General features: G+C 43.1%; 1 protein-coding gene across 1 annotated transcript; it reads left to right on the top strand.

Moving 5' to 3' along the window:
• Nucleotides 1-43090: 43090 nt before the first annotated feature.
• Ostm1 (osteoclastogenesis associated transmembrane protein 1) lies at nucleotides 43091-70565 on the top strand. The gene is made up of 6 exons (XM_075944629.1): nucleotides 43091-43567; nucleotides 50681-50795; nucleotides 60536-60633; nucleotides 64010-64177; nucleotides 65710-65875; nucleotides 68633-70565. The coding sequence occupies exons 1-6, from the start codon at nucleotides 43154-43156 to the stop codon at nucleotides 68686-68688; spliced, it is 1017 nt and encodes a 338-aa protein (XP_075800744.1). The 5' UTR covers nucleotides 43091-43153; the 3' UTR covers nucleotides 68689-70565.
• The last annotated feature ends 1524 nt before the right edge of the window (nucleotides 70566-72089 follow it).

The raw sequence follows: 72089 nt of genomic DNA, 5'->3' as shown, positions 1-72089 counted from the left end.
CAAGGATGGCGAGCATACTGATGGTAAGAAATATAGATAGGTTGGGGGCAGGGTTCTTTTCTTATCTCCACAGGAAAATACTCATCTTCAAAGAAATTAAGGGACCCTGAATATTTAATTACTGATGGTTGGACACATTTTGTAAGTATTATTTTTTCATATATATGTCTTATTAAACATTTCTTTATAAATATGTAGAGCTGGTTTTGAAGTTGGACTCTGGCTCAGTCCCTCTCCAATTCCAAGCCTGTTAGTAAGAGAAAAACCCAGAGTTTCTGGAGTTTCTGTCTCATGTCAAGAGCCATGATATGGGACAGAAAGAAATATGAGTTTAGAAAACATCTTTGCTTTTCTTCATATCTATCATACTTTTCATTGAATATATCTATCATGCCTTTCATTGAAAATATATATATATATATATGTCTATATGATTAATGTTTAAGTTTTTCACAACGAACAATGAGTTTTTCCTGAAGTGACATTTGAAGTTTCCAGGAAGAAGATGGGGCCCCACAACAACAACTCTACCTGGTTGATATGACGTCATGATACTGATAGCGCTACTACAAGACCTGTTTTGAGTACCAGCTGCACAAGACGATCCCAACTTGGTTAGCTGAAATGGTGCACATCTTGTACAACATTCTGGCCAGACCTCCACAAAATACTCAGAGACTATTTGCAATTTTAAAAGACATTGATCTTGAAATTTAACCATCATTTTACTTTCACAGGATCCCCCAGAAAGAATGTCACACCCATGACAACTGGAAGTAATTCTAGAGGACGACGTCCCCTCTCCCAGTAAAGTTTGCCCCTGGGTTTAGGGACATCATTTAGGGGTTGGGAGGTTGGGGGAGGAATTTTATAAGCTCAGGAGTCATTTTGAAAAAAAAAAGAGGGAATGATGGGATAATAGATTTATAATTGTGAGTTACTGTTTTTAGACAAATATATTGATATCGATTCTTGTATATTGATACAAAGTTAAATTATATTGACTATTGTATGCATGCATGTTTCTACCTCTGTTTAAAACATTTTTTATGTATTGACATATATTGTATTGATATATATATATATTGTATATATTTACCATATTGCAATGTACATTTCTACCTCTGATTAAGATACTTATATAAGCCGGGCGGTGGTGGCGCACGCCTTTAATCCCAGCACTCGGGAGGCAGAGGCAGGCGGATCTCTGTGAGTTCGAGACCAGCCTGGTATACGAGAGCTAGTTCCAGGACAGGCTCCAAAGCCACAGAGAAACCCTGTCTCAAAAAAAAAGATACTTATATAATGTTTGTGTATTGATATATATTTACCATATTGCAATGTATATTTGTACAGTGTTTATATTTGGAGGTCATTATCCTCATTTGTTACACAGTTGTTTATTGTCTTAGTCTTTAAGTTAGATAGATAAATGAGAATTATATATATTAATAGTCATCTAAGTTTGTCATTTATAATTACACTAATCAGGTTCTTTAGTTATATAGAGATTATCCTCAGTATAGATAGATAATCTTCAACCTCTTCAAAGAGCTGTAGAAAATGGCCTTTAATATAACTCAGAGTTTTGTGATAGTGAGACACAATTGCTCCTGGCAACATCGCTCTATTCCCGAGAGAATGTTGAGCACCAAAGACACTCCACTGGGAGCTTGTCTTCTTGGCAGAACTGGCCTTTGGGTTAAGAAAAGCCCATACCTCAACTTCTGACAATGAAACAGGATTGTCTCATCCTGCCAAGACAGGGTAGGATAGTTCTAAGAAAGTTCCTTGCCTTTAATAATGGTATGTCAGTTATGTTAGGCCTTAGCCAAAGTTGGTTGACTCAACATTGCAAACGAGACTTTGGGTGATTGCCCAGGTAGTCAGTTGTCTCTGTCAATTGTTGCACATTTTGGACATATCTCGTTTGTTAAGTAATATTTATTCCCTTCTCAGATCTTTGACGGAGTTGAAGATTATATAATTGTAGTTACTCTCTACATTATTTAGACTCCTTGAGATAGAATGTTTAGCAAAACTTTTGATTCTCAATATTGTTTGTTATATTTATTATTTGTCATTATTGTATGTAGTTGTATTTGGTTTAGTTCCGTCTTATTTAGACAAAAAGGGGAGATGTAGGGGTATGTCCCGCCCCTTAGGGGGTGTGTTCGCCTCGGGCTAATGTTTGCCTATAAATTTGGCGAGCGTGCTCCCAGCCACGACTTCTGCTTTCCTGGTCTCTGTGGGAACGGTGGTTCTGTAAGTCTATTTCCCCATTAAAAGGTGTATATATTTTTACAATCTGTCTGCATCCATTTACACCGTTAGAAGAGATGTTTGTTGTCATTTTCTTAGGAACTCCCCACTCTGAAGCATGATGATAAAAACTCAGGGAGAGAAACTGGGCTTCAACCTGAAGACCTGAAAGCAAATCTTACCTTGTCCTCAGTCTGAAAATGATGATCCTGCCTCCAGGAATCTCAGAATGAGTCTGTGTCTGTGAGCTGTCTCCTTCCATTTTATATTTCTCTCTAGGGCTGGGGTTAAAGGCATGCACCTACCAGTTTCTATGGCAAACCAGTATGGCTACTGGGATTAAAGGTGTGTGTTATCACTGCCTGGCTGTAAGGCTGACCAGTGTGGCTGTTTTACTCTACCGATCCCCAGGCAAGCTTTATTTACTAAAATGTAATTAAAATGCCACTACTCCACTCCATGGAAACTTACGTTAATTTTAATAGACATTAGTGAGTCAGGCCTGGTGGCAAAGGTGTGTAATCCCAGATCCTTGGGAAATGAGGCAGGAGGATTGCAATTTCATGGTCCTTTTGGGCTAGAAAGTAAGTTCAAGACCAGCCTGGGCAATTTAGTGAGACCTGTCTCAAAAGAAAATAAAATGAAACTCAGATGTGATGGTGCATGTCTTTAATCCCAGTACCCAGGAGGCAGAGGCAGGCAGAGCTCTGTGAGTTCGAAGCCAGCATGGTCTACAGAGTGAGCTCCAGAATGGTCATAGAGACCTGTCTTTAAAAAGGCAGAGGAGGAAGGAGACCAGCGGTGGAGCACTTGCCTCGAGTGGAGGAGCCCCTGGCTCATGCTCCAGTACTATTCCCCCAACAGATATTAGCCGACTTTTAAGTAAAATGTAGTCACTCATAGATTGACTATGGATATCTGTTAAAAGAAACTACCTTGGTCTGGATAGATCTGTGTGAATAGATGTCCAAAACAACAGTAAATAGGAAAAAAAGAAAAGCCAAGGTGTATGATTTATTAATCAGAGTTCTCTAGAGATTGAGTTACCTTCTTCTTTGTCATTATGTAGGCTGCCAGGAGAAGGCATGACCAAATGAAAGGTTTATCTTCCGATCTTAAAAGATCTGGATTAAAAAGTGGGTCTTTCCACTTTAAATGATTTAATTAAGAAAAATCTTCACACAGGTGTGCCCAGCCTCTTGGATTTTAGTTAATTCCAGATCTAGTCAAGGTGACAACCAAGAATAGCCATCACAATAATCTATTAAATCATTGCTATAAATTGAAAAGAGCTGAAACTTTGTAAAATTCAATATTTTACATCTAGTATTCATTTATAACTTGTTGCACATGTTTCTACACAAGCATAAAATTATTAGCTGGAAAGACACCTACTTTGTTAGACCACTCCGGGATGATCTGCAGCATCCCCACCTGCCAGTCCTCACGTCCTTGTGTCACCCCCTCACCTTCGTTTGGCCTTACGTTACGACTTGTTTAATCAATAGAACCGATGGGATGTCCCTTCCAGGATTAGGTATAAATAACTAGGACTTTGCTGCTGTTGGCCCTGGCCGTCTAGCTCTGACAAAATGAAGTAAGCATTGTGAGGTGCTCTATGGAGACCTTCATGCAGCAAAGAACTGAGGCAGACCTCTAGCTGGGACTGAAAGAGCAACTGAAGCCTGTGTGCCCCAACTCACAGGGACTTGAATCCTAAAAACCATTGCTGAGTGATCTCAGAAGCTACTGACCTGATGGCAGCACCAGTTCACACTTTGACAGCAGCCTTGGAAGACCCTGAACTGGAGAGCCAGTGGCATCATACAGACTCCGGATCCCTGGCAAGGTAACAGAGCCACTGACGTTGGAGTAATTTGCCATGCAGCAGTAGTTAACTAATATACTGAGTTATAAAAGTTACCATCTGGGTTAGAGGAGGAGTAGGAAGAAATGGGGCTTGAGGAAAGTCGGAGGAGACCTGATGTGGGAAGTCCTTCTGTATATGTGCTGCTTTTATTGGTTTTATTGTATATGTATTGCTTTTATAAGAAGCTGCTTCGGCCTGTGATAGGGCAGAGTAGAGCTAGGCGGGAAAACTAAACTGAATGCTGGGAAAAAGAAGGCAGAGTCAGGGAGAAGCCATGTAGCTGCTACCACAGACAGATGCTCTGGAACCTTGCCAGTAAGCCACAGCTACATGGTGATACACAGATTAATAGAAGTGGGTTAACCAAAGATATAAGAGGCTAGCAATATGCCTAAGTGATTGGCCAAGCAGTGATTTAAATAATATAGTTTCTGGTGATTATTTCTGGTCTGGGCAGTTGGGAATGAACAAGCCGTCTCAGCCAACAGAGACCTTTGCAAATGACTTTTCTAACTTCTTAAAATTGGGCACATCAACATCCTGTTGCAGAGTGGGGAGGGGCTCATGAGGCCCCTGTATTCTCTGGAGATTTGCTGTCCCCCTACACACACACACACACACATACACACACACACACATGCGCACACACACACACACACACACACACACACACACACACCTGAAGTGATTTATCCATTACATATGGATTGATTTTGAGTAAAGATGTAATTTTACATTTCAACAATGCCTTGAAAAACTAACACATACCAGAATACGGGTGTCCGTTATCACTTCTAACCCCATTAACTCTTGTACAAATGTAAATATTATATTTCCAAGACTGAAGCCGAGAGCAAATTTACAGGTGGTTTGCTATTATGGGTCATTTCATTTGAAGTGGGGTAGTTTGTTTTCTGAAAGGCAGGTTGGATTGGCTATTTAATGTAGAGCCATGAGCTTTAGGTGGGGGGACAGGAGTTCGGAGCTGCGAACAGGGGCCTGACATCATTTGGCTGTGGAAAGAGCGGTGGCCTTGCTCCAATGTGGATTTCAGTTAAACCTGAACCTTCTCATGGCTTGGAAGGTCTCTGAGCCTGAACTTTAAGTTGAGAGTTTGCATCTCTGAAAGCTTTGTCCATTATGCCCTGGACATCTAGGTCCAGGGGGCCTGGCCAAGGGGTGGATGGAGAGATGCATTCGTGTGGATTCTAGGAATTGCAGGCGTGCCTACAAATGTTGGCACTTGCAGGATAACCAATACTTTCCTTGTTACTGTGATCAAATGCACGAGGAAAGCAACTGAAGGGAGGTTATTTTGGTTTGTGGTACAAGAGATTCAGTCCACGGGGAAAATGGCGGCAGGGATGTGAGGAGGCTGCTCACAGTGCGCCTGCGCCTGCAGTTAGGATGTAGAGAGAGCCAAAGCCAGCGCTAGGCTCACTTTCTTCTTCCCTCCAGGTGGCGAGCCCACGGGATGATGCTACATGTATTAAGGTTGGGTTTTCCTATGCTGTTAAACCTTTCTGGAAACACTGTCAGAGGCTCACCTAAAGGAGTGTCTTCATTGGAATTCTAAACCCCATCAAGTGGACTATCCATGGTGCCCATAGAGTGTGTGAAAGGTGGAAGCTTTTCTTTAAAGAGTTGTGTGCGGGCTGGAGAGTTGATTCAGTGATTAAGAGTACTTGTTGCTCTTGTAGAGGCCCTGTGTTCTATCCCTGGTACTCACGTGATCACTCACAATTGTTTTTAACTTCAAAAGTAGGAAATTTAACGCTTTCTTCTGGCCTCAGTGAGCACCAGGCAAGCTGTGAACATACCTACATGAAGGCAAAATATTCATATACATAAAATGATAAAATAAAAGAACCCAACAATGAAAGAGAGAGAAGAGAGAAAGAGAGAGAGAGAGAGAGAGAGAGAGAGAGAGAGAGAGAGAGAGAGAGAATGTGTGAGTGTGGGCTTATGTTTGTTGGGGGTGTATATGTGTACATGTTTGAGTATGCATTCACCCCAGATAGGGAGCCCATGACAGACCAAAGTTCAGCCAATACCAAAGTCCAGTTGGTGAACCAATGAGTTTTATTGCGGTTACTTACAAGAGCAGAAATGACCCAAAGGCAGCTGTATCACCAAAGCCCACCCCAACATGGGTGACAACTCGTAAAACATGGGAACCTGGAGCACACTGCAGGCAGCTCAACAGGTTGGACAGTGTCCTTTCCAAGTGGTTCAGTTGGTCTAAACCTCTTCCGGGCGGCTGGTCCAGTCTCAGCACCTTCTTTGCATCTTGGCTTGACTGAGAGGGAGTCACAGTTTTTTATTTATTTATTTATTTTTTAATTTACTCTAGCAGGAAGGAGTCTCGTGAATCTGGACAGTTTTAGGGACTTCCTGAAACTATTTAGAGTTGTTTTTGTTTGTGTTTAAAGAGCTTCCCTGCAGGATTGAATGTTTCACTCTCAGAGGAAGCTGTTATACAACAGTAGGATCTCCATAAATTAGACACCAGCCTGGTCTTCACAGTGAGTTCCAGGGCAGCCAGACTGTACAGACCTCTTTAGCCAGGAATGCAATCCCAGTATTCAGGAGATGGAGTCAAGACAATCAGGAGTTCGAGGACAGCCTTTGCTATATGAGACCTTGTCTCAAAACAAAAACAACAAAAAGAGCAAATGAACAAACAAAAAGGAAAGAAAATGAACCAAGACAGAGAACATTTTTATGCCAAGAATTTAGTCAAAGGTATGAGCTCTGAGCTCAACTGCAATATGGACTCATTGCCCTGACTGGTAGAATTCCATTTTAATTCACAGAAACATGATGTTTCCGGTGGCCCACTACAGCTTTGTGGCAGGAAAACTTTGCATTTCCTTTGGAGTTTACGAAATATCAGAAATAGCTTATGTGTCTTTAGTTCCTCCCTCATGAATCCTTAGGTGCTTGAGCACCCCAAGCTAGAACTCCCTGGTTTGCTGGAGGGAAACCGAGTCACTACTTGCACATTCCTGATGTTTCAGGCACGCCAGGAACTGAACTGAATCTCCCCAAGGTGGCTCTGCAGGGTCAACACACATTTGCATTTGAAGCTGGACAAAAACCCAGGCGAAAGTTTGCCACAATCAAGTCTCTTTGTGCGTGAATGGCTTTAATAAGTGATTATAGTTTTAAAAATACATACATACGTATTGTATGAATTGAAGGGGTCTACAAAGGTCCAACTGCCTCAAAATTTCTCCTTTTGCTAAATAGGCCTTAATAGCACCCACCTTTCTTTTATGCTGGCGTGATTGCCAGAAGGTCACTGTTCAACCGTAATTTCCTTCCCATCAGAAGAAAGGTTTGTAGTGGTCCCACTTTTCTCTCTCTGAACACTTCTTCTCCTAATCTACACACAGTGGTCTCCCAGAAACGATAGCTATGTATTGGGACCCCTAACCTTCTTCCTGGATATGCATTGGACCATTTGCTTGGCTGAGAAGGGGTTTGGGTTTTTGGGGGGAAATTATTAATACTAGAGTTATTAATAAAACAACAAAGTTTATGCAGCATATTTCCTACCGTGCTGACTGAGGAAAATCTGAAGTACATTTTGTTACAGTTTAATAACCGCGAGAAGCAGGGAACTGGAAGGGAGAGGCGCAAAGCCCCACCTCTCTTCAGAGGAGCAGGAAAGGAAGAGGAGTGGCAGGCAGAGCCTGTCTGTTAAAGGGGCCTTAGCGCATTTGCACAGAGACCACGTAGCGACATAGTGGATGACATTGTCAGGTCCCTGGGCAGGCCAGCGTAACTGTCTGAGTACTGACCAGCGCATGTGAACAGGGATGGCGTTACTTGCCAGGTCCTCAAGGGCAGGCCAGTGTAGGTGCCTGAATGCTAACACATAAAGACTCTGAGTAAGAATGTGGGGGGGGGGTACGGGGAGAGACAGACAGAGACAGAGATCTGTCTTGAGGCATGACCTTGGCTTCATCCTTGTAGTTCCTGCTTTTTTTCCCAACGTAATAATTTTATTGATTATTTTGGAATTTCACATCTTGCACCCCAGTCACACTCACTTATCAGTCCTGCCATGTCTGTCTCCAACCTTTGGGACCTTACCCCCTCAAAAAAAGCAATTCCAATTTGTGTTGCCCATACTCTCCCTGGAGCACGGCCAAACTCCCAGTTTCCTGAAGAAAACTGAATCCTTCTCCGCCTGCACTCCAGCCAGAAGCCATCAGTTGTGGAAGCTACATTTTAGTATCCTTTTCACAATTTTTTAAATTGATTTTTATTGGCTCTACATTTTTCTTTGCTCCCCTTCATATCTCTACCCTCCCCTATTCAACCCTCCCCCCAAGGTCCCCATGCTCTCAATTTACTCAGGAGATCTTGTCTTTTTCTACTTCCCATGTAGATTTGATCCATCTCAGTGTCCTCATTGTTGTCTAGGTTCTCTGGGATTATGATTTGTAGGCTGGTTTTCTTTGCTTCATGTTTAAAAACCACCTATGAGTGAGTACACGTGATAATTGTCTTTCTGGGTCTGGGTTACCTCATCACTATGATGTTTACTAGATCCATCCATTTGCCTGCATTTAGTTTTTTTCCAGGTTCTGGCTATGACAAACAGTGCTGCTATGAGCATAGTTGACCACATGTCCTTGTGGTATGATTGAACATGTTTTGGATATATACCCAAAAGTGGTATTGCTGGGTCTTGAGGAAGGTTGTTTCCTAATTTTCTGAGAAATCACCACACTGATATCCAAAGGGGCTGTATCGGTTTGCACTCCCACCAGCAATGCAGAAGTGTTCCCTTTACCCCACTTCCTCTCCAGCAAAAGTGTTTTTGATTTTAGTCATTCTTACAGGTGTTAAGATGGAATCTCAGAGTTGTTTTAATTTGCATTTCTCTGATGACTAAGGATGTTGAGGATTTCCTTAAGTGTCTTTTAGCCATTGTATATCCTCTGTTGAGAGTTCTCTGTTTAGGTCTGTACTCCATTGTTTCTCTCAGTGTCTGTGCTGCTGGGGTTATATTTAGGAAGTGTTCTCTTGTCCCAAGGCATTCAAGTGTACTTCCCACTTTCTCTTCTATGAGGTTCAGTGTGACTGGCTTTATGTTGAGGTCCTTGATCCATTTGGACTTGAGTTTTGTGCATGGTGATAGATATGGATCTATTTTCATTCTTCTACATGTTGATATCCAGTTATGCCAGTGCCATTTATTAAATATGCTTTCTTTTTCGATTTTTTTTGTTTCTTTTTCAAACAGCAGGTGTTCGAAGTTGTGTGGATTAATATCCGGGTCTTCGATTTGTTTCCATTGGTCCTCCTGTCTGTTCTTATGCCAATACCAGACTGTAGCTCCATAGTAGAGTTTGAAGTCAGGGATTGCGATGCCTCAGAAGTTCTTTTATTGTACAGGATTGTTTGGGCTATCCTGGGTTTTTCGCTTTTTCCATATGAAGTTGAGTACCGTTCTTTCGAGTCTGTGAAGAATTTCACTGGGATTTTGATGGGCATTGCGTTGAATCTGTAGATTGCTTTCTGTAAGATTGCCATTTTTACTATGTTAATTCTGCCTACCCAAGAGCAAGGTAGATCTTTCCACTTTCTGATGTCTTCTTTAATTTCTTTCTTCAAAGATTTAAAGTTCTTGTTATACAAGTCTTCCACTTGTTTGGTTAGAGTTACTCTGAGATATTTTATGCTATTTGTGGCTATTGTGAAGGGTGATATTTCTCTGATTTCTTTCTCAGCCCATTTATCATCTGTGTACAGGAGGGCTACTGATTTTTTTTTGAGTTAATCTTATATCCTGCTACATTACTGAAAGTGTTTATGAGTTGTAGAAGTTCCTTGGTAGAATTTTTGGAGTTGCTTATGTAAACTATCATATCATCAGCAAACAGTAAGAGTTTGACATCCTCTTTGCTGATTTGTATCCCCTTGATCTTCTTTTGTTGTCTTATTGCTCTAGGTAGGACCTCAAGAACTATATCGAATAGATATGGAGAGAGTGGACAATCTTGTCCTGTTTCTGATTTCAGTGGGATCACTGTGAGTTTCTCTCCATTTAGTTTGATGTTAACTTGCTGTATATTGCCTTTATTATGTTTAGGTATGTTCCTTGTATCCCTGCTCTCTCCAAGACCTTTATCAGGAAGGGATGTTGTATTTGTCGAAAACTTTTTCAGCACCTAATGAGATGATCATGTGGTTTTTATTTTTCAGTTTGTTTATATGGTGGATTATGTTGACAGATTTTTGTATGTTGAACCATTCCTATATCTCTGGAATGAAGCTGACTTGATCATGGTGGATGATGGGTCTGATGTATTCTTGGATTCAATTTGCCAGAGTTTTATTTAGTATTTTTGCATCAATGTTCATGAATGAGATTGGTCTGTAATTCTCTTTCTTAGTAATGTCTTTATGTGGTTTGGATATCAGGGTAATTGTAGCCTCATAAAAAGAGTTTTGCAATGTTCATTCTGTTTCTGTTGTGTGGAACAATTTGAGGAGTATTGGTATTAGTTCTTCTTTGAAAATCTTGTAGAATTCTGAGCTGAAACTATCTGGTCCTGGGCTTTTTTTTTGGTTGGGAGACTTTTGATGACTGTTTCTATTTCTTCAGCAGTTATAGATCTGTTTAATTTGCTTATCTGCTCTTGATTTAATTTTGGTAAGTGATATTTATCAGAAAGTTGTCCATTTCCTTTAAGTTTTCAAATTTTGTGGAATACAGGTTTTTGAAATATGACTTGATGATTCTCTGTATTTCCTCCATGTTTGTTGTTATATCCCCTCTTCTGTAGTAATAAGGGCGACGGCAGGGTTGCGTCCCCCAACACCCCAGCCGCCGGCTCCGGCTAGCTTATGCCCCAAATAATTACACAGACACTGTATTCATTTAAACACTGCTCTGGCCCATCTCTATCTAGCCTCTTCTAGGCTAACTCTCGCACCTGGACTAGCCCATTTCTTATCATCTGTGTAGCGCCCCTAGGTGCGCTTACCGGGAAGATTCTGCCTAAGTCCATCTTGGGTCAGAGCTTCATAGCGTGCGTCTTTTCCCTGGAGCAGGTAGCATGGCGTCTCTCTGAAGGCGTCTGCTCTGGAGAGGAGAGCTGTGGAGTCTGACTTCACTTCCTCTTCCTCCCAGCGTTTTGTTCTGTTTACTCCTCCCACCTATCTCCTAACCAATGAGCCAAGCAGTTTCTTTATTGCTTAACCAATGAAATCAACAGATTGATATGACACTCCCACATCACTTCCCCTTTTTCTGTTTAAACAAAAAAAGGAAGGCTTTAACCTTAACATAGCAAAATTACATATAACAAAACAGTTATCAAGTAAAAATTACATCAGAAACATTCATACATATAACAAAATTAACCGTAAATCTCTATCAATAAAGCAAAATCTATACTAATGCAAATTATTCATGTCTATATCATATCCCCCTTTAAATGGAAAAGAACATTTATAAACTATATTTGGGAACATGGGTGCAGTTTTTTCTCTCCAAACTGCTTCCTGCTGAATGGGGGCGTCGTTAATTAGGTCTTTCATGGTATAACCTGTGTGCCAGGTTCATCTCAGTTGGCAGTTGAGCGAAGCAATTTTCTGAAGATGTTCACAGCAACCCTTCAGGAGGACGTGGTCCATCATACCAAATCGGAATAGAAGAAATGAACAGGGTCTCATCCTCTGTGAAAACAAAATAAGAAACTCCTTTCCAAAGCATCATGTCCTTAGATCCAAATTTCGAAATCGTAATACCCTTATATCCATTCTGGTTTAGCTTGGCAGCCCATATAATGAAATATCTCTCTGTACTTAGCTCCTTCACAGTCAAAAATTTTAAAGAAAACACAATGTACATAATCCAGACTCTCTGTGAATTTTCCATCTTTACGCGGCTTATTTTTATTTATATCTATAACTATCTGTACTCTGTCTCTTTAAAGACTTTACTTTTACTTTTTTCTTTTTAAACCATTAACTTTATTCTCTATATTCTTTTTCTTCTCTCTCTCAAGCCTACGTACATTCATCCAACAGTATGGTCTTTTATGTCTGAATCTGTCCTATTGTGAATCTGCAATTTTTTACTATCCAGGAGCACTTTTGATTTGCGCCTTTAAATCACTAGGCGCTTAAGAATCTAAGCTGTGACATTCCTAGGTTAATTTTTTGCTTTTTGAGCGTATATCTGTAGACCAGGCTGTCTTTGAACTCTCAGAGATCCGCCTGTCTCTGCCTCCCAGGCATTGGGATTAAAGGCGTACACTACTACACCTTGAACTCACAGAGATCTGTTTGTCTCTGCCTTTTAGGCACTGGGATTAAAGGCGTGTGCTACCACACCTTGAAGTCACAGAGGTCTATCTCCCTCTGCCTCCCAAGTGTTGGGATTAAAGGTGTGTACACACAACAACTCTCTTCCTTTTTTTGTTTTTTGCTTTAAGAACTTCAACTTTCAGCTTGCATATATTTTTAACACATTTTAAACCATTCAGAAATTTTCTCTGTCTTTGAATCTCTCTTTACTGTATATCTCTCTTTTTCTGACCACAAGAGCCTTTACTTTACCAAGCAATATCAGTAGGACTAAAGGCGTGGCTTTGCCGGCTGGATCCAGCCCATTCCTTAGCTTTCCAGCCTCATGGCTGATGTACAGGCTGCAGCCATGTTTATAGCCACAACTGGCATTTCAAGGTCCCTGCCAGCCAGAGAGCTACAACAGACAACACTCAAGTCCTCTCTCGGTAGCCGGCCCTCCTGCCTCAAACAGTCAGAGTTTGCCATGGCAGGAAAGCCCAGAAAGCCGGCATTTTTAAACGCGCAGCTTTTTTCCTGCTACGGCTGAAAACTGAAAAACATGCGTTCAGCTTTTCGTCACCACCGTTTAAGTGTTTCATGGCAGGACCTCTTAATGAGCTGCAGGGTTTGCAGCTAAAGCTGAGTCAGGAAAATTTCAAAATGGAGGACGTACCATTTTGTACTAGCTCTGGGGCCACCAGGTAGGAGCGGCGCTCAGCACTTTAATTCTGAGACTGAGCACGCAGCACAGAAATTCTTCTCATCCAAGTTACATCCAAATCTGACACGCAGAGCACTATGCAGTCTGAAAACATGTCTCTGTATGGCGGCAGGAATCCGCCATGCTCTTCCGCCTGCCTAAGCCTGATTCTGCCTTCTGCCCAGGAGCAGGCGGGGAGCTCTGAATCATCGTCAAGGTCTCAGAGCACTCTCCTTCCGATCCCAAGTGGGAACACAAACATAAAGCCAGAGTTTGAACTGGCGGCACAGCCCCAGGAAGCCACGCTTTGAAATGACACAGCGTTTTTTCTGCTGCTGTTGCCGAATCAGGAAATCTCTCTACAGCACACCACCAACAAACAGCAAAAATCGGTGTTAAACTCTCTCTCCCTTATTTTTAAGCCTTCTCAGGTTTTCTGTGGACTCAGTTAGCCACACGTCTGGGCGTCATTTGTAGTAATAGGAGCGACGGCAGGGTTGCGTCCCCCAACACCCCAGCCGCCGGCTCCGGCTAGCTTATGCCCCAAATAATTACACAGACACTGTATTCATTTAAACACTGCTCTGGCCCATCTCTATCTAGCCTCTTCTAGGCTAACTCTCGCACCTGGACTAGCCCATTTCTTATCATCTGTGTAGCGCCCCTAGGTGCGCTTACCGGGAAGATTCTGCCTAAGTCCATCTTGGGTCAGAGCTTCATAGCGTGCGTCTTTTCCCTGGAGCAGGTAGCATGGCGTCTCTCTGAAGGCGTCTGCTCTGGAGAGGAGAGCTGTGGAGTCTGACTTCACTTCCTCTTCCTCCCAGCGTTTTGTTCTGTTTACTCCTCCCACCTATCTCCTAACCAATGAGCCAAGCAGTTTCTTTATTGCTTAACCAATGAAATCAACAGATTGATATGACACTCCCACATCACTCTTCATTTCTGATTTTGTTAATTTGGATATTCTTTCTCTGCTTTTTGGTTAGTTTGGATAAAGGTTTGTCTTTTTTTTGCAGATTTTCTGGAAGAAGCAACTCATTGTCTCATTGATTCTTTGTATTGTTTTCTTTGTTTCTATTTTGTTGATTTCAGATCTCAATTTAATTAGTTCCTATCATCTAGTCACTGGGTGAGTTTGCCTCTTTTTGTTCTAAAATTTTTAAATGTTCTGTTAATGCACTAGCGTGGGATTTTTCCAGCTTCTTTATGTAGTAGGCATTTAGTGCTATGAACTTTTCTCTTAACACTGCTTTCATTGTGTCCCATAAATTTGGGTATACTGTGTGGTCATTTTTTTTATTGAATTTTAGGAAGTCTTTAATTTCTCCCTTTATTTCTTCCTTGACCTGTTGACAATTCAGGTGGGCATTGTTTAATTTCCATGTGTTTGTGGGCTTTCTAGAATTAGTACTGATGCTTAATTCTAGCTTTAAGTCATGATGAGCTGATAAGATACATGGGGTTATTCCAATTTTTTTTTTATCTGTTGAGGTTGTTTTGTTACTGAGTATGTGGTCAATTTTTGAGAAAGTTCCATGAGGTGCTGAGAAGAAGGTATATTCTTTTATGTTTGGATGGAATATTCTATAGATGCTTATTAGGTCCATTTGAGTCATAACATCTGTTAGTTCCCTTATTTCTCTGTTAATTTTTTGTCTGACTGACCTGTCCAGTTGTGAGAGTGGAGTGTTGAAGTCTCCCACTATTAGCATGTGGGGTTTAATGTATGATTTAAGCTTTAGAAGTATTTTCTTTACATATGAGGGTGCCCTTGTATTTGGAGCATAGATGTTCAGTATTAAGATTTCCTCTTGATGGATTTTTCCTGGGACTAATATAAAATGTCCTTCTTTGTCTCTATTGATCGATTTTAGTTTGAAGTCTGTTTTGTTAGATATTAGGATAGCTACATCAGCTTGTTTCTTAGGTCCATTTGATTGGAAATTTTTCCCCACAACCCTTTACTCTGAGGCAATGTCTGTTTTTGAGGTTGAGGTGTGTTTCTTGTATGCAACAGAAGGATAGATTACGTTTTTGTATCCAATCTGTTAGCCTGTGTCTTTTTATAAGTGAGTTGAGTCAATTTATATTATGGGATATTAATGGCCACTGATTGCTATCTTCTGTTAATTTAGTTTTCATTGTTGGTGATATTATTTTGTGTGTTTTTCCCTTCTTTGGGATTTGCTGCTGTAAGATCATCAATTGTCTGTGTTTTTGTTGATGTAGCCAATTTCCTTAGGTTGGAGTTTTTCTTCTAGTACTTTGTGTAGGGCTGGGTTTGTGGCTAGGTATTGGTTAAATCTGGTTTTGTCATGGAATATCTTGTTTTGGCTTTCTATGGTGATTGAAAGTTTTGCTGGGTATAATAGTCTGGGCTGGCATCTGTGGTCTCTTAATGTCTGTATAATGCTTGACCACGACCTTCTGGCTTTCATTTTCTTCAATGAGAAGTCAGGTATAATCTGATAGGTCTGCCTTTATATTACTTAGCCTTTTTCCTTTGCAGCTCTTAATATTCTTTCTTTATTCTGTATGTTTAGTATTTTGATTATTATGTGGTGAGGGAATTTTTTTTGGATCCAGTCTATTTGGTGTTCTGTATGTTTCTTGTATCTTCATAGGCATATCTTTCTTTAGGTTTGGAAAGTTTTCTTCTATGATTTTGTTAAATATATTTTCTGTGCTTTTGAGTTAAACTTCTTCTCCTTCTTCTATACCTATTATTCTTAGGTTGGTCTTTTCATGGTTTCCCATATTTCCTGGATATTTTGGGTTAAGCTTTTGTTAGAGTTAATGTTTTCTTTGACTAATGAGTCTATTTCCTCTATTGTATCTTCAGCACTTGAGATTCTCTCTTCCATCTCTTGTAGTCTGCTGTTTATGTTTTCATTTTTGGTTCCTGATAGTTTTTTCATGATTTTTGTTTCTATAATTCCCCTGGCTTGTGTTTTATTTATTGTCTCTATTTCAGCTTTCAAGTCTTGAATAGTTTCTTTCATATGTTTGATTACTTTTTCTTGGTTTTCTTTAAGAGATTTGCTGATGTCTTCCAAGTTTTTTATTTTTAAGATTTATTTATTTATTATGTATACAGTGTTCTGTCTGCATGTATGCTTGCATACCAGAAGAGGGCACCAGATCCCATTGTAGATGGCCCTGAGCCACCATGTGGTGGCTGGGAACTGAACTCAGGTCCTCTGGGAGAGCAGCCAGTACTCTTAACCTCTGAGCCATCTTTCCGGCCCTCTTTCAAGTTTTTATTTGTCTTTTCCTCCAGTTCTTTCAGAGAATTTCTCGTTTCCTCTTTAAGAGTTTCAAAAGTTATTTTTTTTAGGTCATTGTCTTCTGCTTCATCAAAATTTGGTTGTTCAAGTCTTGCTGTTGTAGGGTCTCTACATTTTACTGGTGTCGTGTTGCTCTTTGTGATGTTGTGTGTTCTTGCCTTGTCTACTCAGCTTTTCTTCTAACTGGTGTGGTTGGGGTTGTCTGTGACTCTGGTGATTAATCTTCTATGTGCCAGTGGATCCAAGGCTCAGACGGTTGTTACTCATGGTACAGTCAGTACCATGGTTCTAGTTACCCTGTTGGTCACTCCATGTTCCTGGAGGTCACTCAGCGCTCCCGGGGTTTGCTCCACTCCCATGGAGTTTGTTGTCTCAGGTCTGTTCTGGTTAGGTTGCCAGCTCAGACCTATTTCTGTAAATGTTCCTAGTCTGGATATGCTCCTGTGGAGGTCCCTGTCTTGGGGTTGGTCCTGCAAAAGTCTCTGGCTCTGATCTTCTCCCTTGGAGGTCCCAGGCTTGGGTTTTGCCCAGACCCGCAGAGGACCTGGCTCAGGCCTACTCCCTCAGAGGTCCCAGGACTCACGCCCAGACCCAGAGAGGTCCTGGCTCAGGCCTAGTTCCTCAGAGGTCACAGACTCACACCCAGACTCTCAGCCGTCTCTGGCTGTAGTCCACTAGCTCAGCAGTTGCTCCCCTGTACGTGTTCCTGTGGAGCTCACTGCCTTAGGCCTGTTCCAGACTAGGTCGCTGGCCCAGTCCTGTTTCAAAAAATGTCCCTTTTCTGGACCTACTCTTGCTCCTGTGGAGTTCACTGTCCCAGGCCCACTCCAGCCCAGGTTGCTGGCCCCTTAGAACAATTTTTAAGGTTATCTTTGATGACTTCCTTCTTATTTTGGGGGGAGGGAGATACTAGAAGGGAGTAGGGGTTGTTACTGAAAACGCTGTCTCTCTTTCCCAACTGTGCATCCGCAGTCATCAACACCACTGCAAACATAGCTTCCTTGACCTTTATAGTCAGCAGGAGCATGGATCCTGGACTTCTACATAGTTTCTGGCAATAGCATGGACCAGGAACATCCACACTGTCTCTAGCATCAGCATATGTCAAGGACTTCTGCTTGGCCTCCAGTTAGGAGAGTCTTAAGAAAAGGCTGGAAATCTGCATATGAGAAGAACCTGTTGGCAGAGGAGTCCCGCAAACTTCCTGGCCAAGGCTGACTAGACTCACCCAGCAGTCTAGTGTCCAAAGATGATATCATTGTAAGATTAAACACATACCTCTTGGTTGAGGTTTTAGATGCTGAGGAGACACACTCTGCATGTCACACAGCCTGCATGTGAACAACCTGTGCTATGCAAATGCCCTCAAAGCTTGTGCTATTTGGCATAAATCCCCGATATTCTGCTCAGCATCTCATATGCTAAACCTTCTTTGCTTCAGCATGCTGTTTCCCCAGCCTAGAACCTCGCTCTCTGTGTGTGCACCCCAGTACTGGGCACTGAGCCTAGGGCCTCATGCACACTAGTCAGGTATATCTACCACTGAGATAAGCTAACAAGCTGAGCGCTGAGTCTTACTAAACCACCCCTGTTTCAGTAGCCATTCATGTCTTAGTCCAGTTTCTTTCTCTAGCTGAGATTGAGTGCTTGACTTTAATCCCAGCATTTGGGAGTCAGAAGTAGGTAGCTCTCCATGAGTTTGAGGCTGGCTTGGTCTACATAGCAAATTCCAGGCCAGCCATAGTTACATGGCAAGATCTTATCTAAACAAACAAACAAACCAAAAACAAATTCTTGTTCTAGGTCAGGAGAACCTGGAACCTCTCTGGAGGAGCCCCTGAACCCTGATATCTGATACCCACAACATTATTGCCATTGATATCAGATCAGTTTGTTTTCCTCGAATGTACAAAGGATGGAGTCTCTGAAGGCTGAGAAAACCAAAGAAGGAATGGCAAGACAGTCAATAGACTTTTCATTGACATTTGACTAGTTTAAGATTTAATGCACATACACATGCATGCACAATTCTTTACTGCAGAACCAAGTCATAGTTGAAATAACAGTCACAGTTTCTACAATGTTATCAGATGATTGATGCAAGGGAGCCATCTCTTTATGGTGGTCAGAACACAGAAATAAATTCTGAGGGTGGGTCAGTTTTATTCCCCCCCCCATTTTGGCTTTTTTTTTTTTTTTGAGATTTTGAGACAGGGTTTCTCTGCATATCCCTTGCTGTCCTGGAACTCACTCTGCAGGCCGATCTCGTCTCAGAGATCCACCTGCTTCTGCCTCTGAGTGCTGAGATGAAAGACATGTACCACCACTGCCTGACTGCTAATTTTTTGTTTTAAAAGTAAAATACATAAAAAAGTACTGTGTTCATTTGTTTAGCAATCTGTATGTCCTAGGGAGTTACATAATAATTATTAATAAACATATTTTGAAACTGTCAGGAGATGCATAAAAAATCCAAATGTAGTAATTAATAATCATTGAATAACTAGTGAGATTTTTATTGGTAAAAATAAATTTTCTATTTTTAGTTATAGTATCTTTATGAGCCAGGATTTTCCAGAGAAATAAAACTAACAGAAGAGGAGATGGATGTTAGACAGATAGTGTAGATGAGAGAGAGATGGGTGAGAGAGAGAGATGAGACACACACACACACACTTGTTTATTATAAGGAGTTGGCTGACATGACTGTGGATGCTTGGGTCCTAGATCTTCAGTCAGAAGATGGACATGTAATATGTAGTTCCAGTCTGAGTCCAAAGACCTGAGATCCAGAAAAGCTGCCCGTGTAAGCTGTGGTCAGAAGATCCAGTGAGCAGTCTCGCTGGGTTCAATGCCAGGCTCGATTCCCAACACCCCTATGGCAGCTTACAAGTGTCTGTGACTCTAGTTCCAGGGGACCTGACACCACTTTCTGGCTTCTGCTGGCACCAGGCACACACATGGTGCACAGACATATATGCAGACAAAGAGCCCACATGCATTGAATAAACAAATAACTGTAATAAAGTTGAAGGGCCCCTTCCTCACAGAATACTTGGTTGGCAACCCTGGATTTCACCAGTCTTAGCTCTTTGGAGCTCTTTGGGGTTCTGTCCAGTTTTAGAGAATCCAATGCCCTCTTCTGGCTTCTGTGGGTACAAGGCATGCATGTGTTGCAGACATGCAAGTAGGTAGAATACCCACACACAAGAGCTAAAATAAAATTAAGATGCAAAAAAAAAAAAAAGAATAACAGGCTTTACATTTTCCGGATGTCAGGCCACCCTGGTCATGTTTACAAAGTGCGTGGACGGTAAGGTTAGTTACCGTGCACTGGTCTCTCGCTAGCCATTGTTTGAGCTTTTGTATACTAAAGAATTAGGAAAATAAAATACATTTCACTGAAAAAAAAGATACATTTCCCTGATCAATGTGAACATAATTTAGTGCTGAACTGGAGAGATTGCTCAGTGGTTAAGACCACTAGTTATTCTTCCAGAGGTCTTGAGTTCAATTCCCAGCACCCACCTGGTAGCTCACAACTGTTTGTAACTGTAGTTCCATGGGATCCAATACCCTCTTCTGGTGTACAGACATATGTGCAGACAAAATAGCCATAAACATTAATATCTCTCTCTCCTATCATCTATCTATCTATCTATCTATCTATCTATCTATCTATCTATCTATCTAATTTATTGTGGTTTTTTCAAGACAGGGTTTCTCTGTGCAACAGCCCTGACTGTCCTGGAACTCACTTAGTAGACAAGGCTAGCATGGAACTCATAGAGATCTACCTGCTTCTGCCTCCTGAGTGCTGGGATTAAAGGTGTGCACCACCACACCTGGCTTAAATAAATCTTAAAAAAACATTTAATGTAACCAGTATTAAGCTAACAAGTTTTGCAGTACATAAATTCATCATAGCAGGGTTACTGTATTAGTTTTCTATTTGCTGTGATAAAACACCAAAGAGTTTGTTTGGATGACCAAAGCCGCTTCTGCAAGAGTTTATTTGGGCTTATGTTCAGGAGGGTCAGAGTTCATGATGGTGGTGCATTGAAAGCATGGTGACAGGAGCAGGAAGCTGTGAGCTCACATCCTGAAGCACCAAGCAGAAAGAGAAAACTGTTATGGTGCATCATTGCTTTTAAGCCCCCTAACCCAGGCCCAGTGACATACTTCCTTCAGGAAGGCCACACCCTCTAAACCTATCCAAACACCACCACCAACTGGTGACCAAATATTCAATATCTGAACCTATGGAGAACATTCCCATTCAAACCACCACATTTGTGATTGCCTTCAAGTGGGTGACAGCCGATCAGGCACTTCAGGCACACAAATATAAAAGGGCTGCGCTCTACTTTCTCCACGAGACTATTACCTCATGGTGGGAAGTGGCATAGGATGTGTATTCTGACTTTAATAACTAGCCAGGTGAAAACAGAGAGAATGTGTTGTAAGATAGCAAGCAGGCAGGAGGGCCAGTCTGGCACCAGTGTCATCATTCACAAAGCAGGGTGACCCGAGACTGGTCCCCTGATGGGCGATGGCAGGTGTGGTGATCCCCTTGGTGGGTGGGAGACCGGGGCGAGTGAGAGACAGACAGAAATGCCATGCGGAGAGAGCTTGGGTATAGAATTTATTTAGTGAGTATTGGGATTGGTATAAGACTAAGGGATTATGGAGGACGGTAGGGGAGAAGGGGAGAGAGAAAAGGGGGGACAGAAAGAGCAGAGCGAGGGGGGGCTGTAGAGGAGGCAAGAAGAGATCCTCTTGCTTGGTGGGAAGGACTTGTTATGACATCCCAAAAAACTAACAACGAGGATATTTTTGTTAATTTTTTTTAAAAAAAGATTTCTTTATTTTTTATGGTTGAGTGCTCTGTCTGCATGTATACCTGCTCACCAGAAGAGGGCATTGGATTCCACTACAGATGGCTGTGAGCCACCAGTGGTTGCTGGGAATTGAACTCGGGACCTCTGGAAGAGCTGTAAGTGCTCTTAACTATTGAGTATTCTTTCCAGGCCCCAGTAAAAGTTAAAACAAAACAAAACACACAAGAACATAGAGAACAGAAAAGAAAAAAGTATCAGAAGGCAGAAAACAGATTGATTAGTAACAGAACCAACAGAACTGAATTATAAGCCTATAACAAGGGGAAAGTCACTGTATATCACATTATAGAACAGTCAAATGACCAAAAATAAAATAAAATAAGAAAGATAAGCTATAGAAAGTATAGGCAAGAGAGGATCAAAAAAAAATTCAAAGCTTATTTCTAATACCTTCCCCATAACTCCAGCCCACCCCAACTTAACCTACCCCTTTCTCCCACCCTGACTTACCCTGTCTCTTACTCTAACCCCAAATTAACCCACTCCTTACTCCCACCCTGACTGAATATGCCTCTTCACCCCAACTCTGCCAGAAAACTCTTTGGAGAGAGTGAGCCAGAGAGAACCTGGGCACATTTGAGGGCCAGGGCATTTTACTAAAGCAGGAGGCTTAGCGAAAGTCTACTGTCTTAACGTTGAACTGCCAGCCTTTCTCTACGGCCAGCATCTGAGATTACTGGCAGCTAGATAGAATATTGGCAGATGATTCTCCATAGAGTGACCTGTCCAAGAGAAAAACATTTAAAATATTCATGTTACCAGAGCTGGGGATGAGGTTCAGGGTAGAGAACATTTCTAGCATGACTGATGCCCTAGTTTTAATCCAAATAGTAGAACATAATATAATAGTGATAACTTCAATCTAAGGTTTTGGAATTTTTATGCCCATCCATAAGCAGAGCATTTCCATTGAGATTCATAGCAGTCCTCTTCTAAATATAACCAGAAAGATAATATCCACCAAACGTTTAAGGAGAGGTATAAAATAAAAACAAATATGTTTGGTTCATAAAGCACTTGCTATGCATGGGGACCTGAACAACGTAAAAATGCAAACCAATCAAACCAGCCATGCCTTGCTTATAATCCCAGTGCCAGGGAGGCAGCAACAGGCAGATTTCTGGAGCTTGCTGGCCAGCCTTAGCCTAAGAGGCATGCCCTAGGTACCAGTGAGAGACAATGCCCCTCCCAAACAGGGTGGATCTCAGGTGGCCTCAGCCCTACACAAAGAACTACAGGCAACTGAGGAATACTGAAAGTAGAAGAAATAGACTTCCCCAGGGAAGAGCACACTGTGGTCAGCCTTAAAAATATATATACAAGTAATATTATACAGACTAGGCAGGTGGCATTAATGAATTAGGAATACACATTGTGGTGGTTGGAATAGGTATGGCCCCCATGGACTCATGTGTTTCAGTGCTTCACCTATAGGGAGTGACACTCTTAGGAGGTACAGCCTTGTCGGAGGAAGTGTGTCACTGTGGGCATGGACTTTGAAGTCTCATCTGTTCAAGCTATGTGCAGGTGGAGACAGTTCACTTTCTGTCGCCTGCGGGTCAAGATGTAGAACTCTCAGGTACCTCTCCAGCAGCATGTCTGTGTGCCAACATGCTTTCCTGCCATGATGGTAATGGGCTAAACCTCTGGAACGGTAAGCCAGTCCCAATTAAATGTTTTCTAAGTGTTGCCATGGTCATTTTCTCCTCACAGCCATAGAGACCCTAAGACACACATGTAGTAACACACACATAAATAAACTATAAAACACACACACATATGAGTAACAACAGTTGATGAGAAAAGAGGCCATGAAGTTGAAAGAGAGCAATGAGGGGTATATGGGATGGTTTGGAGGGAGATGAGGAAAGGGAAAGCGATGTAATTATACTATCTCAAAAACAAAACGAGGGGCTGGAGAGATGGCTCAGAGGTTAAGAGCATTGTCTGCTCTTCCAAAGGTCCTGAGTTCAATTCCCGGCAACCACATGGTGGCTCACAACCATCTGTAATGGGGTCTGGTGCCCTCTTCTGGCCTGCAGGCATACGCACAGACAGAATATTGTATACATAATAAATAAATAAAAAAAAACAAAACGAAACAAAAACAAATAGGGTGGACGACTTCTGAGACTACATATAAGGTTGACTTCTAGACTCCACATGGGTGTGCACATACATGTGCACATACACTGACATACACGTATACCTTAGCAGACATGCACACACATGCATGCACATGCATGCACACACATACATGTACACATACACTGACATACACGTATACCTTAGCAGACATGCACACACGCATGCATGCACATGCATGCACACACACATACAGGTACACATACACTGACATACACGTATACCTTAGCAGACATGCACACGCGCATGCATGCACATGCATGCACACACATACATGTACACATACACTGACATACACATATACCTTAGCAGACATGCATGCACGCATGCATGCACATGCATGCACACACACATACAGGTACACATACACTGACATACACGTATACCTTAGCAGACATGCACACATGCATGCATGCACACACATGCATGCACACGAATGCACACACTCATTAACACACATATGTGCATGTGCGCACACACACACACACCCCAAAAATGAAATAACCTGGAGAAAACAGACTAAAGAAGAAGGAAACTTTAAAAAAAAGATGCAGTATTTATAAAGCAGGGCATTAAAATATGGCAGCAGAAATAAGAAGCTGAATAGACGTAGTGGAGAACAAAAATGAATGAAATCTATAGAAAATAGAGTAGCCGGGTGGTGGTGGCACATGTCTTTACTCTTGCGCTCCGGAGGCAGAGGCAGGTGGATCTCTGAGTTTGAGACCAGCCTGGTTTACAATGTGAGTTCCAGGACAGCCAGGGCTACAGAGAAATCCTGTCTCAAAAGACAGAAACAAAACGAACAAAAAAAAAAAACAAACCCAAGAGATGGAACCAATTCCACAGAAGTGTCCTCAATGGGAAGCTTACATCCCAATAGGAAGAGACAAAAATATATGTAGGGTTTTTTTTTGTGTGTTTTTTTATTGATTTTTATTGAGCTGTACATTTTTCTCTGCTCCCCTCCCCGCCTCTCCCCTCCCCGTCAACCCTCTCTCAAGGTCCCCATGTTGCAAATTTACTCAGGAGATCTTGTCTTTTTCTACTTCCCATGTAGATTAGATTCATGTATGTCTCTCTTTGGGTCCTCATTGTTGTCTAGGTTCTCTGGGATTGTGATTTTTGAGCTGGTTTTCTTTGCTTTATGTTTAAAAACCACCTATGAGGGAGTACATATGATAATTGTCCTTCTGGGTCTGGGTTACCTCACTCAATATGATGTTTTCTAGATTCATCCATTTGCCTGCAAATTTCAAGATGTCATTATTTTTTTCCTGCTGTGTAATACTCCATTGTGCAAATGTACCACATTTTCCTTATCTAGTCTTTGGTTGAGAGACATTTATGCTGTTTCCAGGTTCTGGTTATGACAAACAACGCTGCTGTGAACATAGTTGAGCATATGTCCTTGTGGCACGGTTGAGCATCCTTTGGATATATATATATATATATATATATATATATATATATATATATATATATATATATATATATATATATATACACACACATAAGTGATATTGCTGGGTCTTGAGGAAGGTTGTTTCCTAATTTTCTGAGAAATAAATATGGATTTTTAAAAAAAATAATTTTAAGTGCTATGGAGAAAAACAAATAGATTGGAAGACATTCTAAGTGTCAGATACATGGGTTGGAGTGCAGTAAGGCAGAAGATACATGGGGTGGAGGGCAGTAGAAGTGGCAGATACATGGATTCTTCTAAATTAACCTTGGTCATTAACTTTGAGTGAGAATTGTAGCCAAGAGTACGATCAGAATATAAAGAGCAACATGATCCAAGTTGGGCTTTGAAAGCCTACAGGTATAAAGGATGTCACTCAGGAGACTAGTCTGGCCTTGGTGCCTGAGCCTCTAATCACCTTTGCCTACCTTCTTATCCTACACCCTTGCTTTCCTCTTATTTTGCATATTTAGTGGAGATTACATAATATCCTTTTCCAACAGTTAAAAACAAAGTTTTCATATACAAAGACAAAATGTGTCTGGTGTTAATAAACTGTTCTGTTAGCTTTTCCTAGGGAAACCAAGCAAATGTCCATTCACTTCAGATAGGGCCTTGAGATGGCTATTACTGGTTGACAACTTGACTGTATCTGGAAAGAATTACAATCCATAAATGGAGGGCACACCTGTGAGGAATTTTTTTTGCTTGGTTTTGAAGTGGGTGAACCCACTTCTATTCCAGACCTCTGAGATAGGAAGATACACCTCTTTGATCCAGATCTTGAGGTGGGAAGACACACCTTTAATCTGGGGCTATATCTTCTTCTGGAAGTCTATCTAAGGACATAGAAAAAGGAACTTTTGCACTTTGCCTGCTTCGCCTTGCTTGTCCATCCATTCCTTCACTAGCATTGAAGCCTACTTCTTCAAGATTCCATCATATAGTGAAGACCAGCTGAGTCACCCAACCTTGTGGACTGAGATACTACTGGATTCTTGGACTTTCCATTCCTAGCCAGTCATAGATTAGCTGGACTGCAGCCTGTAAGTCACTCCAATAAATCCCTCTCATATACATATACAGAAAATCATTCTGTAAGTTCTGCTACTCTAGAGAATGCTGACTAATACAGACCTGATGTCAGACCCAAGTAACAATTCCACCCAAGTCCAACTTGGTGGATCCGTGAGCTTATTGAATGTCTTAGTTACTGTTCTATTGCTGTGAGAGACACCATGGCCAAGGAAACTTATAAAAGAATGCAATTAATTGGGGGATTGCCTACAGTTTCAGAGGGCGAGTCCATAACCACCATGGTGGGAGCCTGACAGCAGGCAGGCAGGCATGGTACTCTCAGATGCAGCCGAGAACCTACATCTGATCCATTAGGGAGAACACAATGCATACACAGGCTTCTGAAACCTCAGTGACACACCTCCTCCAACATGGCCACAACCCCAATCCTTCCCAAAACACTTTTACCAGCTAGTGTTGTTGGACTTTCTTTGGGACTGCCAGCTCCCAAATAATAACACAGAGACTTCTTATTAATTATGAAAGGTTGGCCTTAGCTTATGCTTGTTCCACTAGCTCTTATACCTTAAATGAATCTGTTTCTATTAATCTATGTTCTGCCACATGGCTCTTTACTTCTCCTTCATTCTTCCCAGGTGTCTTACTGGCAAAATCTGTCATACCAGATTCTAACCCAGAATTTCTCTTTCCTGGGAAGTTCCATCTATCCTCTTCTGCCTAGCTATTGACTATTCAGCTCTTTATTAAACCAACCAGGTGCCTCAGGCAGGTGAGGCAAAACATAGACACATCTTCAAACAAATATACTGAAGCAAATAGGGACCAACTTTTCAAATATATATACCTATGGGGGCATTCTCGTTCAAACTACCACATTGGGCTTGGTTACAGAGCATTTAGGCACATGAATGACCACAAAGTCTCACACCATCACTGATGACAACCAAATAGAAATTGTGTCATAGATTCCCACTTTGGGGCTGGAGAGATGGCTCAGCAGTTAAGAGCACTGGCAACTCTTCCAAAGGTCCTGAGTTCAATTCCTAGCAACCACATGTCAGTTCACAACCATCTATAATGAGATTTGGTGTCCTCTTCTGGCAAGCAGATATACATGCAGGAAGAACACTGAATTCAGAAGGAGGAGGAGGAGGAGGAGGAGGAGGAGGAGGAGGAGGAAGAAGAAGAGGAGGAGGAGGAGAACAACAACAACAAGAAAGAGTCCCACTTTCACTTAAACTACTTCCTGTATACTCTACCATCTCCCAAGATCACTTGCAGTTGGGGGCTGGGAGCAGAACAAGAAGGAGGAATGCTAGACTCACAATTTAGGGCCCACCTGTGACCCTCCCTCTTTCTACTAGGGAGTGTCACTAGATTCGTTACTATCCCATAGGTCTAGCTATCACTACACTGTTGAGCTCAATTAGTTGCCATGACTACAGGGTCAATATGTAATCCAAGATGGCAGTCATGTTATGCCCAGAAGAAAAAGCCACACTATCATATTAACTCATTAATAACTTTCAAATTCAGTGTGGGTACTGAGAAAAAGAAACTTGGCAGGATGAGCTGTAACCACAACCCTGAAAGCAACCTCAGAGGAGACAGAAACTTCCAGTGATGAGTCAGAATAAGGCTTTATCTGTATAAGGTGGTTTACCTTGAGCACGTTATGGTAGCAGATGTAGAAAATTGGGACAGAGAAGAGGCCACTTAGACTAAACCAGACTAAATCACATAGAGAGGAGCTTCCCCCCCCCCCCCCCCAGCACCTTCGCATTTAGAAAAGCCTGTTTGGGGTGTTTTCTGAAGGCTCCTTCTCACAAGCCCCGTCTCAAGTTCTCTGTTGTGGCTATCACTCTTACTCTTTCACTTGAGCCTCCTCTCTATGGTGCTCCGCTCTGTTTGAAAGGGAAGGTTGTGTTTTCCTTCAAGGCCCTGAGGCTGCCTCTGAAGTGATACATTGTCTCTGAAGTGATACATTGTCTCTCCTAATGCTCTTCCCACCTCAAGACCTGAATCATGGCCCCTCCTGTGCTTATAAGGCTCCCTCCTAAAGAAACTCATTTCTGAAGGGGGAGTCTGTGTCTGCTCCTTTTCCCACCCACTCTTCTGATCTATAACATCTTTAACAGCATAGCAAAGAATTTGGACACATTGTATCCTTGCTCTCCATACCTTGTGGAAGGTTAAGCTTAAAGACGATGCTTTAGCTTATCGGGAAAATTCAGGGTGATGCAGCATTTAGGCATGCAGAATGGATATTACCAGCGTCTTTGAGCCAAATTTGTAGTGAGAAGCAGGATTACAGAAGAGCAGAATAGAAATACGTCAAAGAAAATTTGCAGTTAGGCCTGCAAGAGAGGGTGGTTAGAGATACTGCCAAGGGGAATGCAGTTGCTAAAGAGATTCACATTGTTAAATAGAAGCTAAGTACATTTCACTGGAGCAAAAGAAAACGGCCTTGAGGCCATCCCTGGAATTGGCAAGAACCCCATGTGGCAGCTCAGAGATGTAGATTTGCAAATTTGTTTCAGACTTTCTGGGGATGAGACTTTTGACGGAGAACCACAGAAAGGCCTGCCCATCCAGCAATGTCGTTAGCTGTGTGTAGTTGGCAAGGAACTCAGGGGCAGCCTGCATAGTGCCCAGTCTCGGTGTTCTCCACCCAGGGCTTTTGCAGACGTGCAGGCTGCAGCCATGCAGTCACTGAGGCTCCCAATGCAATTCAAAGGAACCCCTGGAAGGCCAAGGGGTGTGTGGCAGGTTCAGAACCTCCCTGGATAACTCCTGAGAGGATGGTGGAGCTGTCATGAAGACACCAGGAGGGAAGGGATGCCAGGAATGTGGGATGTCTGCCAAAGAAAGAAGCATCCAATAGGAAAGCCAGCTCAAGAGACAGACCATGCGGACTACAGCCAGCAAGACCACCCAAGCCTATTGGAGCCTGAATCCTGCCACCTCATACTGGACATGGAGACACGGGATCGGATGTTTTCCTTAATGGTTTCAGTATTGCTTCTGTCTCAGCCCTCCTCACTATTGCCATGTTTTCTCCACTTTGAAAGGAATATCTTGATAGTATGTAATCCTCTTCTCTTCTCTTCTCTTCTCTTCTCTTCTCTTCTCTTCTCTTCTCTCTCTCTCTCTTCCTCTCCCTCTCTCTCTTCTTTTTAAGACAGGATTTCTCTGTGTAGCCCTGGTTGTCCCAGAACTCTTTGTAGACCAGACTGGCCTTGAACTCACAGAGATTCACCTCCCTCTGCTTTCTGAGTGCTGGGATTAAAGGCATGTGCTACCACTGCCTGGTATCTTTTTATTTTTCTAGAGAAGATTGTAGATTGGAACTTTTGAAGATTAATTTATTTTTAAATTGTGTGTGGGGTGTGTGTGTGTGGTGTGTCCACAGAGGCTAGAGGTGTTGTATTCCCTGGAGCTGGAGTCACAGACAATTGTGCTGGGAACAGAACTCGGGTCCTCTGGAAGAGTAAAAGTCTAGCCCAGACTTGTTCATTCATACAATGTCCGAACAGTTGGTTCTCCTCCAAAGACTCACATGTAAAAGCCTAATTGAGTATCACACTATTGGGAGGTGGAGGAACTTCTCGGTGGTGGGGATCTTGGGGGTGTGTCCCAGGAGTGGGGTGGCGGGACCCTGGTAACCCTTTATTCCCATGAGGATCAAGGCTTTGCTCTACTCTAGGCTCCTTGGCATGGTGTGTGGTCTGACACAAGCCTGACTCATGGGGCCGGTTACCCACAAACTGACACCTCCAAAGTCATGAGTCCAAGTGAAGTTTTTCTCTTTATAAGTTGATGGGTTTCAGGCACTTGTTGAAGTAAATGGAAGCCTGATTAACAGAGCGGATTCATGCATTAACCCTTTGCTAGTCTTCCTTTGATAGCACAATAATGCAGGCAAGAGGCATAAAGGACCTGAATTTGGGCAGTGGCTTTCCTTTTTTTTTTCTTTCCTTTTTTTGGTACTAGGTTTCTATGCAAGACTTTTCTGTGATCTCACTTTGTAGATAATTAGGAAAATAGTCATTTCTAATCATCATCAATAGTTTCTTGATGTATGTGTGGTGTGCATGCACTTGTGGGTGCATGTCTTTTTCTTTTTTCCTTTTTAAATTTATTTATTTATTTATTTATTTGTTATGTATACAGTATTCTGCCTGCATGTCAGAAGAGGGCACCATATCTCATTAGAGATGGTTGTGAGCCACCATGTGGTTGCTGGGAATTGAACTCAGGACCTCTGGAAGAGCAGCCAGTATTCTTAACCTCTGAGCCATCTCTCCAGCCCCATGAAGTGTCTTTCTTGATGGCTTTCCTCTTATATTGAGGCAGTGTCTCTGACTGGGCCTGGATCTCCCAGTCTCAGCTAGTTTGGCTAGCTGTTGACTTTCTCTGGGAATTTCCTGTTTCCACAAGTAGGCTGCCAGGCCCACCCGACTTTGACATGGGTTTTGAGAATCTGAACCCTGGTCCTCACATTTGTTCAGTGTGCTAATTAGTTTTGTCAACCCGATGAAAGATAAAGTCACCCAGAGAGAGAGAAACTTCAGTTGAGGAATTGCTTTCGTCTGATTGGACTGTGGGCCTGTCTGTAGGACATCCACATGGTTGATGTGGGAAAGCCCAGTCCATTGTGGGCAGGGTAGGCGGTCCTTTGTTTAAGAAAGTCTGAGCAAACCATGGAAATGAGCCAGTAGGCAGAGCCTCCCCATGGCCTCTACTCCAGTTCTCCCCTGACTTTCCTCCATGATCTATTGGGATGTGGGAGTGTAAGCGAAACAACCCCATTTTCTCTCCCAAAATTGCTCTTGGCCACAGTGTTTCATCGCAGCAACGGAAGCCAAATTAGGACACAGCCCGTGCTTTACCTGCTGAGCCATCTCCCAAGTCCCGTAGTGTCCCCTCCATCAACCATCAACCAAGAAAATGCCCCACAGGCTGCCAATGGTCTGATATCACCAAGGCATTTTCTCAATTGCTATAACTTGCAGCTGGGAACCCCTGACGTGCATTCCCAGTCACATCTGCAGTTTAAATAATCTCCGGTGTCTCAACCAGAACCATCTTGAGTTGACAGTTTCAGTTGGACTCATTGCTTCTGCTACTCCAAATGCTTTCCTTTTTCTTGTCCCTAGTCCTATCCACGGCACAATCATCTGTCCGGTTACCCAAATCTGCAATATTGGTTCCTATTGTGGGTCACGAGAACCAGGGATTCTCATTCTTTCTGTGTCACATTTCTTTAATCAACCTTCCTCTTTTTCCCCAGACATACCTCAGCATCCTTTATACCTTTTCTGTCTCCTACTTTAATGACACACTCAGTTCTGGGGCTTGGGGGATTCCATATTGTTGCTAGAGTTGTTCTCTTTCTAGAATGCCTACATGTTTGTGACATTATCTTGCTTAACTCCTTTAATGGTTCCTGTTGTCCGCAGGCTGAGACAAAAGCATTTCAGTGGAAAGCCCTAGGCAGGGTGACTTGGCTTCAGCTCCATTCCTAGAATCCATCAATCCAAGCACCAACAGATTTGCAACTGTAACTCGTCCTTCCTTCTAGACAGCTGCTGCCACTCACTCCTAGGGCACTATAAGTTGCCAAGGAATTCCTGCTCATCCTGTAAGACCTCCTTGGAGAGGCTTCCGACTCATCACCAAACTAGTTGGTTATTTCATTTTAATACTCTCTAAACACCACCAAAGCAACCCTGTAAGCTTTGATTTAATCCTGCTATACATATTTGTTGCTTTTAAAATCATTTTTCTCTAGGTTTTGTGTACATGTGTAGGCATGTATGTGGAGGTCAGGGAGAACTTGGCGGCATGTGAAGGTCAAAGGGCAACCTGGGGAAGTCTGGTTTCTTCTGCTATGTGGGTCCTAGGAGTTGAACTCAGTTTCTCAGACTTGGTAGCAAGTGTCTTTACCTGACATGGTGGTGTCTTAAGTAATTATTCTATTGCTTTGAGGAGAAGACACCATGACCAAGGCAACATATAGAAGAAAGGATTCAATTGGGGCCTTACTTACAGTTTTAGAGGGTTAGTCCATTACATCATGGCAAGAAGTAGACAGGCATGGTGCTAGAGCAGTGGGTAAGAGCTTTACATCTTGATCCAGAGAGATAGAGATAGGAGAGAGAGAGAGAGAGAGAGAGAGAGAGAGAGAGAGAGAGGCCTTGCCTCGCCTCTGTGGCACATTTCCTCCAACAAGCCACACCTCCTAAATCTTCCATAAGCGCTACATTAACTAGGGACTAGACATACAAACATATGCGCCTATGGGGGCCATTCTCATTCAAACCACTACATGAGAATAATCTCCATAGTCTCAGACCTTTGAATACTTGGGCCCCAGATGGTGGCACTGTTTGGAGAGATTTGGGAGGCTCGGCCTCCCTGGAGTCAGTGGAGGTGGACTTTGAATGTGAAAATTCCTGCTATTCCAAGGTCACACTCTCAGCTTGTGCTTGCTGTTTAAGAGGTGAGCTCTGGCTGGGTGGTGTGGTGGTGCACACCTTTAATCCCAGTACTTGGGAGGCAGAGTCAGATGGATCTTTGTGGGTTTGAGGCCAGCCTGGTCTGCAAAGTGAGTTCCAGGACAGTTAGGGCTTTTACACAGAGAAACTCTGTCTTGAAAAACAAAACAAAAGATGTGAGCTCTCAGCATCCTGTTCCAGCCTGCCTGCTATCCCCCTTCCCCCTGCCCATTATGGAGTTTAACCCTCTGAAACCATAGCCTAAATAAACTCTTCTATTAGTTGTCTTGGTTGTGGTATTTTATCACTGCAATACCTGCTGAGTCTTCTTGCTGAATGACCCTATACTGTTATATTTATATAACATTTTTTTATTCATCTATTTATTTTACATCCTGGCTGCAGCCTCCCCCATCCTCCCCTTCAAGCCCCTCTCCCCCAATCTCCTGCTTCTGTCTCCATCCAGGAAAGGGCAGGTATTGGTGGAATGAACTATGGATGGAATTTTAAAAGAGATATGTGACCTACCTGGGATGTATACATTCTTAGCCACAGTTGCTATTAGCTTGGTAATTCATATCATATCCTTAAAAAATGGTCTGACAGCCGGGCGGTGGTGGCGCACACCTTTAATCCCAGCACTCGGGAGGCAGAGGCAGGTGGATCTCTGTGAGTTCGAGACCAGCCTGATCTACAGAGCGAGTTCCAGGACAGGCTCCAAAGCTACAGAGAAACCCTGCCTCAAAAAACCAAAAAAAAAAAAAATGGTTTGACAACAGAGCCAAAAATGAGAAACTGATGGAAATGATACAGACTTTATAGAGAGGAAATGAGAGATTAGCTGAAAGGATTCATTCCATTGAAAATAATAATTACCATTTGACAGGCAAAATTCACTCCACAGACCATGGAAATGAAAAATTAACAGATTTTTTTTCATGTCAAAGGGTTATGACAAATTAGCAGATAGAACATCATTTTTTGGAAGGTGATCTGCATGTCATCCAGATAGTCTCTCTAAGGATGAGAAGGCATTATTGGTGGATAAAATGAAATGAAATCCTTAGAATCATGTGTGAATGATGAAAACAAGAAGCCGATCAATCTAGTGAAATCACTGGAATCATTCACAGTTCATGAAGTTCAAACTCTACAGAAAGTGGTGACTAATAGATTTTGACCTTTAGAAAAACTTGTTATAACTGATTAATAGAGTCTTGAGTCACAAACAAAAGAAATTAGAGGGGACTTAGCATCACCAGTACCTCTCGGAGTCAGAGATGACTTACCAAGAGTTGTAACTTCACCTGCTATGATCTATCCTGTTGCTATTTCTGAAAAGCCAGCAAAAAATGAATATACACATATGGGAGCCTATACATATGAAATATTTAAAAGATATTAAGGAAGCAATAGTTTCTTATGGTATGCATTCACCATATGTGAGGCAGTTGTTAAATACATAGTCTTCAGGAAATAGGTTTACCCCAAGTGACTGGCTTCAACTAGTCTTAGCAATTTTAGAACATTGTCCTCAGTGACAATGGAAGAGCTATTGGAGAGATGAAGCCCTTGGATGCCAAGGCAAAATCAGAGGCTGTGAAGTTTCCCAATTTCAGGTTCTTGGTGAGAGCGGTTATGCTGATGTAAATAGTCAGGCTACATACATTGAACCTGATCTGTACAGCATAGGTACCTTCCTATGCCATACAGCAGCCTTGAATGTCTAGCTAGGACAGGATTCAAGAACTAGGAAAAAGAATTGAGTCATACACTAAAGTTGTACAGGGCCCAAAAGAACCTTCAGTGACTTTTTGCAAAGATTGACTAAAGCTGTACATATAGGACTATCAGATTCAGAAGATAGAGTACCCATTGAATCTCTGGCTTTTGAAAATGCTAATTTAGAATGCAAAAAAAGATAATTGGGCCTTTAAATATCAGATCAGCACCCATGAACAAATGAATCTTGCACACAGCCATTGTTGAGTCTCTTAACTCTAATGATGACACCAGGTAGGAGAGGCAATTTCTGAAGGCTTGAAGAGACATCAAAAAACCAAATGTTTTAATTGTGGTAGAATAGGCCATCTGAGAAGAAATTGTAGACAGAGCATTCCTAGAAATAATGATTCTTCTAGGAATTACCAAAATAGAAGCTCCCAATCTTCTGGAATATGTAGAAGATACAGTAAAGGATGACATTGGACCAATGAATGTAGATCAATAAGAGAAAAACAAGGCAACCCTTTACCATTGGGAAACTCCTTGCAGAGTGGCTCCCACAGACTCACATGTTGAATGTGGTCCAGTCATTCTCAGTTACTGCAGAGGATACTCCTCCCCAGAAAAATTAGAAAATCCAGTTCCTCTTGTAAAAAAAACCATACTTCTCTGGATGATAGAATAGCTTTTGAGGATAAATTAAAAATTTTAGAAGGAACTAGAAAATGTATATTTTGTCAGACTTCTATAAATGACCAAAGACCAAAGCTAGGAGTATGAATCAGTAACATAAAATTGAGGGATTCTTGGGCATAGGTGCAGATGTGACGATTATTACTCCAGAATCTTGGCATCCGAATTGGCCTCTTTAAGATGTAAATGTTCAGCTTTTAGGGATTGGAACTTTATCTCAGGTAAAACAGAGCACAAAATCGGTTGAATGCATACGGCCAGAAGGACAGAGAGGAAGACTGAGACCATATGTGGTTAATATAGCAGTGAATCTATGAGGTTGTGATCTTTTGCAGCAATGGAAGACCCAGATTAACATTCCTGCAGTCTCAGAAATGGACCATAAACCAACTCATGATCCTGGGAAGTATATTATAAGACACTATTTTAAAAAGTCACTGACCATTCAGGATGTACAGAAACAGGGTACAACAGCTGTCGAACTCTCAGAGGTACCAATGGCCCTATCCTTAAAATGGTTATCTGGCAAACCTGTCTGGGTTGGGCAATGGCCTATGACTTCAGAGAAGCTATAGGTTTTGAACAGCTGTTTCAGGAGCAGCTAAATGCTGGCCATATTGAAGAACATGCCAGCCCTTGGATTTCTCTTGTATTTATTATTAAAATGAAATCTGGAAAATGAAGAATGTGGACAGACCTGAGAGCCATAAATAAAATAATTTAGCCGATGGGCTCTCTATGGCCTGGAATGCCTTTGCCTTCTCTGTTACCTAAAGAATGGCTTATTATAGTTACTGACTTAAAAGACTGTTTCTTCACTATATCCTTACAAGAAAAAGATAGCGAAAATTTTTCCTTCATGGTGTCTACTTATAATAAATCTTAGCCAGTTGAAAGATGTTAATGGAAGGTCCTCCCACAGGGAACGTTAAATAGAACCACCCTGTGCTATGATTTTGTGTAAAAACCATTGGAAATAATTCATGTAGTTTCTACAATCTACAATTTACAATAATATGGATGATATCTTATTGGCTGATTCAAAGGTAGACACTTTAGGAAAAAATATTTGAAGAAGGAAAGAAAGTTTTGCCTCACTGGGGATTAAAAATTGCTCCTGAAAAAAATACAGAGAGGAGATTCTACTAATTTTTTAGGATATAAAATAGGTTCCTCAAAAGTTAAACCACAAAAGGTACAGATCAAGAGAGATCAATTGCGGACTCTTAATGCTTTTCAAAGATTGTTAGGAGACATCCACTATTGAAGTAGGAAAATATGAACTGAATAATTTGGCCAAGATCCCAGAAGGGGACAAGGGCTTAAATGGTTCAAGATAATTATCAGCTGATGTGAAAGAGAATTGGCTTTGGTGGAAAAGAAAACAGGAGATGCACATGTGGATCATGTGAATTCGCAGCTTAACTGCATTCTGGTTATATCACCTCCTAGGCAATACCCTTCAGCGGTTTTGATGCTGAGAGAAGATATTATATTAAAATTGATAGTTTTATCACATAAACAAAATAAGAAATTAGAAAGTTATATGGAAAAGATTTCTGATTTGATTTTAAAAGGAAGAGTAATACTTCTTCAACTAACAGAAATGGACCTAGGGGAAATTGTAATACCTTTAACTAGTAAGGAAATTTCTTCTTTATGGAAAGATAATGAATATTGACAAAGAGTTTGCAGTAATTTTTGGGGAAAGATTAGCAACAATTGTCCCAAAAGTGAGAGAATTAAAATCATAAGAAGAACCAGTTGGGTCCTTCTGCACATTGTAAGAAAAACACCAATCTATTGAGTCTCTATGTTCTATGCTGATGCAAATAAATCAAGGATATAAACCTGGAAACTTAAGTAAAGTGACTCAAAGCCCTTATAACTCTGGGAAAAGTTAGAATTTTATGCCATTCTTATGTAGTAATGGGTTTTACAGAACCTCTCAATAGAGTTACTGACTCTCAATACACACAGAAGAGTTGTTTAACACATTGAAACTGCTGAATTTATACCTGATGAAACAGAATGAATGTCAAGTTTTATACAATTACGGGAAATAATCATGACTAGGAATCATCCCACATATATAACATACATCAGATACCATAGTGATCTGCCAGGTCCTCTAGCACAAGGTAATATAGAAATTGATCAATTATTGATTGGAAATATACTGGAGGCCTCAGAATTTCATAAAACTCCACCATGTCAATAGCAAAGGATTAAAAACAGATTTTTTTTCTTCACTTGACAACAAGCCAAGGAAATTGTGAAAAACGTCCTACTTGCTCCTTCTACAACCAAACTCTTTACCTGCAGGAAGTAATTCTAAAGGTATGCAAAGAAGTGAAATTTGGCAATAGATGTGTTTAATTTTGCAGAATTTGGAAAATTAAATATGTACACCATACAATAGAAATGTTTTCAGGATTTCAATGGGCAACTGCTTTGAGTTCTGAAAAGGCTGATTTTGTAATTACATACCTGTTAGAAGTTGTAGCCATCAAGTGTATACCTGCACAAATTAAAACTGACAATGCTCTACCATATGCCCTAGTAAAATGAAACAGTTTTTGAATATTAAAATAAAAAGCATATTACAGGTATACCACACAGTCCTACAGGACAAGTGATTGTTGAAAGATCCAATCACACTTTTAAAAAGATGCTTAATAAACAGGTAGGGAACCAAGACTCCCAGAGATAGATTGCATAATATTGAATTTTCTTAAAGCTAATGAGAAAGGAACAACAGCTATGGAGAGACATTGGACAATAGATAAAAACTTCTGAGTTAAATCAGCCTGTGAACTTCAAAGATGTGTTAACCTCAGAATGGAAACCAGGATATGTGCTATATTGAGGAAGGGGTTTCACTTTTGTTTCCATGGGAGAAAAAAAGCTATGGATACCATCAAAATTAATTAAGATTCAACTCAAACAGTAGAAACCTCTTGATAAGAGCTCATCCACCAATGTGACAATCCTGCAAGTTGTAAGGAAAACTCACAAGGGTCAGGACAGGATTCTGTTATTGTCTTTACAGGAAAATAGAAATACTCATCTTCAAGAAATCAAAAGACATTGAACATCTAGACATCTTAAGAAAAAAAGGAAAGTTATACAGAAAAAAAAATTGCCAAGCAAAGAAAACTATGATCTATGGTATCAATATTCTCTGCAGACTAAAAATCTCACTATGTAAACATCTATATCTCTTTACTTCTCAGAAAAGTTATAGTCCTGACTCAATTAAAAATCAAAACTGACTTTGGAGATGGAGCATGGCTCATTCCTTCTCTAAGTCCAAGCATGTTTTTAAAAGAAAACTTCATTGGTAGAGTTTTTGGGGTCGCTTATGTCTAGGCAGTTTGGATGCTCACCTTACGAGACCTGGATAGAGGTGGGCAGTCCTTGGGCTTCCCACAGGTCAGGGAACCCTGATTGCTCTTCGAGCAGATGAGGGAGGGGGACTTGATTGGGGGAGAGGGAGGGAAATGGGAAGCAGTTGCAGGGAGGAGGCAGAAATCCTTAATAAATAAATAAATTAAAATAAATAAATAAATAAATATAGATCTGAAAAAAAAAAAGAAAACTTCAGAGCTTCTGTCTCATGTCAGAAGAGCCACCTGGTATGGAAAAAAGAATAGAAGAAATTTAGGGACTACTGTTGTCAAAACTCTGCTACCTCCCCAAAATTCTATTTCTCCCATATTTAATTTTGTCCCTTTGGTATCTTTCCTTAGATAGTTATCTATTAAAAATTTAAACTTTTTATCTTAATATTAATAATGTTTAAGTTTTCTACAATGAACATTAGATTTTCTAACATTTAGCAATCTCTGAAGTCTCCAGAAAGAAGATGGACCCCACAACAGTGATTCTACCTGATCTAAATGATGCTGTCAAACTGATAAACACCACTCAAAGATCATCTTGGACTACAAACTGCTCAAGACAACTCCAGATTGGCTAGCTGAGATGGTCAACCTTTTCACAACACTCTGGCCAGAACCTCAGATAAACCTTCCCAGCTACTCAGAGACTGGCTACAGTGTTACAGCTAATGCTCTTGAGATTTAATCATTGTTTTAGGTTTTCTGTTTGTTTGTTTGTTTGTTTGTTTTTACAGGATTCTGTAGAGATATTGTCACCCCCAAGATAGCTGGAAGGAAGTTTAAGAAAACCATGCCCCCTCTTCCAACAGATTTTGTTTTCTCATGGTTATGGATAATTGTTGTCTGTTAAGGGTTGGTTAAAAAATGGGTTGGGAGTGGAACAATGAAGTTTAGACTTGAGAATATCTTTTGGAAGAGAAAAAGGGGGAAATAGATAGACTAGGATAAATAGGAAGTATATATGAACTATTTTAGTTATAGACAACTCGTGTTGATATAGATTCTTGTATATTGGTACATATGTAAAATTGGTTTTGCATTCCTAAGATAATTTGTATATTGATACAAATTCAAAATTATATTGTTATATTGTGCGTTCCTATCTCTGTTTACAATGTTTTTGTACACAATGTAAAATTATTTTTATTCTATTGTATGTATATGTTTCTATATCTGGTTAAGATATTTTGTATATTGATACAATTTAAAGATATTTTTGTCATATTGCGCTACACATTTCTACTTCTGATCAAGATATTTATATATATATATTGTTACAATTTTGAGGTCATTGTCCTCATGCTGCACATCTGTTAAAAGATTGTTTATTTCCATACTAGGAAGCTTTAGCCTTTAAGTCATATAAGTTATTAAGAATTACAGGTTAATAGCCACTTATGCTTGTCATACTTATGTTAGTTAGGTTCTCTAGACACACAAAGACACACTCCTCATAGATACGCAATCTTCAAACACTTCAAAGACCTACAGAATATGGTACTTAAATGTTTCAATAATTTAGAAATTCTATTGATGTGAGACACAAATGCTCCTGGAAGCACTGATCTCCTCCTGAGTGAATGCTGGGCACCAAAGACACTCCATTTGAAGCTTGTCTTTTTCTTGGCATAACTGGCCTTTTGGGCAAAGAACTGCCCTTGCCTCGACTGCTGACAGTAAGCACACTGTCCAAACTTGTCAAGTAATATTCAAGGAAAATAATTGCTGAATCTTGCCAAGACAGGGTAGGACATTCTTTTGAATTTTCCTGCTATATCACTTTCTGTCTGTCTGTACAGACCTCCAGACCTCTTTGGTTAGCTAGTGGCTAGCTCTGCCCTCTGATCGTCAGGCAAGCTTTGTTTGTACAAATAAGATATCACCACAGTAATTCTTTTCTGATAGTAAGAAATTAGATTCCTGGGGATGCAGAAATGGCTCAATGGTTAAGAGTACTGGCTACTCTTGTAGAGGACCTGGGTTTGATTTCCAGCACTCACATGGAGGCTCACACCCACCTGTAACTCCAGTTCCAGAGAGCTGATACCCTCGCCTGGCTTCTGGGGTCAACAGGCATGCGTGAAGGGCACAGACATATATACAGGTAAAATACCCACACACATAATAAAATTAAAATAAAAAAGGGAACCAGTTCCTATTATTCTTTTGTTATTGTTGTTGTTAGTTTGTTTTGTTTTTTGTTTTTTCTTTGTGTAACCCTGGCAGTCCTGGAACTCACTTCGTAGATCAGGCTGGACTTGAACTCAGAGATCTGCATGCCTCTGCCTCCCAAGTGCTGGGATTAAACGCTGGGCAAGGCAATCCAGCATGTGGCCTACCTGTCAACCCCACTTCCAGCCCCCATCCCATTGGGGGAATCAAACCCTGGTCTATCATGTGACAGGTGGGAATAACAATGGCACGAGCGACTCACTATTCTTAAAATACTTACTTGCTCTGAATGGAAGCAGCACCCCCTCCTCTGCACAAGAACCCTTTTTACTCTGTTCAGGATCCAGTATCTCTGCCTGATACTGCCTCCCTCCTCCATGTCACCTTACCTGTCCCCTGATGTCTTCCAGGCCTTGGATACCTCAGCTCACAAGGCACAGCCGCCTACTTTGCCGCACCCATCTTTAGGGCTGAATGGTTCCAGAAGGGAATGAAAAGAATGGGAAGGGTAAAACCCCCTGATTTCTTTAAGAAATCCCTTTGTTGTTATAAACAAAACTGAAATTCGGCAGGTCAATGAATATATGCATTTTAAATATTTGTTAGGCTAATTTGTTTTCTACAGGAGTTTAACAAAACATGTCATCTCCTAGCAAGCCTTGGTGGGGCTTCTAAAGCAGGGCAGTGATTTGAATGAGAAGGTTCTCCATAGTCTCAGACCTTTGAATAGTTGGTACTTAATTGGTGGTGCTGTTTGGGTAGGTTTAGGTGTTATGGAATAGGCACTTTCTGATTGGTTTAATAAAAAGCTGAATGGCCAAGAGCTAGGCAAGATTTTGGGGGCAGAGAGGATGCTGGGAAGAAAGGTGGAGATGCAGAGAGTTCCCTGACAGACAGAGAGGATGCAGGATGGAAGTACAGGGTAGGTAAAGGTACCAAGCCACATAAAAGGACGTAGATTAAAAGATAAGGGTTATAAGGACCAGTTAGTAATAAGACTTAGCTAAGGCCAAGCTCTCATAATTAATAATAAGTTTCCATGTCTGGCGACCCGAAGAAAAATCTGCCTACATTTAGGAGTTCTGGCCTTGCTGGAGGAAGTGTGTCACATGGGGGCAGGCTTTGAGGTTTCAAAGCTTCCCCTAACTCTGTGCTTGTGGTTTAACATGTGAGCCCTCAGTTCCTCCTCCTGCAGCTGGGCCTTTGCTCCACTGTAGGCTCTAGCTGTCTGGAACCATAAACCAAAGTAAACGCTTCTACAAGTTGCCTTGGTCATGACGTTTTATTACAGCATCAGAAAAGTAATTGCTATATACATGGAAAAACACATAAAAGTTATGTAACAATATTGGAGGAAATGACCACAGCTTAGTTTTTTTGTTTGGAAGTCCATTTATTGTTACACAAAACATCAGTTTATGGGTTACGGAAACATGAAACAAAATTTAGCAATCATAACCAAACTTAGGCACACAAAATGTTAACCAAACAGATGGGGGTAAAAAGTCCAAGACCCTTCAGAAACAAACCACCATGGGAGCTGGTGCAGTGGTTGTTATTGTCAGTACTTACAGAACAATAATCTCAGCCTGGAAAGCTGTGCGACAGAAGGGCTGGGGGGGGGGGAAGTCTTCTACCAAAGTCTTCAGTCGTTCATCATACACTTGTCAGAAAATGGGTTTCCAGCACAGCACGGTGGTGCATGCTTTTAATTCCAGCACTCATGAGGAAGAGGTAGGCGGATCTCTGTAGTTTGAGACCAAGTAGTTCTACGTAGTGGGTTATGGGCCAGTAAGTGTTACTTAGGTGAGATCTTATTGTTTTAAAAAAGCCTTTTAAGTCATGAGCATAAATTCTTTTTGCAGCCCTGCACTGCTAGAGCGGTCCATAAAATCCCCCCAAGCATGCAATCAAATGAAAGAGGGTCTCAAGTTGAGTGGCTTGCTTAGGATTTCCCAGGATTTCCAACACTCAAGTGAGGCACCCTGAAATCCTTTCAGTTCCAAGCAAACTTGATGATTCCTACCCAGATCCGCATCGTGCACAGCTGACGTCAGTCAGATATTTACATTTAATCATGTGAAACTGAAAAATCAGTTCTATAATCGTAGTAACTACAATTCAAGGGCTCAGCAGCCACATGCGGCCAGTTGGTCGCCCTATTACTAAGAGGCGGACTATATTCATCAATGCAGGAAGTTCTGTCCAGATAGACAGTTGAGAATTCAAAAAAAATTAAAGCCTGGTAGCCTCAATTTCCAAAACCAGTAACTGCCAAAAGATGTTAGTCACTCTCTAGAGAAGAAAAACATACAAACCGACAGCAAATAAACACCTGCCCCAACCCTCCTGCCTACGGGGGTTTCTCTGTCGAGCTTATTCGACAGTAATCTCCCTGGCCACGAGCCCAGCCACCAGAACAATCTCCTCAGGCTTCTAGAACCCAGGGAACTTCAGGGCCCGGAGTACACCTGAGAGAGGCCCAAGATGACCCGCAGAACCCGCATCTCAGCTGATGTTCCCAGGCCTGGCGCTCTAGCTCAGGCGCTGCGGCAGGTGGGCGGGGCCGTGACGCACGCACCTCGTGACCCCACTCGGGGCCTGCGCCGGCCGAAGCCGGAAGCGGCTGCAGTCGGAGGAACCCGGTGAGCGATCTGGTGCTGGCCGGCCGGGGGATGGCTCGGGTTGCGGTGCTGGAGCGGCGCAGCGGGTGGCGGTCGCTGTGGCTGCGGACGTTGCTGCTGCTGCAGCTGCTGCGGTGGGGCTACGCCCTGGGCGCGCTCCCTTTCGGCAGCAGTCGCCACCCGGGCTTTACGGATCTCCTATCGGAGCAGCAGCTGCTGGAGGTGCAGGACTTGACCCTGTCTCTGCTGCAGGGTGGCGGTCTGGGGCCGCTGTCGCTGCTGCCCCCCGACCTGCCGGATCTGGAGCCCGAGTGCCGGGAGCTGCTGATGGACTTCGCCAATAGCAGCGCCGAGCTGACCGGGTGTCTGGTGCGCAGCGCTCGGCCCGTGCGCCTCTGCCAGACCTGCTACCCGCTCTTCCAACAGGTCGCCAGCAAGATGGACAACATCAACCGAAACATCGCGGTGGGTAGAGGAGCAGCCCAGGCGCCTGTGGCTTGGGGGCTGGGGAAGTAAGGAAAAGTCATTGGACTGTTTGTGGAGTTGGGGGATCAGAAGCAGGCGGGTGGCTTTAGGGGCCTGGGGTTTAGAATGCTGCCTCCCTCGATGCTGTCAGCGGACGTCTTCTTGGATTGATTTGCAGTTAGATATGAGTGGCCTTCTTGGGGGCAGGGAGTCCAACACTCCTACCCTTATCTTATTTTTCAGCCCCCTCCTTCCCCATCTCAGTTCATAGTTCCAAAAAACGACCCTTTCGAAACTGTTAGTCATTAGAAGTTTGAGCATTGCCGCGGACATACCCAGAGCTACCAGTTTCTAGCACTGTGACCATTAGTTTTTCAAAACATCAGTTTCTTCTCTATTAAATGCCACCCCCCCCCAAAAAAAATCCCAGTTGCTGCATGTTGAGGTATGGGAATTAATTTTTATTAAGACAGTCTGGAGCCTGCTGGCGAAGAGTCCAGTTCCACCGTTTATTAGCTTGTACTCCGGACAAGTTAGTGACACACTCTGCTTGTTTTCTTATCCGTAAAGTGGGGATAGAGGGAGCCACGGAAAGCTGGCAGATAGTAATAGCTCGTGGTCAGTGGGGGTTAACATTTTAGGACATGCTCGGTCTGTTCTCCTCTAGATACGTTGAGAGCTTTTCTGGTCTTTTGGGAGGTAATGTGAAGGGTTTAATGAAGGCAAACAAAAAGAGGAAGACGCGGTTTTTGCCTCTAAGTTCTGTATGCTCTAGGAAAGGATTAAACTGTCAGCCCAGGTGAGAGTCACGAGGTTGCCTGGTAGAGGAAAACCAGGAATGACCCCCCCCCCCCTCCGGACAGAAAAGTTCCTTTTCTATTGAGGGGCCCAGTAGTCTCCAGAAAAGGCTTTGTAAGTCGAAATTGACTTGACTAAATAGAAATTTGCCTATAGCTTCCTCTTGTTTTCAACCATTCTGATGTTACTTGACAGAATCCGTTCTTTTTGTAATGGGTTCATTTGCATTAGGTAAATTCCAGAGTCAGTCTTTGCGGAAAGAACTGGTTTTCCAGCAGTGTAAATAGGCTCGGGTGCAGTATTCTTCAGGTTCACTTTTTTCTCTGTGACTTTAAAGTCCCTGCCCTCAGCAGCGTTATGTTTGGTTTTGAGCAGTTTCATTAAGTTGTCTTTAGGATGCCTTTTCATTCTATTTTAATTAATTAATTTGTGATGAAGTTTCATGCCCCCCCCCCCAACTGATCCTGAACTTACCGGGTGGCCCAGGTGCTGAGATCACAGGTATGGATCATTATGATCCGGTTTCATGCAGTGCAGGGGCTCAAACCCGTGCCTTGTCCGGGCTCCTCAAGCTACTAACTGAGCCCAACCCCTGAGTTTATTTTAAATTAGCATACAGAAGAGCAGGTTGGCGGTCCCCCACATAATCATGGTTGGTCCACCCTCCCACGCTTTATATCCACCGCTCACTCTCAGTGTGCCCCCTTGTACTCTTGTGTCACCCGTGGTCCCGTGCCTCCTCCCCTCCCTCCCTTCAGCTTCTTTCTGTGACTCTTCTTGTGGCCTCCTCTCTGATTCCCCGGCCCCTACTCAACACCGACTCCACATTAATGCACAGATATCAACATTGAAAGCCAGGCTATGTATCTGAGAGAGAACATGGGGCGTTTATCTCTTTGTGCCTCGGTTGCCTCGCCTAAGATCTGAATTTTCAGTTTTGTCAGTATTCCTGCAAACTTCATAACTTCCAGTTGCCTTTTTTGTCTTAAATAACAAGACCTATTATTGGCACAGTGCCCCTGAATCATGATGGGTCTTTGAGGCTGCAGAAGTTTTCTCGAGTAAGCACGTGCTGCGAAGTTAGGAGGTTAAAAAAAAACAACAACAACAACAAAAACCAGGCAATCCTGAGTTCTAGTAATTAGAATTATGGCCGTCACCCAATAGATACATGAATGAACTCTCACTGCCAAGCCGAAGATTTCCAGACCAGGGTTGCAGGCGCTTCCTTCACCCACCTGGCCCCCAGGTACTACCAGTAATGTGGGACCCTGGATCTCCTCACCCTAATGTGAAGAAGAAGTGATGTGGTCACAAGAGGTGGGAAAGCCTTCCCCAGCCTGCATACTCAGAAGGCTGGTTTCTGCGGTGTACCCCAGGATTTAGTAGGTTTCTGGGGGGTACTTTGGGAGTCTGACCTTGTGACCTATCAGGAAATGTGTGTGTTTAAAGAACTCTGTGACAGGAGAGTTTGTTGTAGTGAAGGCTAGAAAGAATTGAGCAAAGCAGCCTGTGACCGGAAGTCTGTATTGGTCAGGAGCTAGGGGCCATGGATTTTAGAGTCTGAAACCAGTACGATTGTGTTGGCAGGTTTTAATTCTCTTGTAAGGATGGTATTGTTACCTTCATCTCAGGGAATGCAGAGATTCAAAATGGATGTAAAAAAGGTATGTAGATGGGGTTGTAGATTTTTGTGTGTTTTGATGGCTTCATCCCACTTCTCAGGGGCAGCCATGATGAGAGTGGGTGGCTGCATTCCTGTTATCTAGGCTTCGGCCAGATGGTTCTGATTATGATGGATCAGGATACTCATATTTTCAAGTATAAATCAAGGGCCAGCTTGTTTGGGCCATTATGCTGTGTGTTGAGAAAACAAAGACACGTGAAGTTTCCGTCCTGCAGGAATTGATTTCCAGATGGGAAACCTAGGTATCCACAGGGAGATACCATGCTGTAAGAAACTGAGCCTCCGAGAGGTTAAGTACCCCATGGAAGGTGGCACGGTGGGAGAAGCAGGCTCTCAGTCGACACTACCTGTCTGAGGTGTGAGGGGCGAGTGGGGTACTCGTGCAGGACCCTGATCACAGCAGCCTCACCTCCGGGGTTGCTGTCGCTTCCTCTCCACCCTCGCTTTCACCTTCAGCTTTTCCTCATACTAGGGCAAGTGTCTGATCAGTCTTCCTGCCACATTCCCCTCTTAATATCGTTACCTGGAAGTGTATTCCCAGACTGCTTTTTCTATCACCCTTTCCAAAAATCTTCAAGAACTTTCTACTGTCAAGAAAAGGAGAAAAGGAAAAGCAAAAGTATTTTTCTAAAAGAACATTTTTAGACACTTTTATGTGTGTGGGTGTTCGGCCTATGTGTAAGTCTGTGCGCCACCTGCAGCTGCCTGGTGCTTATGGAGACCCCAGATCACCTAGAACTGGAGGGACAGAAGGTTGTGAGCCACCATGTGGGTGCTGGGAATCAAGCCCAGGTCCTCTGGAGGAGCAGCCAGTGCTCTCAATTGCTAAGCCTCTTTCCAGCCTTGAGAAAGTGTTTTTCTTTTGGCTGAGTCTTAAGGACTTTGCCAACCTTGTCCCAGCATATCCATAGTGCTTCCATGTTCAGAATGAACCCACTGCTACCGAACAGTGCCTGCACACTGAACGTCAGCTGCATTTCATCCTCTGATCATTTTACTCTGTTTCAGAGTTCTCTTTCTGTTGTAAAAGGAGCAGCAGGCCGCTTTTCATCCCGCCCGGCTAGTTTTACCTGAAATAAGTACACGGAAACTGTATTCATTTAAACACTGCCTGGCCCATTAGTTCTAGCCTCTTATTGACTAATTCTTACATATTGATTAACCCATTTCTAATAATCTGTATGGCAGCACGAGGTGGTGGCTTACTGAGAAAGATCCTAACCTGTGTCCGTCTCTGGTCGGAGATTCATGGCGTCTGCCTGACTCTGCTTTCTTCCTCCCAGAATTCTGTTCTGTCTACTCCACCCACCTAAGGGCTGGCTTATCAAAAGGCCAAGGCAGTTTCTTTATTAACCAGTGAAAGTAACACATAGACAGATGGCCCTCCTATACCATTTCCCCTTTTTCTGTTTAAACAAAAAGGAAGGCTTTAACTTTAACATAGTAAAATTACATATAACAAAATAGTTGTCAAGCAAGAATTACAGTTACGATATTTATATCTACTTTATCTTTTATATATTAAGGAAAACTATAACTGACTATCTATTCTTCAACTCCATCAAAGACTCCAGAAAGATATAATATTACCTAAGTAAACAAGACGTAAGCAACTTCCAAAACTCTAGAAATGACAGAGACATCTTGCTGTCTGGACAGTCACCCAAAGTTCCTCTGTACTGTTGGGGCATCCATCTTTGGCCTTCAGGCCCATAGTATCCAGCAGACATTTCCATGAAGCAGGAAAATTCAAAGACAGTTCAGTCACTTTCTTTTGTGTCCTGCAGAATGTCTCGCAGACTCTTTCATGAAACAGGAACCCTGAAAGACCATCTCACCTTTAGGCAAGTTCAGCAGTCCTCTTTCTGCGGGTTCTTTGTGTCTAGTTTATCCAACAGTCCAGGCAAGAGCAGTTTCTTGCCCAAATGGCTATCAAACTCCATAAGGAGCCTCTTCAATACCCATCTTCCTCTTGAAGTAGATTGGTGCTGCCAGGAGCAGATATGTCTCATTGTCATGAAAAGCCCTAAGTTATTAAAACATTAAATGACATATTCTGTAGTCTTTGAAAGATATGAAGAATGCCTATCTGAAATATATCTATGCACATCTAGAAAATCTAACTAACATGACTACAAACTTGACTATTATAGATGATTATCCATTAACAACCTATATTTCCTATTATGCATTACATTTTTAAATGAACTACACAATCACAATACCTTAATCAAGAGCAGAAATACATATACTTATAACAAAATTGACCCTAAAATCCATACCATTGCAAATTATTCATATCTATATCGTATCCCCCTTTAAATGTAAAAGAACATTTGAGAGGGAGGGGACTCAGAGGTTAAGAGCACTGGCTGCTCTTCCAGAGGTCCTGAGTTCAATTCCCAGCAACCGCATGGTGACTCACAACCATCTGTAATGAGATCTGGTGCCCTCCTCTAACATGCAGGCAGACACTGTATACATAATAAATAAATCAATCTTTCTTTATGTCATGTATATATGTAAGTATGGGGGGGGGCAGAGGACAACTGTGGGGATCAGTCCTCTTTTCACCACAAGGTCTAGAGACTGAACTCTGGCTCTTAGGCTTGATGGCAGCTGTCTTCATCCACGAAGTCATCCCACGCATCCCGTAGTGATTTTTAGGAGCCTCGGCTGCATGTGAAGATGCACCTTACATGCCTGCACCTCACCAAACAGACAGACGCTCCTGAGAGCACCTGGGATTGGCACGGCGGGAGCCAGGTGAAACACCGCTTACCAGGTTCTGTGTGCCGGGCTTTGTGCTCCTTGATGGAAATATGTATTTCATTTAATATGGGAGGTGGAGGTGTAGGGCCCTTGCTTGTGAAGTTGAGCTCCAGAGGAGTTGGGTCAGCTGCCCATACCATCATCTCTTACCAGTCCCCGCCGAGCTCCAGTGAAGAATCAATGAAGGAGACAAACGTAGTAGTGCCAGGGCTGGGGAGGTTGAGCCAAGAGGTTAGCCTGGGGTTGCATAGCAAGATCTTGTTTCCAAAGGAAAAAAAGAAAGATGGAAAGGTTGAAAATGTAGCTCAGGCTTTGAGTGCTGGCCAAGCACATGTGTGGTTCCCCAGGACCACACAAATAATGAAAGAATACGGAAGAGCTGGACGGATGGCTTAGTGGGTAAGACTGCTTGTCGTACAAACACAAAGGCGCTAGTTTGATTCCTCAGCACCCGTGCAAAAAGGCAGTGACGTGGGGAGTAAAGACAGGCAAACTGCTGGGGCCTGATGGCTACTGTCCACCAGCCTAAGCCTAGTTCCAGGGTTAGTGAAAGAGCCTGTCTCAAGAGAGTAAGGAAGGACGCCTGATGGCCTCTGGCCTCTGCCAGCATCTACTTGTGTGCAGGCAACTGTACATGTAACACACACACACACAACTCACATATACATATGCACAACAAAAACAAGGATAAATATGTTTTATTTATTGCTATTTCTCTGAAACAGTTCCAAAAAAGGAACCCTGAGATGGCTTAGCTAGGTAAGGGCAATCCCGGGGACCTACACAGTGGCCGGAGAGAACTGATGCCATAGGTTGTCCTCTGTCCTACCCACACACCACATACTAAATAAATGTTAAAAAATAAAGATAACAAAAGCAAGCGCTCTCTTAGGTGCATCTACACGGAGGATGAGCTTTCCAAATGAATCTCAGTGATACTCCCATTGCTGCAATGACTGGCTAGTTCTTTTCCTGGTCTTCCCACTTGGTCTCTTTCGCCTGTCTGTGTTTACAGGCAGATTCTTGAAGCACAGTGTGGCAGCTTTCTCCTACATCCCCTGTCTGCAGAAGGCCAGCATTCTTGTGGTGCCTGTAAGCAGTGGGAGTTAAGTGATTTTGAAAGGAGGGAGGGGCCAGCACTCAGTGCCCCACGTGAGGCAACAGAGACAGGAAATAGTTGAGGTTCAAGACATCAGGGTCCCGGCTTTATTATCTGCATAGCACGAGTTTCTTTCATGATAAATTGTCCTTGGAAGACATGTTTTTCTATTCGAGTACAAACTCTTGGATGTTATAAGGGTGAATTACTGGATTTTCTGGCAGAATACTAGCCTTTGGACCAAAACATTTCCCAAAAGGTGAAGCCAAAGGATTTGTGAACATTTGCTCACAGATTTAAAAAAAATAATTTACTGTAGAAAAACTTAAGCAGTTGAAGAGAAACAAAAGTGAAAATCAAATTTGTCTTGCTCCGTCATCCAGAGACACCCATTGCTACATTTTGTTTTTCACATTCTGGAATTTTTCCTGTGCAAAGTAAGAGATTGTGACACAGTCACAAGCTGGAATGAAGAAGTTGAGCTCGATCACAGAAGCAAAGGGGGCTGGAGAGACGGCTCAGCAGTTACGAAGGTGTTTTTCTTCCTTTCTACATGGACCCAGCAAAAAATAAATGTTAGATAGAAACTTGTCTCCCTGCCATTTTTATTATTACTGCTGTTATCATCAGGTCCTGTCAGACAAAATCTTAAATGGTTTATAATATGTATTTTAATTGTTTTATGACTTTTGGAGTTGTTGGAAAGTCTAAATCCTCAGAGTATTTCTTCCCGTTTTTTCCTTTCTTATTGTTTCAGAACTCCTCAGAGAGCCCGAACTGTGCCAGAAGTCTCCTGATGGCAGACAGAATGCAAATAGTCCTGACGGTCTCTGAATTTTTCAGTACCACGTGGCAGGAGGCGAACTGTGCAAGTGAGTGCTCCGTGTCTCTGCCGCGGTGCTCCGTGTCTCTGCCGGTGCTACGTGTCTCTGCCGCGGTGCTCCGTGTCTCTGCCGCGGTGCTCCGTGTCTCTGCCGGTGCTCCGTGTCTCTGCCGCGGTGCTCCGTGTCTCTGCTGCAGTTCTCCGTGTCTGCTGTGGGGCTTCGTCTCTGCTGCAGTGCTTCGTGTCTCTGCTGCAGTGATGTGTCACATTTGATCTCACTGAGCTTTAGGGCGGCTGAAACTAGGCAATTTCTAGGCAATTATTGTCACTAGAGTTGAAGGCGCTGTCACTGGGGTCACGGTGTATTAGACATTGCTGCCAGGGTGAGTTCTGGTAGTTAGAATTGTGTAGCAGATCTACGGGCTCTGAGGTCAGACAGGTGTTTGTTTGCTGTCGGGTTTGGGACAATTAACACCTCCCATTGTTGTGACAGTGCCTGGCAGAAACAGGCGGTGAAAGGTCTGTTTTGGTTCATGGTTGCAGAGAGGTTTTAGTCCATCCTGGAGGGGGAGGAGTGGCTTTGTCCATGGGACCAGAATGGAAGGTGGCAGGTCGTCACTGCAGGGGCCTCAGAGTGGGCAGACACACCCAGACACCAGGTTCTCACACAGAGGAGACTTATTGGCCTAGAGGCTGGGGTGGGGTGGGGAGCTGCCTCTGGAGTGGGCAAAGGCAGACAGCAGGTGTCTCTGCAGGAGTGGGTTTTAAGGAGGAAGAGGGAAGTCTGTGCGAGGTGAGTTGAGTTGGTAAATCCTAGTTGGACAGGTTAGCCAGCCTAGCCAAGTAATGAATTTAGTAGCTGGACCACAGAGTTTTAGTTAGGCCTAAGGAAGTGGCCAAATAAGGGAATAGACCTTGGGGACTGTAACGGTGAACAAGGAGACAGGGAGGAGAGAGGGCAAAACCTGCTGCTGCCGCGTTTGCAATGCTTGGGCCTGTTAGCCCTTCAGTAAGGAGACTGCAGGCAGGTGTCATGAGATTGCAGACAAGCAGCAGAGAACTGTCCTGGAATAACCTTCAAAGGCCAGCCCCTACGTCTACCAGCGAGGCCCCACCCCGTAAATATTCCCTGACCCCCAAACTGTACTTTTTTTGGGTGATAATTTCTTCTGTAAATAGGGATCAAGTGTTCACATGAGCTTATGGAGAGTATCTAGATTCAAACCTGTAACATCAGGTTTAAAAAATGTTTTTTCTTCTCAGACAGGTTTCATTATGTAGCCCTGGCTAGACTGGAATTCACTATATAAGCCAGGCTGGCCCCTGTCTCCCAACAAACATGCCTGGCTAAAAAATTTTTTGTTGTTTTTGTATGGCTCTTTTGCTATGTAACCTAGGCTGGCCTTGAATTTGCTATTGTAGCTCAGGCTACCCTCAAACTCAAGATCTTTCTGTTTCAGCCTTCAGAGAACTAGAATTAACATAACAACACATGCCATTGGACCAAGAGGGGGAGAGGAGTGGGAGGAGGGGGAGGGAAATGGGAGGCTGGGAGGAGGCGGAAATTTTTTCAATAAAAAAAAAAGAAAAACAAAACAAAACAAACCCCAAAGCATCGTTTACACTATTACTCTCCGTGTCTTTCCCCCTTGTCAGTATATCATGCTGTGCTGACTGCTGGCTCTTCATTTTGTATTATTTCATTGCTTCTGGAAATTGATAAAAAGGGCTTAGCTGACAGAACTTTTTTTTTCTTTTTAGCTATTTTTTATATAGGCCAGGCTGACCTTGAACTTGGTATATATCTAAGGATGACCTTGAACTCCAGATCCCCCCCCCCCCATGCTTCCACACCCATGTACTGGATCACAGGTGTGAAGCACCAGGCTGTTAATTTTAGCAACTGCTTCATGTGATGTCACTGGGCTAGCCTGGGCTCAATGTTGTTCTCCTGCATTCACCTCCCAAATGTTTGGGTCATAGGGATTTGTCACCACCACAGCTAAAGTCGAAAATTACTAGTATGAACAGACTGAAGAGCCTTTTTAAAAATCACCTAGGGATTGAAGATGTAGCTACCTCAGCAGAGTGCTTGCCTAAAGTGCATGAAGTCCTGGACTCCTTCTCCAGCACTACATAGATTGAGCATGGTGACACATGGCTGTGACCCTAGCACATGGGTGTAGAGGCAGGAAGATCAGAAGATCAAAGTCATCCTCATCTACATAGCGAGTTTAAGGCTATCCTGGGCTACATGAGAGATCTCAAAATAGAGAACAGACAAACAAAATATATGTAGGAGGCTGGGGAGATGGCTCAGTTGGTAAAATGTTTGCTCTGCAAACATAAAGATCTGAGCTCAAATCGCCGCTACCTGTGTGGAAAAAACAGGCTCTTTTTTTTTTTTTATGACTCTGTGCACTTAAAGCTCTGGGAGGCACTTGGAGGCCCTGGGAGGCTCTGGGAGGCCCTGGGAGGTGCTAGGAGCTCATGAGCCAGCAGACTAGCCAATCAGTGATCTCTGGGATCAGTGAGAGACTGTGCCAAAAAAGAAGGGGGATAGTGATAGACTCCTAATGGCCTCCACATATGTACACTGCACACATATGTAAACACACACAGAGAATACTAGAACTGTTTTTAAATGGGACTTTTGAAATTATTTTTATTTTATGTATATGAGTTTTTGTTGGAAGGGGTTTCTGTCCCACCTGGTCCCGCAATAAACACACAGAAACTATATTCTTTGCAATACTGTTTGGCCAATAGCTAGCTCTTATATCCTAAACTAACCCATTTCTATTAATCTGTGTATTGCCACATGGCTGTGGCTTATGGGAGAGGCCACATGGCTTCTCCCTGACTCTGCCTACTCTCTCCCTATATATCTCTTCCAGCCTGGCTAAATTCTGTTAATCTATTGGTTGAAAGCAGTTTCTTTATTAACCCATAAAAACAACACATATCCAGAAGGACTTCCCACACCAAGTTTTTGCCTGCTCATATGTACATATACCACATGTTGTGCCTGGTGTCCTAGGAAGCCAGAGGAAGGCATTAGATCTCCTGGGACAAGAGTTAAAGATGGTTGTAAGCCACCAAGTGAGTGTTGGGAATCAGAACTGGGTCCTCTAGAAGGAAAAGCAGCCAGTGTTCTTAAGTGCTAAATCTCTAGCTTCTGGATGAGATTTATAACAATTTGTTTTTTAAGATAGGGTTTCATGGAGTCCACACTGGCCTCAAACTCACTATGTATTCACAGCTGGTTCTCCTGCCCCTACTCCCAGGTATTGGGGTTGTAGTTGTGTGCACGTGACCTCCTGCCCCCCCCCCCCCCCCCCCCCGCCAGGTCCTGGGATCACAGTTGTGTGCACGTGACCTCTTGGTCCTCCTGCCCCCACCCCCAGGTGCTGGAGTTGTAGTTGTGTGCATGTGAACTCCTGGTCCTCCTGCCCTCTTCCCCCCCCCCCCCAGGTCCTGGGGTCACAGTTGTGTGCATGTGACTTCCTGGTCCTCCTGCCCTCCCACTCCCAGGTGCTGGGGTCGCAGCTGTGTGTTCTTTTGTTCTCTGAACCATCCTATCTTGAAAATATTGCTTTGACTGAACTTCTGAGGAATGCACCTCTAAGCTGTTAGAAACAAGTTGTTCAAGAGGTTATTATTGCCTAATTAGAATTAATTAACAAGCCAGGCGAAAGAATTAAAGGTGCGGATGTGTTTTAGGGAGTGGAAGTAGGTCAGCGGAGGGACAGGAAACGATGGCTCCATTTTCACTAAATTCGCATTTACCTGCTTTCAACTGTATGCCGCAGGCGTCTAGTTCCCGTTCAGAGCTATCTAGAACACTCAGAAGCTCCTCAGGATGTCCAGAATATGGCATTTCTGTGTCAGATACAGTCAGAGGGGCCAAATGTTTTCTTTTCCAGGATTGTGCATTAAAACTGACTTCTCATTTGTTGTTTTAATCCTATTTTAAAATGTTTCACAATTTCTAGACTGACTTTTAAATGGAATTGAAATAGCTTTAAGAGATTGGACCCAATAAATTTCATTTTTTGTTTGTTTTTTGCTTTATTCAATAGTAGCATTTTTTCCTCTTCCTTTTTCTTTCTTTCTTTCTTTTTTTTTTCTTTTTTGGTTATTATTATTGTTATCTGGTCCCAGATTAATTCCTTAAGTTTTTTTTACTGCTTTCTCTTTTCGTGGTGGCTGGCATCTGGTGTAATCATTTTCAACTAGACTCTTCACCAAGTGTATAAGCCCTTCTAATTATGCTCTCTGCACACCTAACTCATGAAGATATCTGAAACATTTAAAAAGAATTTTTAGAAATTTTAAAGATACTTATAGTGGTTGGGGCTTAGGCAAGTGGCAGCGTGCTTGCCTGAGGCCCAGGGTTGGGTCTCCAGCTCCAAGAGAAAAATCTCACTTATCAGAATGTCACAAAGCATTCTTGCTTGTGTTCCACAGTCTAACGAGACACTGGGAATCTGGATGAAGAGGGAAATGGGAGTGAGCAGGGTCGTGAAAGGGTCTCTCACCCCATTCCCCTGTGAGCTTCACACAGAGCCCCGTGTGTGAGGTGAGAAGGTGAGGGCATGTGTGAATGGCAGGTGAAGAGTCAGGAATGGATGGGGGCGGGGTGGGAGGGTTGCAAGTGTTCTTCTCCACCCTGCTGTGTAGGGTGTTTACCTGCTGGAAGCAGAGTTCAAAAGCCAAAGTGTTAAACATGTGTGAAGTAAAAGCTATAGCAAGTTCCTGAGCCAAACCTTTACTCACCTGCACTATGAAACAGGAGTCAGTTCTCTCCGTCCATCACACGGGTCCCTTGGACCCCAACTCAGCTCACCTTTACCCTCTAAAGCCCTGTCGCCAGCCCCTGGAAATGCACTCTTTCTTTAGAGGCAGCCTGTAATTCCAGTGTCCTGGCTGGTATATTATGAGCGTGATGTTGCCACCGTAGCGCCTTGTGATCTTGAAGAGCATCCTGATTCATCAAAGGGAAACTAGCCTTCAACTAAAGTATTCGTGACGAAACCATTAGCAGTAAACCTGCTGCTGGATCAGAGGGGCTGCCAGGCAGAATCCTTCTTTGTCAGGTGCTGTCTATGTGGAAAAGGCCTTCTTTGTATAATTTTTAGATAGTTTTCAGATTTTTAAACCTAATTACAACACTCTCACTGTTTAGTCTGTATTTTCTGAAGCCTGCTCAACTTTTCAGAAAGCGGGGATCATTGTTCTCCATGAAGTTCATCCTCTCCTTCAATCCTGTGGGTGCCTAGGACCCCAACTCAGGTTGTCAGGCTTGGCAGCAAGCATCTTTACCTTCTCAGCCAAGTCACCAGCCCCTGCAAATGACCCTTTCTCCGTGGGCAACCTGTATTGTTTGTAGTGAGTCAGGTGTCTGTGTGTCTCAGGCTGGCCTTGGACATGGGCTCACAAGCCTCCTGTCTCAGCTTCCCAGAATTAATTCGTGCTCCTCCTGTCTTAGCTCCCTGAATGCTGGGCTTATAGGGATGTGCCAACATAAAACCACTTGTAGAGGACCCAGTTCGGTTCTCAGGACCTGGGTTTGGTTCCCAGCACTCACAGGTAGCTCATACCTTTCCGCCACAGAATCTGACATCTTCTTCTAACCTCCTTGGGCAACACACACACACACACACACACACACGCACGCACGCACACACACATCACATATACAATGTGTACAGGCAAAACACTCATGTACGTAAATAAATCTTGGAAAATCGTTGCAAATCATTAGAGATTTGGAGGCAGACTCCTAGTAGATACCACATCTGTAAAGGTGAGTGGTCTTGGTGGGGCACACCTGGAACCCCAGCACTCAGGAGACTGGGACAGGGAGGTAAAAGGAGTGCGGCCCCTGCCCCTAAGGTGCTCGGGACTAGAGGCATAGCTCAGTGACAGAGTGCTTTGCTAGCTATATAGGGGGAGCAGGTTCAGTCCTCAGCCCTGGGGATGGAAGACAGAATCCACACAATTCTGTTGTAGTACTTTAGCCAGTTTCTGTGTGAGGTTTTGACTGGAATCCTCAGCGCCCTGAAAAAGGCCTCTTGAGCTGATACCCATGTCCTCATGGAGACAGAAGCTGTGCTAATCTGCCCTTGATGAGGCTCCTTTGATTATCTGAGATGAGGCAGAAGCACAATGACCACTTCACTCGGTGCTCACAGAGAGCTTTGTCGTCACCACCTTCACTAGCTTCCTAATTTCTAAACTGTGTAGCTTCTGACTGTGTACAACCTTAGGCTCCCCATTCTCCCCAGTAGATAAGGGGATTTACTAGAGTTCCTTTGTTTTGAATCAAAAGTCAGGGTGCTTCTAATAATGAAGACATGTTTAACCTCCTTGTATAAGTGAACTTCTTTGTGCTTTGTAACACCACTGCCTACCAGTCACTGGGAAAACCATACTGTGCCAGCACAGCACTTAATCAGACCATCCGGCTCGATTAGCTTTTCGTTTAATTTCCCAATTATTTTAAGTGAAAAGAAAATGGCTGTAAAACAGAAGAGATTAGATCCTTTTGTTCCTCGGAGAGGCTTTCTTTATAAATAATTTTATAAAGAAGTTATTTTTTAAAGAGTTATTTATTTTTATTATGTATATAGTGTTCTGTCTGCATACATTTCTACGTGCCAAGAGCGCATCAGATCTCATTATAGATGGTGAGCTCACAACAGATGGTTGTGAGCTGCCATGTGGTTGCGGGGAATTGAACTCAGGACCTCTGAGAGAACAGCCAGTGGTCCTAATCTCATGTTACTTGTGTTTCTTGCACAGAAGAAGCTGCCAGAGCTCTCAAAGCAGCTGTGCTGCTGCTGTGTGTGCACAGGGCCACCCTCCTGCCATCTTTGCTGTGCATGCCAGGCACAGCAAGACTCCTGACACTGGTGTCCACTTGCTGTGGATGATCCTGTGCTTCCAGAACTCCTGTGAGACACTAATCCCCAAGCTGAAGACTGTTAGCCGGATATTCGAATGTTCTCTGAGTTTAATTGTGCTTATTTTTATCTATTTTACCTGATCCCTAAAAGGAGCCAAGGCTACTTCATGTTAATAACATAGCATGTAAACAGAGCTTATATTATTTATTACTTTAAAAAGAATTTAGTAGACCAGGCCTGGGAGCCCACAGCTTTAATCCCAGCACTCAGGAAGCGGGTGGATTTCTGACTTCAAGGCCAGCCTGGTCTACAGAGTGGGTTTCAGGATAGCCTGGGTTACACAGGGAAAACCCTATCTCAACAAAACAAACAACAGCAACAACAACAAAAAGATTTTAGTATTTAAGCTTTGTGGATGCTGACATATGGAATAATGAGTACTTAATTAGTAAAGAAGAATGCTGTGCTTCAGGAAATACAGGAGATGCATCTGGCATTTTGTTTCCTGACTTGTGTGTAGTCTTGGTATACACTTTTCTCTTACTGACTTGTATGTAGTCTTGGTGTACACCTTCTTTCTCTGGTATAGTTCGCTCATCGGCAAAGGGTGCCATCTCTTTGTAAATGATTGACAAGCAACTAGAGCTGGACTTATGTGTCTGAGAAGATAAACTTTAGAGACTGTAGATTCTCGGGCTCAAAGAGGCAACATCTAGGACAGGCTCACCAAGAGGACCCCATCCATGTTCACTGGTGCAGAGGGGCCTGCCCAAGTGTGTGCAGGAGGGTCTCTCTGCCTGTCTGTGAATCTACTGGATTCCAGCTGACTTCTAGTCATGTGAGCGTCGGCTTCCAATGTCTCAGAATTTACAACAGAGAAGTTAAAGTGCTGGCTGTCCTGCCCTCGTACCCAAGTTCAGGCTTCTTTCTGACCAGGTGACAGTGACTTCCCGAATTCCTGGGGGTGTTAGGTTCTTGTGGGTGCTGGAGGAGGAGCCTTAGCATGCAGCTGTCGACTCTTGAGTGCTGAGTTAACTGTTTAGACTGTAGATGTCAATGCCTGCACATATGCCTGCAGAGTTTGAAAGTGCTGGCTCAGCAGCAGACAGATCACAAAATCCAGCTTTCTGTGTATCCGTTTTGTGTGCTTGGGCCGGCTTCTTTATTTCTCTAAACTGTTTCTTATTTTTCATTTTTATTTAAAAATTCTAGCTATTTGCTAAGTGTGGTGATATACACCTTTAATCCCAGCACTTAGGAGACAGAGGCAGATGGACTTTGTAAGCAAGCCTGGACTGCATGAGTTCCAGGCCAGCATAGACCTTGTCTCAAAAATTAAAAGACAATATTTTTTAGGAATTTATTTATTTTTATTTTATGTGCACAAGTATTCTGTCTGCACATATGTCTGTGTACCACATGCATGTGTCTGATGTTGGAGGAGGCCAGAAAAGAGCATTGGATCCTCTGGAGTGAGTTACAAATAGTTGTGAGCCTCCAGGAGGGCACTGGGAACCAAACCCAGGACTTCTGCAAGAGCAGCAAATGCTCTTAACTGCTGAACCATCTCTCCACTCCCAATTTTTAAAGAGTTTGCTTTTATTTTGTGGCGTGTGTGTACCACAGGCACCTGTGGAGGCCACAGGGCAACTCTTAGAGCTCAGTTCTTGCCTTCCACTGTGGGTTTCAGGAATCTAGCTCAAGCGGTCAGGCTCGTGTGGCAAGTGCTTTTGCCTTGCTGTTTATTTTTAAGGTGGAGATAATAGCTCTTGCCTCATAGACTCGCTTCAGGAATGAAATGAGTCCATGTGCCATAGGTGTAAACACACTTGCAGTATAATATTCAGCAACGCCAGCTTGCATGATGGGAGTGATTGCTGTGTGTGAGCTGTCTTGTGGCTTGTCCTGGTGTCTACTCAGTTCTCCCCTTGTCACAGCCACAGCTTGCTGTTGGGTTTCTTCACTCCTTCTAGATGGTTCTGATTCTCTAAGTCAAGTGGATGCAGAATAAAACTATGTGTGAAAATTAAGAACACAGGAATGGGCCAAGCACTAGGGAATAGGTGTTTGAAACACCCCTTGTGGGCTAATTGCTGGGGCATCTATAAGGATTGTTTCATGACCCTGAAACCAGAAAGCAATGAATTTGAATCAAGTTCTTTCATCATAATTTAGAGTATAGAAAGCAGATGGGGGTGTCTGTGGGCATGTGCAGGGTAGAGAGTCAAGGTCTTCACAGGAAGTGGAGGGGACAGAAGAACAGGAGGTCACGCTAGAGCAGGGACAGCAGCTGCAATGAATACCACAGATACGGAATTTGCAGACGCACGAAACAGTTGTTTTTTTCCAGACCTTAGGAAGTTTCTGTCAGGTTTTTAGACCAAATTCCCACCAGGCTGTCTCTCTGGGCCCCCAGCTCTTGGTCCGTTCAGAATAAATGGAAAAGGCCATCCTGCTAGGGACAGAAAGAGGTCGGGAGGTTAGAAGAGGTAAGAGCTACTGAATCTGATACCTAGGTAACAAGACAAGGGAGGATCTAGGCAAAGTTACTACAAGGTAAGGTTTTCCATCTGAATAGCACACTGGGCACTGAGAGCTGAGCGTTCACTAACTTTCACCATTAACAGCCAGGGTTTTGTAAGAAGAGAATGTGCAACTATTTTAAGACTTTCGATAAAAGTTTAAAAAATAAGTTTGGAAGCTAAAAGGGCTAAAAACTTTGAGTATTTGGAAACTTGTGTTGTGTGGAAGACTTCATGCTTGTCTGTTTGGCAGCGCTTGTAGGCCAAACTGAACAGTCCCCGAGAGATAAGTGACGGCATGCTGTTGTTAGCGATGACCCCTTCACATACCGCATTCTGTTTCATTGTCTCTACAGATTGCTTAACGAATGACAGTGAAGCTTTGTCAAATAACACCGAGTATTTCCTCAGTCTGTTTAACAAGACTCTGGCGTGCTTTGAGCACAACCTTCAGGTGAGTTATATAAACTTGTGCCGTAATGTGTAATTGTAACTGTTTGCAGCATCAATTGTGGTATTTATTTGGACTCATAAAAGAATTAGTGAGCTTTCATTTCTACGCGTAGATTATTTCCACTTGGAAATACTAATGCTTAAAGCTCAGGACCCGCCTGTAGCTAGCAGCAGGCAGAAAGGCAAGCAAATCTCTGAGAGTTCAAGGCCACTGCTACACAAAGCCACTTCCAGGCCAGCCAGGGCTACACTGTGAGGTTGTCTTTAAATTAAAAAAAAAAAAAGGTGCAGGGAGATAAAGGAAAGGGAATGAAGCGTTGGGGGTTGGGGAGGTGACTCAGTGGTTAAAATATACCAGGTGTGGTGGTGCACACCTTTAATCTCAGCACTTGGGAGGCAGAGGAAGGTGGATCTCTGTGAGTGTGAGGTCAGCCTGGTCTACAAAGCAAGTTTCAGGACAGCCAGAACTGTTACATAGAAAAACCCTGTCTCAAAAAACAAACAAAATAATAATAATAATAATAGTAACAAAAAATCTTAAAAGGAAATAGGGGCTGAAGAGATGGCTCAGTGGCTAAGAGCACTGGTCGCTCTTGCAGAGGACCTGGGTTCAGTTCCCAGCACCCACATGGCAACTCTAGCTCCATGAGCACTGGATATCTTCTGGCTTCTGTAGACACCAGGCACACACATGGTACACATGCATACATGCAGAAAACACCCATGCACATAAAATAGATTTTGAAAAACATTCCTTTTTAAATTGGAGTAATTTTTAATTAAAAAAATCTCAGGTAAATATTATAGAACCAGCGATTGTTAGTCACTGGTTCACTCAGTGAGAACAAAGGTTCTTCAGAAGTTTTTACACAGTTTCACTCATGTTCCCTGTTTCAGACGTCCTCACTGAGAGAACACTGAGGCACAGAGGTAACAGGACTTGTGTGAGGCCAGGCTGCAGGGAGACGCAGGGGGAGGGCCTTGGGGAGAATGTTTGGGGCCAGAGACATGTACAGGCACTGGCTGTCAAGCCTGGTGACTTAAATCTTAGGACCCACATGGTCCTAAGTAGGAACCCACTCCAACAGGCTCTCTGACCACTACTTACACAGCACAGCAAGTGTGTGCCTGTGCATTCTTGCACATGTATGCACACGCACATATAGATAGCCAATAATAAATAAATGCAATACAATTTTAAAAGAATTCTGTTTTGAACATGTTAAGTATGATACTCTTATGCTCCTATCAGACATCCAACGCACATGATGCTAACCATGAGGTAGGACAGGGCTGCCAGATTGGGTATTATCATCTGACACAGTCCCAGTGAGGTGGGGCAGGGCTGCCAGGTTGGGTACCATCTGACTCTGGTGAGGCTAGATTAAGAGTGAAGGTAAAATGGCTCTGTGGGCTGAGTCCAGGGACAGGTCAGCATTTTATAGGGTAGTGGGGACCTGCGTGATGGGGCGCAGCAAACAGACATGTGACAGGTGGCACAGCGGCTTTCAACATGGTGAATGGTCAGGGAGGAGAGTCACAGGCTGCACCAGATCCACCTTGAGCAGTGGATGCTACCAGGTGGCTTCTCTCGAATCCCAGCCTGCCCTGGTGGCAGCACAGAGAGGACAGGACAGGCTACTGTGACAGTCCCCTGTGTCCCGAGTCTGTGGGTAGTCGTGGGCAGACGGGTGTAGCACCTTCCTGGGGTGCTGTGGGTGTAGGAGAGGCTTCCTGAGCTGAAGTGGGCCCACGTGCAGTGTTTTTCCAGGTTCTGGTCAGCCTCATTTCACTGGGCCTTAGGGAGGAGTCCTCAAAGCCCACACATGTGCCATCACCCCCCATCTTCTAGAATCCCTCTCCCTCCCTCATCTTCAGAAGCTGTGCCGTTTTCAGAGTGTGATGATGCTACCGTTTATTTAATTAGTCCCTCCTCGTAGCGGGTCAGATGGTGTTTGTTTTAGTGCTTGACGGTTACAAAAAAGCCACTCACAGCCTTTTGCACATCAGCAGAAGTTCTTATAAGAATGTGTTTAGTGGATTCCTAGGAGTGGAATGCCATACCGAAAGTGTGTGCGTTTTTAGTTTTAGTAAAAGGAACTGTATTATCCCCGCCCACACCACCACCACCACCACCACGAGGATTCTGTGCTGGGTCTGGGCAAAGCCTTCCATGTGCGCTTTCTTGGAGGAGTTTAAGGGGAGATGCTGTGTCAGCTGGATGGTAAAGGTCACATTGTAGGTCCAGTTGCTCTGATTTTCCTCTTCTCTTTCACCCCCATGATCAGTAGATGTCCTTTGCTCACGCTCCATGGTAAATAATTAAAAAAGTAGAGAGCAAAGGTAAGGGTGTGTTAACTAGACGGGCGTATGCCTAGAAGCTGGAACTTGAGAGTTGCTGTCATCGAACATTACTTTGTGTGTGTGTGCGTGCATTTGTGTGTGGGGTATGTTTGTGTGTGTGCGTACGTGCTTGCATGCATTTGTGTGTGGGGGTGTTTGTTTGTGTGTACGTGCGTGCATGCATTTGTGTGGGGGGTATGTTTGTGTGCATGTGTGTGCATACACAGTGAAGTTCCATGGCATGTGAACTACTCACGTCTCCAGCATCCTCTTCAGCATTCATCAGAGGCCTGTGTAGTGGTTTTCAAGATTAAGAGACACCTAGAGAGTGCTAGATGCCTTTGCTTTGTGCCCGCATACCAGATCTAGAAGGTTCTAGACCCTTGCCTTGTGCCCTCAAGTCCTCAGGACTCCTCGCCCAGGCGGTCTAGTAACCTCCCGTCATAACAGCCCATCATCACTTTCTCCTCCTTGGGTTAACAGTGACTTTTGTGCATTTCCTCTCTTCCTTTTTATTAATGTATGTAAATTGTAAACAGCAATGAGTTTTAATATGACATTTTATTTTCTTACATGTATATAAGCTATGCCTTGATCATGCTCACAGATCCTTTGGCCTTCCTTTGTCTCTCTTCCACCTCCCGTCGGTCCTCTACCAATTATTCCCCTTTACTTTCAAACCCTGTGTGTATTCATTCCAGCTGGGCTGTGGAGGCAGAGAGGAGGAAAGACAACTCTGCCTTTGAAACTGTGGTGGAGGTCAGACTCACAGCGGGCCAGCAGCCACGCAGCAGGGAGGGAGGCTTTCGAGGAAGAGTAGGGAATGAAGCCTGAGGTGCTGGTGTAGGCCAAAGTGTAAAGGAAAGCCTGCTAGAGAAGAGATGGAGGGGGGGGGAGTTACACTTCTCTGAGTGACAGGAAAGTCGCAGATGTGTGGAACCTCTTGGCTGTGACAGGTAGCTGCTGACTGTTCTCTTGATGACGGCCATTCTGACTGCATGGAATAGTGGGCCCATCTACCTTTGTCATTTCAGGGGCGCACATACAATCTTCTGTCACCAAAAAATTACTCCGAAGTGTGTAAAAACTGCAATGATGCATACAAAAATCTGAGCACCCTTTATAATGAGCTGCAGAAAATGAACGGGCTTGAGAACAAGGCTGAACCGGGCACGCACCTGTGCATTGATGTGGAAGATGCAGTAAGTACCTACTCTGGCATGGCTCACGGTTTGCAGCTGTTGGGTGCACTTTCAGTGCCCTCGTCTCTTTGCGGGTGCGCTGGAATATGCACGGCATCTTCACCCAGAAGGAACTGCAGTAGTTACAGAGTAGTGAGGTTTTATGGATCTGTATCAAACCAGGATGGCCATTAACCAGGCTCCTCATGGATGAGTTACTTCGGCACGTTTTGATTTTAAAGTAAAAAGTGGGTGTGGTTTTGAGGGGCGTGGCGCTCTTCTCTGGTGGTGCTGGTTAAAGAGGTTTGACGTTTTACTGCCATGTTTTCAGAGATCTTAGTCACTTAATTGTTGATTAACTTCCTTATATGTGTGATAGCCTGAAAACATTTTCTCATGGCGGTCTCCTCACTGAAATAAAAGCCACATGAGGACGAGGACCAAGTGCTTCTTTCCCGGTTTTTGAGATAAGTTTCTCTGTGTCACAGTCCTGGTTGTCCTAGAACTCACTTTTGTAGCCCAGGCTTCAAACTCACAGAAATCACCTGCCTCTGCCTCCCAAGGGATTAAAGGCGTGTGCACCACTGCCCGGTTTGATTTAGTGTTTCTTAATTCATCATTTAGTAGGTAGGACAAAGAACAGGAGAGAGAGAGAGAGAGAGAGAGAGAGAGAGAGAGAGAGAGAGAGAGAGAGAGAGAGAGAGAGAGAGAAGAGAGAGAGAGAGAGAAAGAAAGAGAGAGAGAGAGAGAGAGGGAGAGGACGTGGTGTGCACACTTTCTTTTAAAAGGAAGTCTTACTATGAAGCCTAGGCCTGTAGGGGAAGCTTTGAACTTGAAGTGATCCTCCTGCCTCATCTCCTTAGTACTGGAATTACAGGCGCGTGCCACCATGCCCAAAATGGCGTTTAGTGCTGCTTTTGTTAATAGTGTTGGTAGAGCAAATGTTGGGGCTTGGGGAATCTTTTCTCCACTGTATAGCTTGTCTTTTCACACATCACCACTAGGTGGCAGTCGTGCCCCCTAGGCTATAAGATGCGTGAGAATTAGTTATTTGGCAAAACAAATCTTTGGCTCAAAGTAGAAAACTCAAGGTCAAAATAGCTAAACTTACTTGTTAAGAATAAGTGTGAATATCAAACCAACTTAGAACAGTAGTGCTGAGGATAGCAAAAACCACTTAACGTGGCTGCTCCTAATAGGACTTTGATCTTATATCTCTGTCCTAGGATTGTACTTGGTTAATGGCAGGCTGTCAGTAATAAATAAACTTTAAACAAGGAAACAGAATCTTAACTCTGTTTTTATAGCTGTATATTCTCTGGGAGATAAAATGGTTCACATTCTAGCATTTCTTGGTGATTATCATATGTATAGAGTATTACGTTTTGTGTGGTTATAAATTTATACAGTGACTAATTGTAAACAAGCTTCTTTCCCTGGCAGAAAAAACTATTCTCAACTATCAGTAGATTTTTAAGGCTGCCCTAAAAGATTATATATATCTACTAAAGACAAGTGTGATATCAGATAACAAATAATGTGCATTTTCCCAGATGAACATCACCCGAAAGCTCTGGAGTCGAACCTTCAACTGTTCGGTCACCTGCAGTGACACGGTGTCCGTAGTCGCTGTTTCTGTGTTCATCCTCTTCCTGCCCGTCGTCTTCTACCTTAGTAGCTTCCTTCACTCGGAACAAAAGAAACGCAAACTCATTCTACGTAAGTTCCTCGCTGTAGTCTTTCTTCTGTTTAGTTAATGGCATCTGTGAGGAGATTTGGGGGCTGAGGAGTTGGGAGGACAGTGTTAAACCACTGGCCTGCATGCCCAAGTCGCTCAGTAGGAAGAAGTATGCAGGTCTGTTTTAGAAAGACTATGGCGTGTACCTTTGCCTGCCAAGCCGTCTTCCTCGCCCCATGTGGTCTCTTTTTAATGTCAGTCAGTCAGTAAGCTGGTGTGAGCTGAATAATGCAGGCTGCTTAACTTTCATTTACTTGTTCCGCCTGATGGATTCGTCTTCCTTGATTGGATTGTGAAGCTCGTCAGAAGAAAAATTTTTTTCTTGTTTATCATCGTCTTACCAGAACCTAAGAAGTGCCTGGCCACAGCGAGTGCTCATGAGCATTTGTTGAACAAAATAATAATGTAGTCTATTTAATATTAGTATCGCTCCCCAGAATACTATTCCTGTGAAAATTCTTATGGGGAAAATACTGGATCAAATAATGTCAGGCAAATACAACGATCCATCCACCTATTCTGCCTCCAGAATAGGTGGATGGATCGTTGTATTCTAAGCCAGTCTGGGCTACAGAGCAGTTCTAAGCCAGCCACAGCTTCACAGTTCAACCCTATCTCAGAAACAAACATTAAATAAATAAAAAAAAACAAAGCAAACAAACAACAAAAATGGGAGAAAGGAAGAAGCGGGTGGGAAAACCATGCCCGACAAATCCCCACAAGCGCTAGTGTGCAGGAGCCCTCACGGACACTTCCTCTCCCTTTCCACCTTCATTCTCCTTCCTCTTCCCTTTTCCCTTCCTCCCTCCATAAGCTGACGACATGATGGTCCATGGTATGGTTGAGGGGACAGTTTTTATTGTAAACATGAAAGAGAGAACAGCCAGAAGCATCTGGAAGAGTCCAGAGCAGGGAGAGAAAGAAGTAGACATGGCCAGGGCTGTGGGGGTTGAGGGAGGGATCACAGGAGATAGAGAATAGAAAAACAGTGAAGAGAAGCAGAGCAGATCAGGTTGGGGTAGGGGAAGAGCACCCAGGCTGACCTTGAACTCACGGCAGTCCCCCTGCCTCAGCTTCCCACATGCTGGGATTGCAGGTCTGCCCCATGAGGTCTGGCTCACGTATTTCTCATTATGCTTCTGTTCAATAAGTGGTTACTCACTGTTAACCAAAACATACTGTAATGAAATGTGGTAAAGGAAGAAGGCACAGTGTGTGCCTCACAGTGTGATGACCCTACCCCGGTCCTGACAGCTGTGCAGATGTGGAGGTGCACAGTGTGACTGCATCACAGAGTGAGGGACACTGGAACACACCCACAGATGATGCTTTGGGTAGTTTAGAGGATGTGGGGCCTTGCCAGCTAGACTAGAAAGGCCAGCAAGTTTCAGGTCCTTAGATTTCCAGGTCTTACTACCTTGCCAGTTTATTAAGTAATTTGATAATTAGTAAGAAGCAGTTTTTAGTAAAGTAAGTAAAAACCAAGCCAAAACAAAAACCTGAGCTACTGATTTCATTTGGTTTCCAAATCCACCCCAGGCTCAGTACACTTAAAAGCTGCCCACTGGTCCAAGAAGCCATGCTAGGGCTGTGATTCTTGCCTTTGGCTATGGGACTCATGACAGGGTTTAAACTAGACAGGGACAGAGGTGCCAGGGCCCTGCTGCAGCCCTGCTCTGGGCTACAAGCCTTCGAGGCCAGCCACTCTCGGATCGTAGCATGTGACTCTGGAGCACGGGAAGCATTCACACTTAACCGTTCTAAACAGTTGACCTAGCCAGGGAGCTGTGAGTCTATGTTTAGACTAGTGGTTCCGTCCCATGAGCATCATAATCATGGCTGGCTGTGCCATTTTGTTAATGGTCTGTCTATTTGTGCATGTACGTGTGATGTACAACTCAGTTTTCTTTGTAAATCTTTTTCTTTTTAAACTAGAGAGGCCTTTGACTGAATTTTATCCTTATTTATTAGCATATGGTAGTAATTATACAACATAATAAGTTTCATTGTGACATTTTCAGACACACACACACAATGGTGAAGTTTTGTTGCTGTTCTGGTTTGGTGCTGGGTACCAAATACCCTTTACCACTGAGCTAGTTCCCTAGTCCCCCCACAAAGTGTTTGCATGCATGTCTGAGGGTTTCACTGTGTTGCAGAGGTTGACCTGGAACTTGCTGTGTTGTCCTGGCTGGTTTTAAACCCACAATCCCCCAGTCTCAGTCTCCCGAGTGTTGGGATTACAGGCTCGCAGCATGTGCCTTGCTTGAGGAAATGTTCCTTCTGCGTATACTTTCCCTCTTCTTGTCTCGCCACATTGCACGGCTTACATTAGTATACAGTGTTCCATAAGTGGGTGTCGTCTCATTCTAGATTTAGGAACAATTCCTCGGGCTTCATACTTAAATATATCTGCTGTAGAGGCTTTGCAGACATTTTTTGTCTCCTAAGCGGTGATTAGGGTCAGATTTCTAGCCTGGACTTTTACTCTTTATCCACACGTTTAAGATCGAATGCTCAAGAGGGGATAGATGCCTGTTTTATTCGATACTGCTTTTAAACAAGTCATGGGTAATTTCTACTTAGCTTAATTTTATGCTGTTTATAAAGAAAAAAGCATGTTAGGTTTAATTCTAAAAAATTGGATCAAATCCGATTCAGCCAATAAATAGACAGACACAGTGGTTTGCGCGTAGACCGTGAGCGCGCCTGGACTGACAATGCTTGTGTCTCCCCAGCCAAGCGTCTCAAGTCAAGCACCAGTTTTGCCAACATTCAAGAAAATTCCACCTGAAACCTGCAAAGCGTGGACTCGACCTCACATGGCGTGAGTGGGTGGTTGGACCACCGTGTGGTCAGGAGACGATGAACCAGGATCTGACACATCACCTTCTTATGAAATGCCAGCGCCACGTATTTATAATGTATTCTGAACGACAGTTTTCACATTTCCTTTCCCTGCCCACCCATTTGTAAAGATTTCTGTATTTTTAATTTTCGGATACAGTAGTGTTACATATTCTAAAGTGTATGTGTTAGAGTAGCAGCGAGGACTTTGTTTTTGCGGGCGTATGACTACTTGGCACTCCTGATATCTCCTCATTGACACTTCAAAGTCCACAGAACCCAGGCCGCTGGAGACTGCCGTATACACATTACCCACTATTGCCGACCCAGATGGCAGCCGGCCCAAGGAGTAATGTAAATGACTTCCCATTGCAGTATTATTGTGTATGTGTATATATAAGTATTTAATATATTATACATTGAAATAATGCACTCTCTAGTTTCCCGAAGTCATATTTGAAACCACTAATTGTAAACCTCCTTAACAATTTTCAGACGTGATGAGCCACATCGTACATTCGTCTTTGTTAAAAGATGTATGGTAACTGGTTTTCTTACTTGACTTTTATAAATAGTATTTTACACCTTATTTTTGCCTTTATTTCATAAGTAATTTAAAATCACTGGACTTCTCTATTAGCTTCAGGACAGAATGGGTTTATTTTATGCCATGGATTTACATTGTGAATTTCATTAAATTATTTGGCGACTTGTAACTTATTCTCTAAATGAAATATAGTATAAGTGTGTCACACTGTATTTAATTGTGCTTTTTAATGAAAATTTCATCTTGGAATATTTGGAGAGTTGGAGAGAGGTGAAGGAGGAATACCGGAGCCTAAAGTTGAGGGAGTGGACAGGGAGGAGGGGTGCTCACTGAGATTCTAAAGTTGAGGGAGCACACAGGGAGGAGGGGTGCTCACTGAGAATCTAAAGTTGAGGGAGCACACAGGGAGGAGAGGTGCTCACTGAGCAGGCACTGCATAGTTTATATGGGAGGTAAGTGGGTGGCAGTCTCACACCGGAAGCTCTTCAGCCAAGGTGACGTCCCCTCCTATTACGTAAAGGATGAAAGCGATCTGACGGAAATGAAATCACATGTTTCCCCATCAGGAAACAAGGTCTACTTTGGAATGTTTCCATCAACCTTTCAAACAATGTTTTGTTTCAGTATCCTTCAGTTTTATTTCTTGGGATATAAGAGTTGATGATCTTGCTTGTTAATTCTGTTTCTGGGTGGGGACAGGTTGTAAATTTGGAGGCTTCCCTGGCTGACTGCTGAGTCTGAAGGCCCTTCCAGACTGTGATGCACTCTAGGAGGAGACGGGAGTGTTTTCGTGGTTTCTGTTTAACCGCACGTGCCGCGTGTGAGAGCAGGCTCATCCTCAGATGTGGCGATCAGATGATGCTGTCTCAGCTCCAGTGTGCTGCTGCGGTGTGTTGTGCTGTCTAAGGACGCTGTCTGGATTGGAAGCCGGTGGCTGAGGGCCATTGAAGGCAATCTTCATTAATGCAGACGAAACCAGTTCACAGGTTAGCAAGGTGACACATTTGAAGGGTGAGTGGTGGCTCCTTGAGCCCCTTTCAGTCCTGTGTGCAAACCATTGCTTTTGGATAAAAAGCTAATGAGCACTTCAGCAAGGTCTTCGCTCCCTATGAGTTGCATCAGAAATAGATTTGAAAAACATATGCTAAGTGTTCTGCTGAAGTGCATAAGAATTTCATCCTATGGTCGTGAAAAATGTACTCACAGGGCTATGTATGTGACGAGAAACATTTTTCCTTATGCTTTACAATAATAAAGGAAATGCCAAGGAAATTGTAGTGCTGTAACTGATTTTTATTCTCTTAATTTATTATTATTATCGAGACAGGGTCCCACTATGTAGCCCTGCCTGTCCTGGAACTCACTCTGTAGACCAGGCTGGCCTTGAACTCACAGAGATCCACCTGCCTCTGCCTCCCAAGTGCTGGGATTAAAGGCATGTACCACTACAAACGACTGTAATTGAATTCTTAATTTATTTAAATGACTTGAGATAGAACATCACTCTTTAGCTTTTCTAGCTTTGAGTTTTGTTACTTATCTAATTAATACTTTTACTGAAAATAAAATATACCTTGGAATTTTTGGTGCTGGATTTGGGGGGTAAAATAGCGTTTTTCAGAGTCTAACACACATTATCTAAAAGTCGGTGTAGTGAGTGGCAGACGGAGATTGAGCTGGAGGCCGTGTGTGTGCTGAGCAGGTGCTCTTCCCTAAGCTGCACTCCGGCCTGGAGCACAACTCTAAACAAGTGAATAACCCAAGGATTTAGTTGGTAAATGTTACTATTTTCTCGTGTTTCTTGGAAGAGCTATACTTTAATTTTTTATTCTTAATATACTTTTTTAAAAAAATCTGTTTTGGGGGTTGGGAGGGACACATGCATGAAGGCTAGAGGACACCTGGTAGGTTTTCTCCCACCATGTGGGTCTTGGGGATTGGAGTCAGGGCATCAGGGGTGGTGGCAGTGCCTTTGCCTGCTGAGCCATCTTGCTGGCCCTAATAGACAGCTTTAAACTGAGACTTTCTTTTCTTTTTTTCTTTTTGACTTAATAAATGGATGACTTTATTAAGAGAAGACACGATAGATATTTGCCTCAAACCACCCACAAAAACAAAGCACACAGACTTACTCATACAATATTTTAGTTTAAAAATTATTGATCACACCCATGCTAAACCTGATGTTTGGGTGTAAACTGAGGCTTTCATATATGCTTATAATTTGCTTTGATCAAATCCACCCCCTATTAACTCTCCTGCACCCTCCCCCACTTTTCCTCCCCACTTCATTGCTCTCCCCCGCCCCCTGAAACCTGAGTCCATGTCCTGCTGCCAGAATGTGCGTGGGTGCAGGACCATCTACTGGAGCATGGGTAGCCATGCTGGCCCTTACACGGGTGTTGAACATTTGAACACAGGTCCTTTACTCTAGAGCTAGGTCTTTAGTCACTGAACCATCTTCCAGGTCCTGCTTCATATTTCTTTAAAGAGAAAGAAAGAAAGAATTTAGGGCTGGTGATTGGCTCAGTGGTTATGACTGCTTGTTGCTCTTGCAGAGGACTGAGGATCAGTTCCCAGCAGCCACATGGTGGCTTATGGTCATCTGTCATGCACTTCTAATGGACTGGATGCCCTCTTCTGACCTCAGCTGGCTCCAGATGTACATATGGTGCACATAAATACATGCAGGCAAACATACACATAGAGCAATCTGCTTAAGAATTTACTTTCATTATTTTTAATTACATATATGTGTATCTATCTGCATGTGGACATGTGCATATGAGCATGAGTGCCTA

This window comes from Microtus pennsylvanicus, chromosome 1 (genome assembly GCF_037038515.1).
Source record: "Microtus pennsylvanicus isolate mMicPen1 chromosome 1, mMicPen1.hap1, whole genome shotgun sequence".
In the NCBI taxonomy this organism is placed as follows: Eukaryota; Metazoa; Chordata; class Mammalia; order Rodentia; family Cricetidae; genus Microtus; species Microtus pennsylvanicus.
Note: the sequence above shows the minus strand (reverse complement) of the source record. Positions and strands in the feature narration are given on the sequence as shown.

What these genes read in the sequence shown, in the direction of transcription:
- Ostm1 (XM_075944629.1), top strand. Translation starts at nt 43,154, where the DNA reads ATGGCTCGGGTTGCGGTGCTGGAGCGGCGCAGCGGGTGGCGGTCGCTG. An exon ending in GCATTGATGTGGAAGATGCA is followed by an intron (nt 64,178 to 65,709) that starts GTAAGTACCTAC and finishes GCATTTTCCCAG; the next exon opens with ATGAACATCACCCGAAAGCT. An exon ending in GAAACGCAAACTCATTCTAC is followed by an intron (nt 65,876 to 68,632) that starts GTAAGTTCCTCG and finishes GTGTCTCCCCAG; the next exon opens with CCAAGCGTCTCAAGTCAAGC.